At 35.3% G+C, this 60,948-nt stretch overlaps 5 protein-coding genes across 5 annotated transcripts in view; 1 reads left to right on the top strand and 4 right to left on the bottom strand.

Moving 5' to 3' along the window:
- LOC137390316 (uncharacterized) overlaps positions 1-4,316 on the bottom strand; it is a 4,802-nt gene extending 486 nt beyond the window's left edge. The window contains exon 1 of the mRNA XM_068076647.1: positions 664-4,316. Within this exon, the coding sequence (XP_067932748.1) occupies positions 664-4,316 (3,653 nt within the window). The remainder of the gene's footprint in view (positions 1-663) is intronic.
- Positions 4,317-12,339: 8,023 nt separating this feature from the next.
- LOC137391161 (nociceptin receptor-like) lies at positions 12,340-20,877 on the bottom strand. Its single transcript, XM_068077534.1, has 3 exons — positions 20,838-20,877; positions 14,927-15,003; positions 12,340-13,978 (listed from the first exon to the last, which is right to left on the bottom strand). Exons 2-3 carry the CDS (start codon positions 14,943-14,945, stop codon positions 12,654-12,656), a joined length of 1,344 nt encoding a protein of 447 aa, XP_067933635.1. The 5' UTR covers positions 14,946-15,003; positions 20,838-20,877; the 3' UTR covers positions 12,340-12,653.
- Positions 20,878-24,412: 3,535 nt separating this feature from the next.
- Positions 24,413-28,876, top strand: LOC137390317 (uncharacterized). Its single transcript, XM_068076649.1, has 4 exons — positions 24,413-24,528; positions 25,303-25,462; positions 25,618-25,856; positions 28,326-28,876. The coding sequence occupies exons 1-4, from the start codon at positions 24,522-24,524 to the stop codon at positions 28,874-28,876; spliced, it is 957 nt and encodes a 318-aa protein (XP_067932750.1). The 5' UTR covers positions 24,413-24,521.
- A 4,460-nt stretch (positions 28,877-33,336) lies between these two features.
- On the bottom strand, positions 33,337-36,092 carry LOC137391164 (cysteinyl leukotriene receptor 1-like). Its single transcript, XM_068077537.1, has 2 exons — positions 36,002-36,092; positions 33,337-34,623 (listed from the first exon to the last, which is right to left on the bottom strand). The coding sequence occupies exons 1-2, from the start codon at positions 36,030-36,032 to the stop codon at positions 33,470-33,472; spliced, it is 1,185 nt and encodes a 394-aa protein (XP_067933638.1). The 5' UTR covers positions 36,033-36,092; the 3' UTR covers positions 33,337-33,469.
- Positions 36,093-46,835: 10,743 nt separating this feature from the next.
- On the bottom strand, positions 46,836-57,450 carry LOC137391162 (G-protein coupled receptor moody-like). The gene is made up of 3 exons (XM_068077535.1): positions 57,391-57,450; positions 49,237-49,323; positions 46,836-48,537 (listed from the first exon to the last, which is right to left on the bottom strand). The coding sequence occupies exons 2-3, from the start codon at positions 49,256-49,258 to the stop codon at positions 47,258-47,260; spliced, it is 1,302 nt and encodes a 433-aa protein (XP_067933636.1). The 5' UTR covers positions 49,259-49,323; positions 57,391-57,450; the 3' UTR covers positions 46,836-47,257.
- Between the last annotated feature and the right edge of the window lie 3,498 nt (positions 57,451-60,948).

A 60,948-nucleotide genomic window follows, 5' to 3' on the forward strand; every position in this document is an offset into this window, starting at 1 on the left:
AATGTCAAAAGCTTGTAGTATGCTCTCAAACATAATAGTTTGATAAAGAATCACAGTAAAAACATACATTGAAGTAAAACATAATAATATATTTATGTACCTTGTTGGCTCCTTTTCCTGGTCATACAGTAGAATGGTTGTAGTATATAGTAAAGTGTTCTTGTCCAGAAAAATAATATAGTATAAATGTAGTTAAAATCTCAAGCTAACTGTGACAATAAAGGCATAAAGCCACGAGCAAGCATATTAATGGTTGTTGCTCCTTAGAATAAAAATGCTGACTAGTTCACAGTATTTGTGCTGACTTCTTTTATAAAAGGCAGTAAATGATTCATAGTTGTTAAAAATAAGCATACATTTGGTAAAAAACAAATGCTGTCATAGAGGCAGCATCCTGGTGGTTGGTGATATCACTTTTATGGCTGTGATGATTCTTTTAGTTTGGTTATTTTGTAATCTAATGGGTAAACATATTTGTTTTCTTAAAAGGTGTGATTATACATTTTGGGTATATATTTTCAGTCTTACACTCCCACCTAAAATTTTAGTAAATTTTAACGAGTAGAAGCTTTGACTAAAACTACAACTTTATTGACTGGTCTTACAAGGCATCGTGGCTTGTCACTTGGATAATCTTTTGATCCGATTAACAATTTTACTGACCTGACCTCTCCATCATGAGACTGGTCTACACCAACTACACGTGCTAGAGACCAATCATTTCGCAAACTTTCTTCCTTTAATACATGAACAATGTCACCAATCGCTAGTGGCTCGCGCTGCGCTGTCCACTTTTGCCTTGCTTGTAGTGTTTGAATGTATTCGCTACGCCATCTGCGCCAGAATTCATTTGCAAGCTGCTGTATTGTGCGCCAACACTTGCGAGAATAGATGTCTGCATTTTCAAAATGGCCTGGTAGTGGTAGAGTGATTTTAGATTTCATAGTGAGCAGCATGTTTGGTGTGAGAGGAATATGATCATGAGTGACTGCGCCTAATGGTCTGCTGTTCATGACAGCCATGACCTCATAGAATAGAGTTCTCAAGTTAGATGTACTCAACCTCCCAGCATACTTTTCTCCCATCCCCTTCAAAATGCTCCTAGCTGACCTGATGAGTTTTTCCCAGACCCCGCCCATGTTACTTGAGTGTGGAGGATTGAAGGTGAATTTGATATGAAGCTTGTGGTTTAGCGGACCTTCCATATTCTTAGCCAGGTCATTGAATGCACCTACAAAGTTGGTACCTTGGTCGCACCGTATGGAAGAGACAGCCCCATGGATTGATATGAAGTTGCGTAAGGCATTAATGAAGCAGTCTGAGGTCATGTCTTCTAGCAGCTCAAGGTGAACTGCTCTAGAGGACATGCAAATGATAATGAGACCATGGCATTTCCTTTCTTTTCTACCATCTTTTGTGATAAAAGGGCCAAAACAATCTAGACCACAATGTGTGAAGGGTGGTACCTCTGCAAGTCTTTCAGCTGGAAGAGTTGCCATCTGGGGTGCGTGTGGTCTGCCATGGTTTCCTTTGCATGTGACACATTTGTTCAAGTATTTTAGTACATGTGCTCTGGCATTAACAATCCAAAAGCCTTTAGATCTGATTTGTGCTAAAGTGTGTTCTCTACCTTGGTGCGCAGCTAGTTTATGGCAATGATCAATTATTAGTGTAGCAAGGTGACTAGATTTGGGTATGATGATAGGATGCTTTTCTTCAAAACTAAGTACAGTGCTTTCATGTAACCTACCACCTATCCTAAGGATGCCTTTATCATCCAAGAAGGGACTGAGTTTTATTAGACTACTTAATTTGTTGATTTCCTGGTTGGATTCAAGACGATCTATTTCTGCTGAGAAATGCTCGTGTTGGACTAGTTTTAAAATTGATTGTTGCGCCTTGTCAGTATCTTTGTGTACGGGTTTTTTTATGAGACGTTGTAGGGCTGCAATGCATGATACAGTTTTGTTCCAGGTGGAAAATTGGCTCAGGCGCTGATCAAATGTTATTGTATGATTGCTGAGAGTGGTTTTGAGTGTGGTGAGTGGTTGTTTGACCTTAGAGTCTTCAGGGTTAATGGTAAGCTGAGGTTGTGTAGGTAAGACTAAAGGCTCGTTCCATAAGAACTTTGGACCTGAGAACCAGCATGAGTTGATAAGAGTTGAGATGGCTGCGCCTCTGGACGCTAAGTCAGCAGGGTTTAAGTCTGTGGGAACATGTGACCAGCAATTAAGGTCAGTCAGTGATCTAATGGTTGCTATTCTGTTAGCGACATAAGTATGGTATCGCTCTGTGGTGTTGTGGAGGTATCCCAACACTACAGTAGAATCTGAGTAGAAGTGGTTGGTGAGATTTGGAATGACCAGTTCTTCAGTGTACTTCTTTGTGGCACGTGCAGCGCTACAGGCTGCCTGCAATTCCAGTCTAGGGATTGTGACTTGTTTGATTGGTGCAACTTTAGCTTTACTAGCTAGCAAGGCTACATGAACTCGGTTGTTGGTATCAACTAGGCGTAGGTATGAGCAATGGCCATGGCCAGTGGTGCTTGCATCAGCAAAGGTGTGTATCTGCGCTGATTTAAGCTTGTCAAATGTACTAGGTGTGAGGCATCTTGGTACTCGGATGTGGTTTACATTGGTCAGATCTGACTTCCAGTCTGACCATCGCTTGAGAAGGGTTGGATCAAGAGGAGCATCCCATTCAGAGTTGCTTTTGCATGTGTCCTGCAGAATCATTCTACCTTTAAGTGTGAACGGGGATATGAGACCTAATGGATCAAAGACTGATGCGACTGATGATAGAACACCCCTACGAGTGTCAGGTTTAGATGAAACTTCATGTTTGAAAGTGAAATGATCGGTGTTTGTGTCCCATAAAACACCTAATGACCTCTCTGGAGGTAGTGGTTCGGACATGAGATCTAGGTCGGCCAGAGCACTGGCACACTCACTCCTGGGTAAAGCAGCCATGACTGCACGACTGTTTGAGATGATTTTGTGTAACCTCAGCTGTCCTGTGGCACACAAAGATTGTGTTTGCTTGACTAGGTTTATGGCCTCTGTTTCACTGGAAACACTTGCGAGACCATCATCAACATAGAAGTCATGGTGAATGAAATTATGTGGTAGAAAATGATCTGGTGAGTGGAGTTTGTACTGGTCTGCAAGATAGCGTAGACCATAGGTTGCACATGCTGGAGATGATCTTGCTCCAAATAAATGAACTGTCATTTTATATGTGGTGGGTAAACCTTCCGAGTCATACCAAATGAAACGAAGGTAGTCTTGATGGTGGGTACTGACTTTGAACTGGTGGAACATCCTCTCGATGTCTCCCATTATGGCTATTGGGTGAATGCGGAATCTAAGTAAAATGCCTTGCAAGTCATTCATGTGGTCAGGGCCTTGTAACAGAAAATCATTTAAGCTAACCCCTCCCACCTTGGCAGCACAATCGAATACAACCCTAATTTTATCAGGCTTTTTGGGGTGAAGTACACCAAAATGTGGTATGTACCAAGAAGTATCGCTTTCTGTTTGGACATGCACTGCTTCACCTTTAGAGATGATGTCATTCATGAATGTGTGGTACTGTTCTTTGAATGTTTTATCTTTGGCAAATCTTTTTTCAAGTAGTTTGAACCTGTGTAAGGCTGCATGTTTAGTGTTGATCGGGTGAGGTTTAGATTTCAACGGAAGTGGCATTGTTACTCTTTTGTTGGATATGGTGGTTTGCTGTTTCATTATATCAAGGAATTGGACATCCTCAATAGATAATCCTGGGCTTTTGTCATGAGCATCATGGAAGTCAGTGTTAAATACGTCTATGAGTTTGCTCAATTCTTTATTAGGTTGTGGTGAACAATTAAAATTTACAAATTGTCTTGCTGTGGGTTGATCTACTAATGTGGCTAGGGTTGTCTTTTTAGCATGACCCATTATCTTCCATCCTATTGCCGTTTTGATAGCAAATGGTTCGTCATCTGAGTTGGAATCAATAATTTGCTGGGGACGATAAGCATGCATGAAGTTGTTACCTATTAGCAGACCAACAGGTATGTGATTGTGAGCTGGTAGGTTATTAGCAATCTCTACAAGGTGAGGCCATTGCCTTAGTTTGTGCTTCGTGGGTATTTGGTTCGAATTGATAGGAAGTTTCAAGTGTGAATAGCTTGGTGGTAAGTCATATCGCTGGTTGTCATTGTAAGCCCTAACTGTAAGGCCAAGTACAATGTGTGAATCTATTGGTTTGCGTTCTGATGTCATGGTGGACATGTCAATTCTAGTGGGTATACATTCTGGTTCAATTTTGTTCATTGCTGCTTGTGTTATGTATGTAGTATCTGACATGGAGTCGATCAATGCATAGACTAGAGTTTCTTTAGCGGGGTTTTTATTGGATGAAACCCAAACTGGTAATACCCATGATAATGAGCTATTGGAGTAGTGGAAGCTTGTATTATATGTGATCACTTGTTTAGCTATACTTTGATCTAGTCATTGGAACTCTGGTTTCTCTGGAGCTTGAGGTTTTGCAGGTTCTTGTGTTTGCTGAGCAGGAGACTTATGTTGTGCTGGTTTAGTTTGTGCTTGGTTTGATTGTGGTTGCGTTGGTTTTGGTTGTGTTTGTTGACCTTGAACTCTCAATGTAGTGTTTTGATTGTTGCTGGATTGAACTGGCCATCTTTGATATTGACTATTTTGCGATTGTGGTGTGCTAGCAGGTGCAGAGTTGGCCCTCATGTTATGAAGTGCAGATGGGTGATTTCCATTACATTGTTTGCACTTGGCAGGCTTGGTGCATTGCCTGTAGCCATGTGATTCATCTAAACAAGTAAAGCAGAGGTGCATTTTGCGTAGGAATTCATGCTGTTCATTGATCGGTAATCTATTAATCACACCACATTCGGAAGTTGTATGGTTTGACATGTTACAATACAGGCACTCAGTGGTGCTACTTGTGTTAGTTGCTCTTGTGATTGGTTGTGATTGTTCTTGCCTACTTTGCTGGGTGGCATAAGTTTGCCTTTCATTTCTACTTGGTCTTGTTTCTGGTTTAATAGATTCCATGAATATTGGGTTACAAGCAACGTCTGTTTCCCTTGTCAGGAACTGAGTGAATATAGCAAACTTGGGGAAGGCATTATGGCGATTGTGATAGTTTGTGGCATATCTAACCCATTTGCGTGCGATATAGTCAGGGAGCCTTGATATTATCTTTTTGTTATCTCTGCTGTCATCAAGTATTTGCAACTGGGGAAAAGATGTCTGAGCTGTTTGGCATTGGTTCAAGAAATCTGAAAACTTTCTTAATGCATCAGTGTCTTTGGGCCTTATGCATGGCCAGGTTTCCATCTTAGTCCTGAAAGCTTCAGCGACTGTGAAGGGATTGCTGAATCTTCTCTCCAAGGCAGCCCTTGCTTGTGTATAAGCATCCTGACCTGGGAGAAGGAAGTAACCCTCAACAGCCTCTAGAGCTTTGTCTTTTACATATCTCTTGAGATAATGCAGTTTTTCAATCATGGTGCATTGTTTGTTGCCTACAAGGTTGTCAAATGCAAATATCCAGTCGGGATAGGTTATGGGGTTGCCATCAAAGATTACTGGTTCTGGAGGTGGCTGTCTGTTCATATTGAATGCTGATGTTATTGCTTCAGCCAGCCCGTTTGTTACATGACTTATATGGGTTACATCCTGAGGTGGGGTGAAAGTGTTAGGTTCTTGGTATGATAAAGGTTTAGATAGCTTTCTGATCATTATGTCACTAGGGATAGGAAGGTCAAGTTCCTCATCAGAGTCAGCATTGGATTGATAGTCTTCGTCAGGCAGGTTGTTAGGATTTTGCATGTCAGGTTTGGGTTGGGTGCTATTTTGATTGTTAATGTTTGATGTAGGCTGGGTATTACTTTGATCTTGAGTTGTTGTGGTACATTTGGTTTGATCTTTTGGCGGTGAATTGAGTGAGTTTGAATTTTGAGTTTTTGGAAAAGCTTTGGCGTTGTCATTTAAGCCGGATGACATCAAAAGACCTGAATTGTTTTGCTCTTCTTCTGCAATCGCCTGCGCATAAACAGCAGCTTTACGAGTTTCTGCATCTAACTGACCTTGCAACTCTGCACTTTTTTTGGCGCTGTTTAGCTTAGCCAGCTGAGCTTCAATTTCCTCTTGTACTTTACTAGCCTTTAATTTGGCTTCAATCTCAGCGGCTGCGGCAGCAGCTTGTGTTTGCATATATCTTAATTTAGAACTAGTGGAGCTGCGTACACTGGTAGCAACTGACGATACTTTAGTTTTGTCTGATAGCACGCTTTTTGCCTTCTTTTGTTTGGTTGTCATACTATCCATCTTTTGGATTACCATCTCCATTAGCAGTTGTATATCATGTGTGAGCTTGTCTATAGCTTGGTTAATAACCTTATCTGGTTCATCAAGGGTTTTCTGAACTGGTTATAAAGAGCATGAATGTTTTTACTGCTGGTTTCTAGGTCCGTTTTTATGGTCTGTAATCTTTTCAAGTCAGGGTTTTGGTTTTTAATTTCAACAAGCAGTAGGGTGTTAACGTCACATTGAAGGTTTATGGAGTCAAGTAGATTTTGCTTTGCTTTTTGATTAGCAATCCTTTTTGAATGACGCTGTGCTTCATGCTCAGTGCTTGCGCTAGCTTCATTGTTTTGCATTTCAGGTACATTAGCAGTAGCTGGGGTAGACTGCTCCTCATGCTGTGAGGTCACATCAACAGATTTTTCACTCATGGTTTGTTTGGTAGTAAAGAGGTGACAAGGTCAACGCCAATAAAACAGTTGTTATTGCGTAATAATCACAGCTTCAACCAGTGTAAAAGGGTTGTTTAATTTGTATCCTATTATGTGGGGTGTTTTATGTGAGCTTGTTAATTGCTTTAACAGTCAGCCAAGGGTGTGATATCACCAATTTCTCAAAGAAAACTTAAAAATTCTTTTAGATTATAAACAAACTTGAAAAAATGGAATAAAAAACTACTCTTGTCTATTGTCAGATCCAATATCCAACCAAAATGACAAGTTTGCCTTTGCAAACGTCCCAGTAGACAATGGCGTGTGTGTGTGTGTGTATGTGCTGTGTGTAACTTACAGTTTCTGTGCCGGTGTCTTCGCTGGGCTGCCTTTGCGTTGAGTTGTCTTCCTTCAATTGTTGAGTAGCCTTTCTCCACAAGTTTTCACTGTACCGTATGATCAGGTTTTTTGAGTTTGAGTTACAACTGATGCTTTATTCTTGTTGAATTCACACAGAATTACACCGTGAAAACTAAAATATGAAATGATATAAAATATAATGATATAATGTACAATAAAATAATGTGCGTTGATTATAATAGATCCAAAGCAAGCAATAGTATGGCAAAGCTATTCAGTGGTATCATGAAGCTGTGTAATGTCATGTAATGTCAAAAGCTTGTAGTATGCTCTCAAACATAATAGGTTGATAAAGAATCACAGTAAAAACATACATTGAAGTAAAACATAATAATATATTTATGTACCTTGTTGGCTCCTTTTCCTGGTCATATAGTAGAATGGTTGTAGTATATAGTAAAGTGTTCTTGTCCAGAAAAATAATATAGTATAAATGTAGTTAAAATCTCAAGCTAACTGTGACAATAAAGGCATAAAGTCACGAGCAAGCATATTAATGGTTGTTGCTCCTTAGAATAAAAATGCTGACCAGTTCACAGTATCTGTGCTGACTTCTTTTATAAAAGGCAGTAAATGATTCATAGTTGTTAAAAATAAGCATACATTTGGTAAAAAACAAATGCTGTCATCCTGGTGGTTGGTGATATCACTTTTATGGCTGTGATAATTCTTTTAGTTTGGTTATTTTGTAATCTAATGGGTAAACATATTTGTTTTCTTAAAAGGTGTGATTATACATTTTGGGTAAATATTTTCAATCCCTGTTGCGTAAATCTGGACAGGAGGCTATAAAGCTGGTTCAGTCATTGCAGTTGAGTTTTAAGTTTTAAGGATCACATTCTACAGACTCGAGCCAGCGTCTAAGAGTTTGTGCAATAGCAAGTTTGAACAACGTTCTGAGATAGACATATGCTTTTGGAGAATAGCAGTACATGGCGATAGCAAGTTCTTTGATTTTTGGTCTGTAGACCATTTTTGTTTTTATATTTTGGTTTTTGGCTTCATTTTCTACTAGCTCTTGCAGACAACCATCTATTGAGTCAAGCTTAGCGTTTTAGATTTTTTTGCAGTAATGCAAGCAAGTTCTTCTGAATACTGTGATGTGTTGAAGCCTTTGAAGCTTGTGGTTGACTTGTTGACTTTCTTTAAAAGATTCAACATACGTATCTCTGGTTTGATCTTTGGTCTACCTCATGCCCGCTTACCCTAGGACACTTATATTTCGCTAGTATTTAGTTTCGTGAGTAGCATACAGAGTAAAATCTCACTGCAACTTAATTTCGCAGCTCTGATGAGTGTGAAAATATAGTGATGTGAAAATAAAGGCAGTAGAACAAACATAATTAGATTCCTCAGGTTCAGTTCACCACAGGCCTGTATTCACTGGTTGCAAGTTGGGGCGGCTAATGTTAGGCGACTAGTTATGAATACCTAGGGGTGTGGAGGGGGCGGTGTAAGCCCACAACAGGTTTCTCTCATGTAGGGCCTCAGCCGGGCCGCTCATGTGAAGTTTTAAAATTTTTTATCGGAAAGTATCAAAATTTTTCTATTTTTTGATATTTGTTTTGTTTTAGGTGATGTGACTGACGAGACGTTTTTAAATTAAAATAAGCAAAACTTGACCGCAGTTAAAACGCTCAGAAAAAAGACATCTTTTTCTTTTGAGCGTTTTAACAAAGAACAATTTTGCCGATTTTATTTTAAGTTCATACGGAAGCTTCCACGCTTTCGATGGGACATGGCCAAGCAGATGTTTGGTAAAACTTGATATTTTGCAAACCTTTATAAAGGTCGTTAACAAGAATATTTTGCCACTGATGATGATAATAATGACGCCTAAGAACTACTAAAAGTTGATGTTTGTCTCTATGGCTCTGAATAAAGTGATATTCTACAGCGATAAAAACCGTCTCCATAGCCGTTGGGCAAATAACTTTTTGAATAAATGATGTTGAGGTCGAGTTATCTGAAGCAATTTATCATTGCGTGAGAACGGACCAAACAAATCCGTTCGAGTTAACCTTGTGTTTGAGATGAAATGTTACATTTTATTCGAGGGTGAGTTATCCGAGTTTGACTGTACTTAGCCACGGAAAGTTCCTAAAAGTTGGGACGGCTCAGCTGGCCAGCTGCCCCAGGGAATACAGGCCTGGTTCAGCGATAAGAAACAAATTTCAATTTGGGACTAGTTTGTAATTGTGAACCGCAGGTAGAATGGTGTGGGCGAGATCGATAATGCAATTTGATCGCTTGCTGCCATTTGTTTCTTAGACTATCAATGAACAAAGCTTTTTAATTTCGCGTTTTCGCTCGTACGTTGTGATAGTTTAGTTTCGCACATGAAATTTTCGCGAGAGGATGACGCCGCGAAAACGCGAAAGTTAGATGAGGCGAATACATAAGTGACCTAGGGTATGGAGAGGGTCGAGAATGACCTCTTGAGGTTGCTTGGCGGCTGTTGGCTCTTCAGAGCAAAGTGAAGGTTCCTCATCTCGGTCTGTTGTAGATGATGTAGATGGTGTTGATCGGCATAGCAATCGTCTATGCTTTGGTTGTGTCGGTTGTAAGTATTTTGGCAGAGAATCAAATATACTTGGTACAGTAGTAAGCTTTAGTATGGTAGCCATCTTTATACCAGGATATCTGCAATAGGAGTATATTGTGAAATGATCACTGCAGAGCACAGAGTATTTGGAAGGCATCCAGTCTTTACGTTTCACAGCGTATATCCACTTGTTACGTCTGTCTAAGTGTTTTTCTTCCAATGGAAAGGTGTGGGTACTGAGTTTACTGTATTTTGCTGGAGTATTAAAACACTCAAATGCACAGCAAAAATCTCTATTTCTCTTGCCTTGCAAAATAATCAGTATATGATTGCATTCTTATTAGACCATCATGAAGTAAAAATCTTTCTGGTTGGGTTTAGCTACACTCTTAAATAAAGCGCAGCCATCACCATACTCATTTACTAGCCATGTCCACCTGCCATGGAGATGAAACACTTCATGAAATGGGCAACACTTTGTCAACTACACACTTGGCACCTCTTTGTGAGAAACAGCTTTTCAAATTGTAGAGCCGGCAATGAACTTTGAAGAAAAACATTTTGGAAAAACCATTATTTGTATGCATATCTCGAGAAATTTCACAAGATTCCTTGCTCTATATATCCAGATACCTCTCAAACCACATTTGAAAACAATTAGAGCAAAATCCACCTTTGAATCCTTCCAGTGCTGGTATTTGCTCCACTCTCCATGGCTTCCTACTTAAAATTATGGCCAGGACTGGCAAAGTGAACAAAGCAATGACCTTGCGTTGCGAAGAATGTGACTATTTATGTGGGACACAATGCTGAGCTGTGATGCGTTAAATTGCCCAGTCTAGTATAGTTAATATGTTTATGATATTAGCATCTAAACCACTTTTTAGCAGAGCAAAACTTTCACATTTTGCCATAGAGAATACTGTTTGCTCAAATAAGAAACTTTTAGCCAAGTGACACAGCTCGTATGCTAAGCGGGCTAACCACAAGTTTTAGTCTCAAAATAGCAGTAACGGATTCCATAATAGTTGCTCAACCGTTTTTTATATGCGTAGAAGTATCAAGCCACATTAAAAAAAGAACTACAATTAGCCCAAAACAGTCATTTATTTCGATGGAGTTGCTTTCAAAGTTTGAAGTAAAAAAATGTAAAGCTTTGGAATTAGAAAATGGACTTCGATTCAAACAGCGAATGGACTTCGGTTTGAACAGCAAGAACAAAAGAATTAATTGTAAATGATGTTCCCAAGTCATGATCAGTACCATTTTGTGGACACTTTTTTACTGATCATTTGCTATTATGGGTTCGTAAAGATCAAAAATGTTACAGTAGCCGCCAAATGGAGGTAGCATTCAATTAAAGGGTGGCGCTATATTTTTCAACACTTCTGTAGTGGTGGTCAAATAAAGGTGGCATTCAGATAGAGGTTTTATGATAATATAATAAACTAGAGTATAATATGATTAAATGTAAGATAGTACATTAAAACGTAATATATTACAGCATAATAAAATATAATTTAATACAGCATAATATACTGTGATACAGTATAACAACATGTATACTAACAGACCCACTAATAGTGTTTATGCAGACTAACATACAGACACACACAATGACAAAGTCAGATTTATTAATATAGACATACAAATCGCATTTGTAAAATCTAATATATAATATTTTTGTTATTTTGTATCTGTGAAGTGTGCAACATAACATTAATTGTCATGAGAAAATGAAGCTTTATAGTTTGTTTATAAATTTCAAGTTTTCTTCAGAGCTATCTTCAAGTGTACAGATGCTAAAGCTGTTATAAGGGTTAGACGTTAACTGTTAACTTTAGCCATGTCTCAAATAACTATGTTAACTATTAACTGTTAACTCCAGCCATATATTAGATTAAGATGCGACAATAGATCAAATTGTCCTACTATTTTGTTCATACTGTAATAAGAGTGAATAAAATTGCGTAATGCATTATGCCTTTGTGATTGTATTGTCACTGTTATATGTATAGTAAAGGTTTGAAAACAGTTGCTACAGAGCAGTTGATAAAACCCTTATCTCCTACATTCACCTTCAGTAATAATACAACAGGGGGAGATTAACTTCGGTCTCCTAGTTTGGTTGTAGTGCGAATGTGATTTGCTTTTACATGTAGGTATCTGAGTGTGAATAACCAAAAATCATTAGAAACCTGCTAAAACCTCTTCACCTTTATATTAGAATTTGAACTGATTTATGTTTACATAACATTAAATGACTTGCTATTGGAACAAAAGTGTCTTTTTTACAAAGACAAGCGTTTGAGTAGTGACAACCATCTGCAGAGGAAAGATGTCATTTTTAAGTAATTCATTCTGTAGCTTGTAGCAGCCATCGGTTAGGTACATGTAAAACCCGTACAATTGTCTAAGAATTTAGTTGTATTCAATGTAGCAATACTTTACACAGAATAATCCATTTTAAAAAACTTAATGCCTATATTTTTCAATTTGAAGAGAAATACAAAAAATATAATAATTGCAGTTTATTAGAGTTGACTGCAAAAATAAATTATGAGATGAGAATAAAAGCTGTATAGCATATCATCACAATATAAACACGTGAAATCAAGTCAGCAACCAGCCTATATCATAAGCACTAATGTAACAGCAAACTAGTATATAATATTAATATTGCTATGGCGTGCAGGCCCATTTCTATGTGATAACACGAGTACATGATTACATAGTCTCATGAATACATCACTACATGTCAGCAAATGATTTCCTATGATCACATGGCTACATGAGTAGAGCAGCAGTATGACAGTGAGCATGTCTTCATATGATTTTGTGCCCTCATGAACATATTATAACATGATAGTTCTATCACATCACATGATCCTATTGCAAGCGAGTAGTTAGAATGCCGACAGAACCATATTTGTTTGTCTATGCAGAAAGCACTGTCGGAGTTGTGATAACAGTTGTTGCACTTGTTTTTGATGATTTCTTTTGACAACAGAACAGGCGACTCATGCAGCAGTATTTTTTATAAAACGTTCGAAGAGCATTTTTGAACTGTGGGTTTAAATATGAGTAAATTATCGGATTTGTTACGTGATTAAGGTAATAAAACTGCCATAAAAATTTTCGATAGTCATTTCTCAAGCAGCCATCGTAGCTTTTTCGTCTTTCACAAATATCGAATACGATCATGACGCTCATTGGAGAATAAGCAAGGATGAAAGACGCAGTCACAAGAAAAAGTGTTACTGCCGTCTTTAAATGAGGGAGATTCTTTTTATTCTCTTTCATTCTCTGTGAAGTTGGTCTCGTAGCATCGCTATTTGTCAAAGCAATCTCTTCAGTTAAAACTTCATCAAAGTTACTATTTTTTGGGGATGCTGCTGCACCTATACTTATAGTTTGATCAAGGTCACTAGAGCTCGTCGTATCTGTTGAGTTTATCGCTTTTAACTTTTTTGTCGATGGTTTATAATTTATCATCTTTTTGTGCATTTTGTAGACTTTAGTAAATATCATTGAGTAGAAAATAGTGATAAGGCATGCTATAATTAAAAATGCAAAAATTACACTTTTTTGTAAATTTTTCACCACCTTGTTTGGCAAATAAATATCATCCGGTTGACAGATGCGAAAGTCACAGAAAAACTTATGACAGTGTGGAACATCCATTTTTGTTCGTGTGGAAAAACCAAGAGTTTGAGGAATTGCGGCTACCAAACATATCACAAGAAGAAGCAAAATGGAAGCCTTTGCTCTGAATGGAGTTATTAGATTTCTGTTAAGGCAAATAATTAGCAAAAACCGGTCCAAAGCTATTAAAAACAAAATACCACATGACAAAGGAATCGCAAAATAAACCATAAACTTTTCGAGTTTGCAAAGATGGTTTGAGCCTGAATTTCCACCAACAAGTGTGTATATGGCTATTGGCATCGCTGTCATACATATAACCAGGTCGACGATTGCCAGGGCAATTATATAGATTGATGTTGTTGTTTTCTGCAGATATTTGCAGAAAAGAATTAGTGTTAGGAGGTTGCCCAGAATACCAAAGATGCACAAGGGACCATAGAGCAGCGCCCCTGCCCATATCCATCCGGATGAACTAAAATCCAGCAAGCTGATTCTCTCAATCCTGTTGGTAGTTTCATAGACATTTTGCAGTTCATCGCACATTTGCTTTTTCAGGCTGTCATCACAGGATACATTAGCAGGTCTCCATTCAAGCTGACGAAATCCTTCGGCTGCTACAAACAGTAAAAATATTTTACCATTTTTATCATTTTTACATGTTTTAACTGACATGGAAATAATGCTGCATATTATCTCCTATTGCTGTCATTGTAAATTGTTTTTAATTAAATTAAAGCTTGCCACCACAAAGATTACAATTACAGAGCCTTTTAAAGTGTAATAAAATCCATTTTAGAATGTGTCCAGGTGACAAAGCTCAACTGCCAGTCATCGACATCCTAAGTCTAACTTCATCTAAATTCAATTTATATATTCTCCAATCAAATAAGGTTTTAGCAACAGAGGAACTATTTATGGAGGGGCATTGTTTCCTCGACTCATAAAGTAGACTGGTTTCTAAATCTAGATTCTAGCTCTGGTTTCAGTAATAGCTTCTACAAAAGCATGTGAGAAAGAAATGTTTTTAAGGTGTTAATATTGAGTAAGAGTGAAATAGTAGTAGGGCTAATAATACATGAAATTATACTTATCGTGCATTGGTAGTAGTACTACCTGAAAAACAAGCATTGCAAGAGTAATAAAAACAGATTAGAAACAGTAGCAGGTAATGTTGTTGCCATTGGCTAAGTTGACTAATTAGCCAATAGCAAAATTAGCTAATATGAGTATCTTAGGTAAGCTTGCCTAAATCTTTACTATAATAAGAGCTGTAAAGCCAGCTTGTAATCATTACGTTACTCATCGAGATCTTTCAGGCAATCATAATATTCAAAAATGCTAGTAGTATTCAATAGTATTTTGGCAAGCGTTTCATGTGTGCGTAATTTAGCCAGTGTAATGAGTATGTTTACAATCATTCATTAGTATGGCCAGTTGAACGCGTAGTCTAATTTTGATAGTACGCCTGTCTCCAGAGCTGGAGGTTGCAAGTTCAATTCCAATTTGAAATGGTCACCAGCTCTAATAACAAAGTTGAGTCATATAGTGAGATATTTACTCACTGAAAGTCATGATTTCCATGAAAATACAGTTTGTCTGTAGAGAATCTAGGTTCTAGCTCTGGTTTCAGTAATAGCTTCTACAAAAGCATGTGAGAAAGAAATGTTTTTAAGGTGTTAATATTGAGTAAGAGTGAAATAGTAGTAGAGCTAATAATACATGAAATTATATTTATCGTGCATTGGTAGTAGTACTACCTGAAAGAAATGTATTGAGAGTACTAAAAACAGATAATAAACAGTAGCAGGTAATGTTGTTGCCATCGGCTAAGTTGACTAATTAGCCAAAAGCAAAATTAGCTAATTTGAGTAACTTAAAGGTTGACTTGCAACAAAATTCACATTGCATTATTTGGTATCAGACGGTTCACCGTGTTTTGCTCTGCTGGGTTGCAGGTGCAAAATATGTGGAAATGTGATTACAAGCTCTTAAAAGCTCAAAAACAAACAATTAATTGCAGCCATCACAGAAATGCCAAAGGTTGGAATCCCTTTATTTCGATGACCTACTCAACTAGACGTGGTTATTGTTTTGACACGTGATGTTAATACGTGAAATACAAGGCCAATAAAAGAATAGATATAAACTGTTTCGTAGTACTAGTTTATGACAAATACTTCAGGTTCTACCGAAGAGCCCTTATCAAATATAGATGCTCGCTACTTTACAGCTTTGTTTCAACTTAGCGTAATCATCTAGTCGTAATCTGATCATGTGACCCATACTTCCTGCCGAATGGCACGAACTATTTCTGCAGCATTTTTCGACTATCACAAAGGACCAATAGGCTCCTCATGTTTATCAGAGGCTGATATGCACTTCTTCGAGCTAAGGTTAAAAAATTTAACTAATTTTTAGGCTAGGTTTTGAGATATCAGTGCTCAAAGTGACAGCATTACAACGATGATGAAATAAACACGTAAGGACAATAGACATAGTTTTATTGAATGCATGAAGTATATTTGTAAAAATATTTCGGCGGATGAGATTGTATGAAGGTGTAAACAGAAGCAAATCATGCTCAACTACGTCCCATTGGAGCCGTTTTGGAAAGTGATTCCAACCAACGACGTTTTCGTGATGGCTGCGATTAACTATTCATTTTTGAGCTTTTAATAGCTTGTAATCACATTTCCACATATTTTGCACCTACAACACAGCAGAGTAAGACATGATGAACCTTTTTATACCAAATAACTGTAATGTTAATTTTGTTGCAAGTCAACCTTTAAGCTTGCCTAAGTCTTTACTATAATAAAAGCTGTAAAGCCAGCTTGTAATCATTACGTTACTCATCGAGATCTTTCAGACAATCATGATATTCAAAAATGTTAATAGTATTCAATAGTATTTTCGCAAGCGCCTCAAGCGTGCATATTTTAATCAGTGTAATGAGTATGTTCATAATCCTTCATTAGTATGGCCAGTTGAACGCGTAGTCTAATCCCACGACCAAACACGAGCTAAGCGATTGGTTGGGAGATTTATGAAAAATGCATATGTGCACACAACTCACGAAAATTATTTATAAACGGCCGTCGCAAACCCTTGTACCAAAATCTCATCAACAAATTTAACCATTTTTCAATGGATTCGTTTAAGTATAATAACAATAGAAAGCACATATAAACCTATTTAAATATGTCACCAAGTCTTTATTATTTGTATAGAATTTCTTAAACCTTACTCATCTGATTAGATTATACATAAATAGACAGATTAATTCAGCCTAAAATCGTTATTAAAACTTGCCAAACCTTATTTTTATCAAAATTATGACCGGCAAACGAAACGCTGACCGACAGAGAATAGAACCATTAAGTCGTGCGCATTTCATATAAAAAGAACGTGCACATTTCACCAGTCTATAGCATTATCGAATTGCCGAAGGTTTCTGTAATTAACGTAGAAGTACTGAAATATAATCGTTTCTTTTTTGCCGATTTCAAAGTAACTGACATTTTGAACACTTTTGAGTACTTCGGTATTCTAACTGATGTCCAAAGCAGTGAAAGTAAAGGAAATGGCGATGATATTTTTTCTAACGATTCTTATGAGATTATTACAATATTTAATTATAAGAATAAATATTCGATTTTATAAGATTTAATTATAAAAATAACTTTTCGATTTTATAAGATTTAATTATAAGAATAAACATTCGAATTTACAAGATCGAAGTATATAGTGACCGATGTTGGGCAATATGTTACTGTTATTATTTTTCTAAATAGTTTTGTTAAATAGATTTTCTAAAAATCTATATAAATATCACAACTTCTTGATATTGTTAGCTATGACGTTTTTGAAATGTAAACAAAATTGTGCATTGGTTTTCTATTATTACTGTATTACTATATTAATAATATTGGTTATTCTAATAATATCAGTGCATTTTACTTCTAATATTGCATTTCTCCTATTGCAGGGGGAGAGATATAAACATATAATCTTTTCCTCTCATTATTGCTGTTTGTTGTAGATAATAACACGCACACCCAGTACATTACAGCTACCAATGCAGTTATCCTATTGCACTGCGGTGCCATTTGACTGCTAATATTGCATCTCTCAGCCATCAGTACCCTTTCTTTTTTCCAATATCACTTTGGTCGTGGGCTGTATGACAGGGGAATTTCTAGAATAGGTTATTGGTAAATCTAGATATATTTTTTGAGAAATAGATTCTTATTATATATATAAATTATATATTATAATACATATATTACATTCTTAATCTTCTTAGATCAGTATAAATTATTCCTCGCTATCTTATATTTACACACACATTTTTAAATCTCACATTTGTAGATTTACATTCTACTATTACATTTTTTAACTTCTTATAACTTTTGAAGTTTATTGAAATTTATAGTGACAACTTAAATTTATATATTTTGAAATTTTGATAGTATGCCTGTCTCCAGAGCTGGAGGTTCCAAGTTCAATTCCAGAAGCAAAGCCGATTTTTCATTTCTAAAACTTTAGTGCAATAACTGGACATACAGATGACCAAAACTGCAACTTTTACGTATACCATAAAATCTCTAATTCAATGCCACCTCTATTTGATCACCACCTCTATATTTGAATACCACCTCTATTTGACTACCACTATGAGAGAAAGGTTGAAAAACTGAACACCTGTATTAGAACGGCACCTCCATTTGACCGCCATTGACATTCTTTGATTGTTACGAACCAATAATAGCAAGTGATTAGTGATTAGCAAAAAAGTGTCTACAGAATTGTACTAATAATGACTCAGTTACATCAATAACAATTAAATTTTTCGTTGCTTCTGTTCGTATCAAAGTCCGTTGTCCAACCTCAACGCTTTTCGGTTTTTGTTACAATTTTGAAAGCACAAAAATAATTAACTGTATCAGGCTAACGGTAGTTCTTGTTCAGTAGGGTATTGGTACTTTGAAGTATGTGAAAAATGGTTTATATTTACGATGGTATTCAAACGACTACTTTTAGGTTAAAAGTGGTGTAAAAGTTTGTTTTATCGAAAGCAACAATCAGAACGGAAACAGTCGAGCAAATGATACAAATATTTTTGTTGCAAAAATGCCAATTTTGGTTTCTGCATGTACCGTAAGTCCTCATGCTCAAGCCGCGAGGCTTGTGCTCAAAAACAGATGTCTCACGAAAGAAAAAATAATCCTCTAACAAGCCGCGTATGCCCACAGACCGCGGCTAATGACTGAAGTTTTGTCATCCTTGACCCCCTTCGGGAGCGAGAGTGTTAAGACGGGTTTTGCTATACCCCCGTCCTCTTGAATAAGAAACCAGGCTACATCAGTACACGTGAAAAGAATTTTCTTTTACTTCCAAATTCGAATTAAAATTCCTAAACCCTTGCATCAATAACTTATTTGCCATGTCTCAGCTAGATTTTTATTGCACTGTTAGAGGGCTTAACGTTCATGGAAAGATGCCGGTCAAGAATGAAAAGGTGTTAATTATCTATGTCTGTTGTGAGTTAAACATGATCGATAAATTCTTCTTTATTCTAAAGTATTCCATAAACATGCATGACCTTGAAAATAAACGAGTAGGTCGCCAAAACCCCGTACATAAAAGTGTATCATGACTGCGATTTTATGGTTATAGCGCGGAACTGAGCAGAGACCGCATTTATCGAGAAGCCGCCCTAAGCACCACGTATAAGTTTTAAAAACTTGGCTTTAGCCGTGGCTTATGACCTTGAACCAGAAGCCGTGCCCAACGACAGGCCGCGCCGCTTAAGCATAAGGACTTACGGTATTTTAAATATGGTTCGTTTATGTCACTTGTTTTTCAATATATATTTGTAGCATTTGATAGATTATTATTATATAACTTATATATTTGCAGATTTATAGCACATTATTTGATGGCATCCTTGTGCATGGTTATTTCAACTCGGCTCACAATAGATTGGCGCATATAACTTCTCTTTTATTGCACATAAAAAGCCAATTTTTGCTGTAAATTGTAGCAAAAATATCAAAGAATGCAATGAGCTTTTATGCAACATTGTTTAACATAGTTATAAAATAGAAATATGCCTTCAAATTTAGAATGAAATAAAAAATTGAATGCTCTAACAAATTGCACAGCTGGGCACAGGCTATAATATCATTACAGGTTAATTGCAAGCAATAAATATCAACTGGTTGAGATATCTCTCGGATTCTCAGTGCATATTTATTTAGAGACTACGACTAGTTGGACGTAAGTTAGCAAATTTCTTGCATCCAGAAGAAAGTGCAAAATACAGCCGACTCCCGCGTCGCCCACAAAGAGATTAAATTAATTTCTAATGAAATTAATAAATAAAGTTAACTAATAAAGTTCTAATGCGCTATTTGAAAAAAACATCGCCAGCTTGTATTTAAACGCCACCTCTATTTGACCACCACTATACGGAAAGAGTTGAAAAATAATGCGCCATGACATTCAAATATGTTTTACGGTAGACTAGTAGTTATAATATTAGAAGCAACATTTGTAAAAGTAGCATCAGTCTGTAGCGGTAGGAGTCAAAGTAGTATTAGTAGAGGTCTTGATAGTAGTAGTAATAGTACCAGTAATAATAGCAGTAGTAGTGGTGGTGGTGGTAGTAGTAGTAGTAGTAGTAGTAGTAGTAGTAGTAGTAGTAGAGGTGCTAGTAACAGTAATAACAATATAACAGTATTAGCAGCTGGAGTAGAGGTAATTTTGGTAGTACCAGTAGCAGCAACAACAATACTAGTAGTATTACCAGTAATAGTAGTTGTAGTAAAACAATTAGTAGTAGCAGCTGCAGTAATACTAGTAGTATTATTAGAAGTACTAGTAAGGTAGAAGTGGTAATTAGTAAAAAAGTACTAGAAGCTGAGGAATAATAGTACCTGTGTAAGAGGTGATAGCCCTATTATTGAGAATAGGCAAGCCCTGAAAACTTCATTGATTTACATACAAATTGGTAACAGCCTTGAATTGTTTTTTTTTGTTGATGCAAATACTTGAAGGTTCTGAAACCAAAATTGTTCACTTAACATTCTCTAGATCAAATAATTCGGAATGAGAATTATTTGAGATTAGCCGCCAATATGAAAATATGTAGCAATTATGACTTAGGAGACAACCAGTAATGTGCGATACCTACTCTAGGTGACATCATTCAAGCAGCATATACCTCTGAATGATGACAGCAGAATCAGCTTTTGAAGTCATTTGCACATGTTAATAACTTGAAATTTTATTCAACTAAATATCTAAAATGTAATTTATTATAAACATTATAATTCAGAGACCAAAGTTGAATTAACAAATCGTTTTAAGAACATATTAAAACAGTGTTTTAGTGATAGTCTTTTCTGATATACATTTCTGATAACTATTTATCAGCAAAACAACTTGATTTTCTGAAAAAGAAATTACCTGAATTATATTGCTGATGCATGTAAATCCTCATTGAAAGATTTACTATTTAAAATGATACAGTCACAATCAAACATTCCTTTCACAGCGAGTCTCTCTAGCGAATGGAGTTAACTTTTCTCATTTATTGATAAATACGGTGATGAAATATAAACAGCCAATCAGCAGCAAGTGCACATCCTCAGGCGCTGGAAATGAATCACACCTATCATCTTTGTACTCAAACAACATTTACAAAAGTACTTTGTGCTGATTGCTTAAATATTTTTGTGAATTGAACGAAAATGTTTTGAAGAATATGGTTTCTACGTAGAGTTTAAGTGCATTCACTGATTTCCAAAACTGCAATGTTTGGTGAAGCCTTGCATGATATATATTAGTGATTATTGCAAATGTTGAGTCAAATATACTGAAAGGTTTGTATGATAAGGTGGTCCTAAACTCGAGTTTTACTATCAAACTCAATTGGAGTTTATCCATATTTAAATGTTTAGATAACTTAAAATCGTTATTTAAGATTTTTTTTCATAAAACATTTTTTGTTCAGTTATAATACTAAAAATTCCCCTGTCATACAGCCCACGACCAAAGTGATAATGGAAAAAAAAAGGGTACTGATGGTTGAGAAATGCAATATTAGCAGTCAAATGGCACCGCAGTGCAATAGGAGAACTGCAATGGTAGCTGTAATGTACTGGGTGTTATTATGTACAACAAACAGCAATAATGAAAAGAAAAGATTATATGTTTATATCTCTCCCCTGCAATAGGAGAAATGCAATATTAGAAGTAAAATGGCAAGCTGCTGTATAATATACACAGGCTGGGGGGCTGTATATCATTGGTCATAGCAACCAATATCAAGAAGTTGTGATATTTATCTAGTTTTCTGTATTTATATCTAAAAAATTATGCTGAATTTAAAAATCTAAACAGATTTTAGCCGATTGTCATAGAAATAGATGTATATCTATAAGAAAATGTAAGCCTATTACTTAATTTTGCAAATATTAAAAATGGTTTGGCAGTACCGCGATATTGGGCACAGCCGTAGTATGAACAAAATCTTTAGAAAAATAATAACAGTAATATATTGCACACCATCGGTCACTATATACTTCGATCTTGTAAATTCAAATGATTATTCTTATAATTAAATCTTATAAAATCGAATAATTATTCTTACAGTTAAATATTGTAATAATCTTATAAAAATCGTTAGAAGAATATCATTGTCATTTCTTTTACTTTCACTGCTTTGGACATCAGTTGGAATACCAAAGTACTCATTACAAGTGTCCAAAATGTCAGAGTCCGGTAGAAGCGGCAAAAAAGAAACGATTATTTTTTAGTACTTCTACGTTAATTACAGAAACCTTCGGCAATTGAACAATGCCATAATCTGGTGAAATGCGCACGTTTTTCTCGTGAAATGCGCACGACTTAATGGTTCTGCTATCTGTCACACGGCCTTATTGGCGTTTCGTTGGCTGGTCTTAATTTTGATTGAAAAATGCTTGTCAGGTTTTATTGGCAATTTTAAGCCAAATGAGTCTGTCTATTTATGTATAATCCGATCAGATGGGTTAGTTTTAGGATATTGTGTCAATTTTTCAAAGACTTGGTAACATATTTAAATAGGTTTATATGTGTTTTGTATCATTATTATACTTAAACGACTCTACACAACAATGGTTAAATTTTTTGATGGGATTTTGGTACAAGGGTTTGGTAATGGCCGTCGACGGATAGTTTTTTGAGAGTTGTGTGCACATATGCATTTATCATAGAGCGCCCAAACAATCGCTTCGCTCATGTTTAGTCGTGGAATAAGCTAATCCAAAAAGCAGAAATAATATTGCAGGTAGATTTACTGACTGCCTAACCTAGTGTAAAATGTTCTTTTAGTCATGGGAGGAGGTTTTTGGATAAACAGATACAGCTGAGGACAGCTTTTCATCTCCTCAATTTATCTTCATCACGTTTAGAGTGAGACAAAGAATCCAAACATTCAGCATAATATTTAGCTGTTTTTTAGTTTTCCAAGGCCAGAAACAAGAAACAAAAAAACTATGAAGAATTTAGGTATTAATAATAATAGTAAAATAACAAAGGGTTCCTTGAATAAGTAAAGTTTGTTAACCAGATACAAACTAACAATTACTCCAAGTCTACAAAATACTGACCACTTTACTTAGTAGTTGGTTCTTTAGATTTACAGATATACAAGCAACTGATGGCTGCCAGTTCAAACCAGCTCGCTGCCGATGATTCACTCTAATCTTTAGATAAATCTACATAATGTGATGGTATCTTCTATCCGCTGTTTACTTATCTAGTCAGTAATAATGGCTACACTGTTCCCTTGATAAAGAAAATTCTCTCCTTTTATTACTCTTCTATCAATATCTACTTATAAACTTGATAAAGTGGAATACCAACATATTGATGTGTGAAGTCTAGCATTTAAATATGGTTACATGTAGGGAGGAGTAATATTTATTGACATATCAGTTTAAACAGCTTGACCAAGATTTGTAGTGAATATCATGAGACATTAATATTGTTATGTAATGCATGTTGTAATACAATATAACACAATAGAATATAATATAGGATATCATAGCCCGATATACATCAGCATAGCATGATAAAATATTATATAATTTAATATAACTCATAATACACCATAGTCTAACATAACACAGCATTATATTACATGTATACAACATAATTAAATATAAATATAATATTACACCATGATGTTTGGCAATATAATATATTATAATAAAATAGAGTATAGTCTAATTTAATAAAATATACTATAGTAAACTGAAATATAATAATATGTTTTAGTGAAGTATAATATAAAAAATAGAGTATAATACAACTTGAGATAATATAATGAACTAGAGTATAATATAATTTAATGTAATTAATATAATTAAGTAAAATATATCATAATAAAATACAGCATAGTATAGTATATTCTATCAAAATATAATACATTTTAATATATTATATAGTATAATACACTAGGTTATAAAATAATTTAATATACCGTAAAACCTCTATTCAAATGCTATGGTGCTCAATTTTTCAACTTTTCCTCTATAGTGGCATTTTATTAGAGATGAAATTCAAATAGAGGGTGGCATTGTATTTCTTGAATAGTTTGTCGGAATTTTGGTAAGATAACTTTAACCCTTTTACGGGTGAAGCTAATGTCGCTTATGTTTTGCACTCTCCTTCGGGCAGAGCAACATTACTCCTTTTAGATGTAAAAAATCTGCTATAACTTAGTTTGAAATTAGCCTATGATGATCTTCTAGCCTGCATGGCAATTTGTTGGATGTGTCAATTTTTTATTTTTGTCTTTCAAGTGTAAGGCGTATTTTCTTTTTATAACTACATTTAGCAATTTATATATATACATATATCTCAATGTTTGTCATCGTCTGTCTAGATATCTGTAAAGTTATAGCTATTAATTTTATTTCACATACTTCCATACAGTTACTATATGCTTAATTGTTCGAATTTAGCTTTTGGCGGACAAAAAAAGCTTTCCTTGACCCATCCTTATCCGCTTCCAACTACGCAAGCTCAGTTTTTGTTCGTCAACTGAAGTTGGAGCACGCACTGTTTCACAGAATTCTCTCTCTTCAGTTTCCAGCTTTAAATATGGCAGGTACGTATCATGTTTGTCCCTTCTTGAGAGGGACAGCATACCCCTTGCCTTCCTGTCAAGGGGTAGTCGATGGACGAGTTCTTTTATACTCCGAAATCGACATTCTCTTACCTTGACTTGACTCGGTTGATTTGCACCCGGCCTAACCTTCGCCCTGTCCTTTCGGAAGGGGATACCCAGGTCGGAATCTCCTTGTCTCACCCTCTTTAGCTCGGAGCACTCGTGTAAGCCTCCTCATGAGCTATCGGTGGGATATCTGTTATATCAGAAATACCTAACTGAAAGGTCTCTGTTTATAATGGGTTGTCAGGGCTCTCCTTGATCAAGTTTCCGTACTGTTGTGTCTTGAAACTTGAGAAGGGGGTTCGTTACTTTGTTGTTAACGAATATGTCAGATACCCCTTGCCTTCCTGTCAAGGGGTAGTCGATGGACGAGTTCTTTTATACTCCAAAATCGATATTCTCTTACCTTGACTTGACTCGGTTGATTTGCATCCGACCTAACCTCGCCCTGTCCTTTTGGAAGGGGATACCCAGGTCGGAATCTCCTTGTCTCACCCTCTTTAGCTCGGAGCACACGCGTAAGCCTCCTTATGAGCTATCGGTGGGATATCTGTTATATCAGAAATACCTAACTGAAAGGTCTCTGTTTATAATGGGTTGTCAGGGCTCTCCTTGATCAAGTTTCCGTACCGTTGTGTCTTGAAACTTGAGAAGGGGGTTCGTTACTTTGTTGTTAACGAATATGTCAGGTCCTTCTCTTCTCTTTGACAGACAATCAAGAAGGAGAAGACCAGCCTCAACCAGTGACCGTTGATGATGAAAACGGGACAGGGGAAGATGGCAAAGACATGTCCTTGAGGGAGCTGAAAAGGAACATCTTTGAAGTACTCCCGGATTCCATACTACCCCCTCCAGATCACAAAGTAAAGAGGTATGGTAGCTTCTACGTATATCTAGTTGATATTGGTTATATTCCATGTTGATATCATGATAGATATAGTGGTTACATCGTCTTAGAGATGTACATGATATATATCTAGTGAATAGATATTTATGAGTACATAATGACATTTTCTGTTCTCGTAGCAAGACTATCGCCGAACAGATGCTATCTCAAGACAGACCACAAGATGATGACGATACAGACTATAGTCTGCCCTTGTCTCAGGTCATGACTTCAGCCATAGAAGAGGTCAAACACCAGAAACAAGCCTTCACATCAAAATATCCCAGAATAAGAGGGTTCCATGTATCAAACTACCAAGTACAGGGGGACACTCTCAAATCGTCTTACAGCCGCACTGACGAGGACGCTGCTCTTCTGGGTAAGGCATCTAACAAAGCCCTCATTCCATGCAAATATATCGAGGAGATGGAGACCCTTACAAGGCAGTTGATGCTTGTTGCTAGCCATTCAGATTGGGTCCTTGGCAGCTCCGTTGCGCTTTTGCAACAGGGTGATACAGGTGCAGTCATCAGATCGATTGAGAGCTTATGTCTTGCACAATCCCATACTGCTGCTTTGCTTGCACGCTTACTTGCTAATTTGGTGCATGTCAGGCGAGATCAGTTGGTCTCTACCTCTGCTCTTTCCTCTGCCACCAAGTCTTCTTTGCTAAAGCTTGCCATGCCGCTTAATTCACCACTATTTGAAGGGAAGTTGGCTGATTTGACCTCACAGGATGCATCGACAGCATCCAACAGAGCGTTGATATCAATAGTCAAGCAGCAAAAATGGTCACTACAACCGGCTCAACCAAAATCAGAGAAAGAAGGTGACACTGGTAAAAAGTATACTTTTCAAAGTAAAGGAAAGGCCCCACAGAAAGGCAAATCCTTTAAGATTCCCAAGAAGACCGTCGAAAAAAGTAGGCGGCTGTCTCACCAGTTACTGGCAGGTATGGAACAATCTGCCCAGTGCCTCTACTTGGCTAACAGATCTGTTAAAACACGATTTACGTTTAAACACAAAAGCCCCTTTAAATTATCCAGTACCACAAACACTCTCAGAAGACTTGGTATCGGAGCTAATGGTTTTAGAGTCCAAAGGTGCCGTAGAACCTGTCACAGGGGACCACGAGGGTTTCTACAGCCGAATATTCTCAGTACCGAAGACAAACGGGCAGTTGAGAATAATTATAGACTTATCCAGATTGAACAAGTGGCTCACTGCCCCCAAATTCAAGATGGACAACATACAAACTCCTCACCTACGGCAATGGGGTGTGACGCTGTTAACATACCTAGACGACTGGCTGATCTACAGCAAGTCAAGGGAGGTCTTACAGTCCCAGGTTTTGACCGCTACCAATCTGCTACAGGACCTGGGATTCCATATCAAATACGAGAAGAGCATGCTAAATCCCACACAAGTATGCACATTCCTAGGCTTCAATCTAGACCCCACAGACGCCTCTGCCTCAGGATGGGGAGATATAGTCTGCGAGGAAACAGCTCAAGGAAGGGGGGGAGTCGAGGAAAGAAAATTCCACATAAACATTCTCGAACTCCCGGCACTCTACAAGTGCCTTCAAACTTTTCAGAAGAGTTTGCTCGGAAAAGTGGTCTTGTGCCAGATAGACAACGCAACAGTCGTAGCCTATGTAAAGAAACAAGGAGGGACCAGATCGCCACAGCTATGTTCCCTAATCTGGGAAATCCTGCACTGGTGCGACGAGAGGAAGATCACACTGAAGGCATGCCATCTGCCTGGCAAACGGAATGTTATCGCAGACATGTTGAGTCGGGTGACTTCACCAACAGAGTGGTCTCTACACCCTCAGGTGGTCAAGATGATTTTCAAACAATGGGGCACTCCAATGGTGGATCTGTTTGCATCCAAGTTGAACAACAAGCTACCGATATACTTCAGCTCTATGAAGGACCTTCAGGCAGCAGGAGTGGATGGACTGAGTCAACCATGGGACAGACTGTGGGGTTACGCGTATCCTCCCATAAACTTGCTTCCCCTGGTGCTGAGGAAAATTCTCCATTCCCAAGATTGTCAGATCATAATTATAGCTCCAAACAGGCCCAGACGGAGTTGGTTCACAGGACTGTTAAGCCTACTGGCATCCAGACCGCTGGAACTTCCTACAATGGCGAAGCTCCTGAAACAGAACGGAGTATACCATCAGGGGACAGACAGACTGCAACTTCACGCCTGGATGCTGTCCAGCAGACAAGATGCAAGGAAGGCATTTCTCGAAAAGCAGCCTTTTATGCCACAAGATGCGTCAGGGAGTCTTCATCAGCCGTCTATGATGGGAAATGGAAAGTGTACTCTGATTGGTGTATTAGAGAGGAGAGAAATTCGCTCGAGCCCACTATCTATGATGTAACTGACTTCCTTATCTATCTCTTAGAGGAGAGAAAGCTGTCAGTGAGTACAATTAAAGGCTACAAGGCTGCACTGGTCAATACTTTAGGTAGATCTTTCCCGACAGGGACCGAGGACATAATCAGGGAGATGCTGAGAGGCTTTGCCGCTTGCTCTCATAAAACCATCAGAAGGCAACTACCAAAGTGGGATCTCACGGTCATCCTCCACCACCTCTCTAAGTCAAACACAGATTTGAGGTAATTCTAGTTGTCTTATACTCACTAATCCTGCTCGCTTGCTGCTTTCTATCAGCATGTTACAACGCTTGTTGTACACACTACACACTGATACTGCTTGCTTGTTGCTTTCTATCAGCTTGTTGCAGCTCTTGTATTAACTTGGTGCTGACACAACAATTTATAACTTGTATTATTTTTCAGGTCGCTATCCCTGAAATGCGTGTTTCTTCTAGCCCTGAGCACTGGGAGGAGGAGATCAGAGATCCATGCCCTCACTAGAGAGTCCATCAACATCTCTGAAGATACCATCCAACTCGGAGTTAATCGCGGCTTTATGGCCAAGACACAAAAGGCAAGCGATCCGGAACTGAAAATCCTCGTTAGAGCTAACCCAGGAAATCCAAACCTGTGTCCTTATCTGACATTACTAGAATATCTGACAGTTACTAATGATTTATGTGACAATAATGGTAATCTGTTTCTGTCTTACATCAGACCTCATAAACCCATCACTCAAGATTCTGTTTCAAGATGGATTTGTTGTGCTATTAGAGACTCTTATAAAGTTTTAGATATGTCTTCTCTACCAGAAACCAATGCCCATGAGGTTAGGGCTATAGCGGCCTCTATGTTCATTTCAGATGATAATAATGTTGATGACATTTTAGCCACTGGCCTATGGTCAAGCAAGTGGTCCTTTCTGGGACACTATAAAAGAGATATACCGTGGGACCTGTCCCAATTTAAGTCACTGGTGGTCGTTAATAAAGTGTTGAAGCTCTAATCTACACCCTTATCACTTTATACCCAAGACCCCTACCATGATGATTGGGTCCTTTGGTACATACTATCAGACACTCCACAAGTAGATAAATTCCTTGGGTGAGGAGTTTTCCCCTCCTATCACACCTTATGAAGAAAAGGGTTCGGGGTGATATCCTTTAGTATCCCCTCCTTTGACCATTACATTTTAATCCGCTTAGTGAATTCCATACAAGACAACTCCTGCCCAGCCACCTGTGTCTGTGGGATTCTATTAAGCATATAGTAACTGTATGGAAGTATGTGAAATAAAATTCAAGATTTTTTATAGTAAAATCCAATTTTATGATCATACTTACCATACAGTTACTATAGACCCACCCTTCCTCCCCACGGGAGTTGCCTTCTCTCTGCGTGCAAGTTGACTCACAAAACTGAGCTTGCGTAGTTGGAAGCGGATAAGGATGGGTCAAGGAAAGCTTTTTTTGTCCGCCAAAAGCTAAATTCGAACAATTAAGCATATAGTAACTGTATGGTAAGTATGATCATAAAATTGGATTTTACTATAAAAAATCTTGAAATTTTTGGAATGAAAAGCTCACTTCGTGCTGGATTTGAACTCACAGAGATTGCAACCACAAGTTTCTAACCCCATATTTGACCACTGAGCTACACAGTCCTTAGAATTCTATTGCTTTTATCATATACTGTATACACCGTTTTCTCAATTGCACACGCTAAATGATGTATTAATTGATACATTTTGCCAAAGGGTCATCGCACATATGATATCCCTGTTATAAAATATTTTTGGCCCAACTTTATAAAGTATGATGGTTTCTTGTCTTCACCATTCTAGAAAAAACTTGTTTTACGCCATACGATATCGACAATATTTTCTCTTGAAATTAAAATTTGGGTATAGTTATACTGATTACGACGAAACAACAAAAATGTTGATATGCTATTTGGTCGCTATGTCACTTTAGACGTATCAGTTATGATAAAAACTGATTCGCAAACAGATAAGTGAAAAAATTTTTGTTTAAAGTTTCAAGTTTACTAAAACACATACTAAAACTTTCTTTAATTATGAGTTTAGTAAACTAAATTCATTTAAGTTAGATTCAGCGTTTATGTTACACGTCTGTCTTTAAGGTAAGAACTCTGCACATAGTACATTGTAATGTTATATTATCTTACAGATCGTAATCACAAAATACATTAAAGTTATTCTAGGCAACTATAGTTACTATGGCTAAAATATTGTTTTGTTACTACTTTTAATGCTTTTGGTGTTGATGATTTTTACCAGGAGGTGATTGCATTAGATAATTACTGAGGGTTTCTATACCCCTATTTTGTCTATATGATATTTTTGTCTTATGATGCCAACACTGAAACAAACTAAAATCACATACATTGTAATTGTATAATAATTAATTGTACCAAATAATTTTTTATTGTAATCGTAGCAAAACAGACTATATTTTGCCATTACTTGCTAATGATTTCACATTTACATTTAAACATCTTTACAGTTTTATTTTTCTTTCTAATTTATTTCGACAAAACACTTATTTCATGATATGAAATTTAAAAGTTACAGTTGTTGGAAAAAGATTAAAAACCTTAATAGTTGTTTCATTTTTTTTCTCAATTCATTTGAACTGCACAAAATCACGTTTCTCATAATATGAAGTTTAAAATTTAGAATGGTAAATGTTGTATTTGTTAAATAAAAATATATTTTTTGTCCAAGGACTTGGTTATTACCCGAGCAACTCCGGGCATTCATCTAGTCTAAACTATCATAAGAGTAGTGTCCACCCGTCTGTCCAAATCCAACCTAACAGCATTAGGAAAAATATTCCATTGCACGGAATCGATTCTGGGGCATCAGTCATAGACCACATAACATAATCATAAGCTAAAAACTGCTAATCATGCTGTAAACTGTAATAATATTGGTAAAGAGTCTGACTCGGACATGCTCAGTCTTCTTAAAAATTGCCGAAAGAGTGTTCGTTCTCATTCTGTAACGCATTTGTTGTAATTTTCAGGGCGTCAGCTGATGTAACATTTTATGATGATTTATTTGTTATCAAACATTTTTATAGACCTATGATGTCATCAAATAATATGCTATAGATCTGCAAATTTATAAGTTATGTAATAATAATCTATCAAACGCTACAAATATATTTATTCAAGAACAAGTGACAAAAACAAACCATATTAATAATACATGCAAAAACAGCATTTTTGAAACAAAAATATTTGCATCGTTTGCTCGGCCAATTGGATGCTGATTGTTGCTTTCGTTTGGATGCATTGCATCTTGTTCTGGCTGTTCAATACCATTCACAGTGTCTTCTGACCACAAATCTTGTGCACTGCCGAACTAGTTGATATTATCATTTAAACAACTTTTTAGCAGAGCAAAACTTTCACATTTTGCCATAGTTTGCTCAAATAAGAAACTTTTAGTCAAGTGACACAGCTAGTATGCTAAGCGTGCTAACCACATGTTTTAGTCTCAAAATAGCAGTAACGGTTTCCATAGTAGCTGCTCAACCGTTTTATATGCGTAGAAGTATCAAGCCACGTTAAACAAAAAACTACTATTAGTCTAATGCAGTCATTTATTTCGATGGAGTAGCTTTTAAAGTTTAAAGTAAAAAAATGTAAAGCTTTGGAATTAGAAAATGGACTTTGATTCAAACAGCAAATGGACTTCGGTTTGAACAGCAAGAACAAAAGAATTAATTGTAAATGATGTTCCCAAGTCATGATCAGTACCATTTTGTGGACACTTTTTTGCTGATCATTTGCTATTATGGGTTCGTAAAGATCAAAAAATGTTACAGTAGCCAAATGGAGGTAGCATTTAATTAAAGGGTGGCGCTCTATTTTTCAACCCTTCTGTAGTGGTGGTCAAATAAAGGTGGCGTTCAAATAGAGGTTTTACGATAATATAATAAACTAGAGTATAATATGATTAAATGTAAGATAGTACATTAAAACGTAATACATTACAGGATAATAAAATATAATTTAATACAGCATAATATACTGTGATATAGTATAACAACATGTATACTAACAGACCCACTAACAGTGTTTATGCAGACTAACAGACAGACACACAATGACAAAGTCAGATTTATTAATATAGACATACAAATCGCATCTGTAAAAGTTAGTCTAATATATATTATTTTCGTTATTTCGTATCTGTGAAGTGTGCAACATAACATTAATTTTCATGAGAAAATGAAGCTTTATAGTTTGTTTATAAATTTCAAGTTTTCTTCAGTGCTACCTTTAAGTGTACAGGTGCTAAAGCTGTTATAAGGGTTAGACGTTAACTGTTAACTTTAGCCATGTCTCAAATAGAGATGTTAACTATTAGCTGTTAACTCCAGCCATATATTAGATTAAGATGTGACAATATAGATCAAATTGTCCTACTATTTTGTTCATACTATAATAAGAGTGAATAAAATTGCGTAATGCATTATGCCTTTGTGATTGTATCATCACTGTTATATGTACAGTAAAGGTTTGAAAACAGTTGCTACAGAACAGTTGATGGAATCCTTATCTCCTAAGAGAGAGGGAGGAGATTACTCTTGGTCTCCTAGTTTGGTTGTGGTGTGAATGTGATTAGCTTTTACATGCAGGTATCTGAGTGTGAATAACCAAAAATCATTAGAAACCTGCTAAAACCTCTTCACCTTTACATTAGAATTTGAATTGATTTATATTTACATAATATTAGATGACTTGCTATTGGAACAAAGGTGTCCTTTTTACAAAGACAATCGTTTGATTAGAGAGGAAAGATGTCATTTTTAAGTAATTCATTCTGTAGCTTGTAGCAGCCATCAGTTAGGTAAAACCAGTGTAATTGTCTAAGAATTTAGTTGTATTCAATGTAGCAATACTTTACACAGAATTATCCATTTAAAAAAAACTTAATGCCTATATTTTTAAATTTAAAGAGAAATACAAAAAATATAATAATTGCTGTTTATTAGAGTTAATTGCAAAGATAAATTATGGGATAAGAAATAAAAGCTGTAAAGCAAACCAACACAATGTAAACACGTGAAATCAAGTCAGCAACCAGCCTATATCATAAGCACTAACGTAACAGCAAACTAGTATATAATATTAATATAGCTATGGCGCGCAGGCACATTTCTATGTGATAACACGAGTACATGATTACATAGTCTCATGAATACATCACTACATGTCAGCAAATGATTTCCTATGATCACATGGCTACATGAGTAGAGCAGCAGTATGACAGTGAGCATGTCTTCATATGATTTCGTGGCCTCATGAGCATATTATAACGTGATAGTTTTATCACATCACACGATCTTATTGCAAGCAAGTAGTTAGAATGCCGACAGAACCATATTTGTTTGTCTATGCAGAAAGTACTGTTGGAGTTGTGATAGCAGTTGTTGCACTTGTTTTTGACGATTTCTTTTGACAACAGAACAGGCGACTCTTGCAGCAGTATTTTTTATAAAACGTTCGAAGAGCATTTTTAAACTGTGGGTTTAAATATGAGTAAATTATAGGATTTGTTACGTGATTAAGGTAATAAAACTGCCATAAAAAATTTTCGATAGTCGTTTCTCAAGCAGCCATCGTAGCTTTTTCGTCTTTCACAAATATCGAATACGATCATGATGCTCATTGGAGAATAAGCAAGGATGAAAGACGCAGTCACAAGAAAAAGTGTTACTGCCGTCTTCAAATGAGGGAGATTCTTTTTATTTTCTTTCATTCTCTGTGAAGTTGGTCTCGTAGAATCGCTATTTGTCAAAGCAATCTCTTCAGTTAAAACTTCATCAAAGTTACTATCTTTTGGGGATGCTGCTGCACCTATACTTATAGTTTGATCAAGGTCACTAGAGCTCGTCGTATCTGTTGAGTTTATCGCTTTTAACTTTTTTGTCGATGGTTTATAATTTATCATTTTTTTGTGCATTTTGTAGACTTTAGTAAATATCATTGAGTAGAAAATGGTGATGAGGCATGCTATAATTAAAAAAGCAAAAATTACACTTTTCTGTAAATTTTTCACCACCTTGTTCGGCAAATAAATATCATCTGGTTGACAGATGCGAAAGTCACAGAAAAACGCATGGCAGCGTGAAACATCCATTTTTGTTCGTGTGGAAAAACCAAGAGTTTGAGGAATGGCAGCTACCAAACATATCACAAGAAGAAACAAGATGGAAGCCTTTGCTCTGAATGGAGTTATTAGCTTCCTGTTAAGGCAAATAATTAGCAAAAACCGGTCCAAAGCTATTAAAAACAATATACCGCATGACAGAGGAATCGCAAAGTAAACCATAAACCTTTCGAGTTTGCAAAGATGGTTTGAGCCTGAATTTCCACCAACAAGTGTAAATATGGCTATTGGCATCGCTGTCATACATATAATCAGGTCGACGATTGCTAGGGCAATTATATAGATTGATGTTGTTGTTTTCTGCATATATTTGCAGAAAAGAATTAGTGTTAGGAGGTTGCCCAGAATACCAAAGATGCACAAGGGACCATAGAGGAGCGCCCCTGCCCATATCCATCCGGATGAACTAAAATCCAGCAAGCTGATTCTCTCAATCCTGTTGGTAGTTTCATAGATAATTTGCAGTTCATCGCACATTTGCTTTTTCAGGCTGTCATCACAGGATACATTAGCAGTTGTCCATTCAAGCTGGCGATATTCTTTGGCAGCTACAAACAGTGAAACTATTTCACCAATTTCATCAGTAATAAAGATTTTACACCTTTCAACTGACGCGGAAATGATGCGGCGTGTTATCTTTTATTGCTGTCAGCTTTCATTTTTGAATTAATGCTCGCCACCACAAAGATCACAACTACAAAGGGTATTAAACGTGTATTAAAGTGTACTAAAACTAATTCTAAAACATGTCTAGATGACAATGGTCAGCTGCCAGTCATCAACTCCAGGCTAACAAACTTATCTCCATTTACATGCAATTTATAAGCTCTCTAGTCTTTTAGTAATGGGTGAATCATGTACAGAGGTGTATTGTTCCTCAACTTAAAAATATTGATAGTTTTGAAAGATTTTTGGTACAAGAAATGTCTCAAAAGTTTGATTTTCTAACATTTATTTAAAACCCACTTCAAATGTTTGTTAAAACAAAACTTTAATAGTTGAAAAAGCGAGTTAGATGATATCAAAGAGACACTTTAGAACATCTCTTGCAAGAGAATTGCTTCTTAGTAGCTCAAATAAATAACACTTCATAAAATCATAATACAGAGACTTTTGAAAATGACACTTCAAAAGTGTATTGTACAGATATAGTACACATAAGTATACTGTATACATGGTGACATTTTTAGTCACGAAAGATAAAAAATCACTAGTTGTATTTCAGCAATTAACATGAATTGCTGAAATACACACAATACAAACATACAACTTTTTAAAAGCACTTTGCTTCTGTAAATATATAAAAGTTGTTGATTGTATAGTGATAGTTTTGCAAAACTTACAAATGATAAGTTCAGCATCTTCTTTCTAGCTTCAAGTAAAAGTTGGTAATAGTAACAAGCTTTGCAATGATGTTGACATGATTTTCAAAGTAGTTTGAAAATAAACAGAAATATTTTAGAAGTAAACATTTTTGTCTGTGATGATGTTGGTGTAGTTTTGGTACTAAAATAAAATATTTAAAATGTTTATAAATATTTAAAACTATTTAAAAGGTGACTTAAAACTTTGTTTATACTAACGTTGGCTTCATTGAACAATAATTAAGATTCAAACACAGAATTAAGTTGGTAGTTGAAAGACTACCAACTTATTGCTGTGATATTTCGCATTTTAGAGAACATACTAAAATGTGAATATAAAATTGTGCTGCAGCATAATAATCACACTGATATATTCTCCTTCCAAGCTTTTACCATTTGATGAGCAACCAGATTACCACTTGATATTGAATTGATGCAATCGAGTTTCACAACCAGCTTAACTGAGTGTAATATTGCATTTTAAAATGGCCACAAAACTCTGATAACAACGTTGACCCATATAGTGTAGGAGCATTTACTGGTAATAGAAATATTCACTCACTGACGGCCATGCTTTCCATGGTTGTTTCCATAGAAATACAGTTTGTCTGTAGAGAAACTATCTCCTAGCTCTGGTTTCAGTAATAGCTTCTACAAAAGTAGGTGTTTGGTGAAATACTTTAAAGGCATCAGTACTAAGAGGTAAAAGTAAAATAGCAGTAGGGGTGATGATAAGCGGTATTAGAACTAGCCTACACTTGTAGTAGTATTTGTATTTATAATATTAGTAGCAGTATTCGTAAGAGTAGCATCAGTCTGCGGTGGTAGGAGTCAAAGTAGTACTAGTAGAGGTCCTAGTATAGTAGTATTAACAGTATCGGTAGTAGTAGTAATATTAGAAGTATCAGTAAAGTAGGAGTAGTAATTAGTGAAAAATTGCTAGAAGCAGAGGAATAATGGTACCTGCGTAAGATGCCATAGCACTGTTATATAGAAACAGAGGAATAATAGTACCTGTGTAAGATGTCATAGCACTGTTATATAGAAACAGAGGAATAATAATACCTGTGTAAGATGTCATATAGCACTGTTATATAGAAGAAGAGAAATAATAGTACCTGCATAAGATGTCATAGCACTGTTATATAGAAACAGAGGAATAATAGTACTTGTGTAAGATGCCATAGCACTGTTATATAGAAGCAGAGGAATAATAATACCTGCATAAGATGTCATAGCACTGTTACATAGAAACAGAGGAATAATAGTACCTGTGTAAGATGCCATATAGCACTGTTATATAGAAACAGAGGAATAATAGTACCTGCGTAAGATGCCATAGCACTGTTACATAAAAGCAGAGAAATAATAGTACCTGTGTAAGATGTCATAGCACTGTTATATAGAAACAGAGGAATAATAATACCTGCATAAGATGCCATATAGCACTGTTATATAGAAGAAGAGGAATAATAGTACCTGCGTAAGATGCCATAGCACTGTCATATAGAAGCAGTGGAATAATAGTACCTGTGTAAGATGCCATAGCACTGTTATAGAAGCAGAGGAATATTAGTACCTGTGTAAAATGCCATAGTACTGTTATTGAGAATAGACAAGTCTTGAAAGCATCACTAATTTACATAAAAATTGACTACAGTCCGTTTTAGAGTTAGGATGACTCACGAAAATGCCATTCTGAATTAACTAATATGTTAGGAATTGTTTTTATTTGTTCTTATCTTGAGTTAATTTTTTTGCAAATAAAAACAATGAACAAGTTTTTGAACCCAAAATTTTTTACCTAACATTTCCTAGATCATATAAATTAGAAAGATAAATACTTGAGATCATCAGCAATTATGACTCAAGAGACAACTAGATGCAGACTTAAAACTTTCTCTAGGTGGCATCATTTAAGCAGCATAAACCTCTGAACTATGACATCAGAAACATCTCATAGAGTTGCTTGCACATGCTGATAACTTAAATGTAATTCAACTAAATAGCTAAAATACAATTTATTATAAACATAATTCAGATGCCAAAGATGAATTGAAAAAATTGTTTTAAAAACACTTTAAAACAATGTTTTAAAACAATTTTAGATTGGCAGCAATTATGACTCAAAAGACAACCAAGTATGTGCTGACTCAAAACCTACTTTAGATGACATCATTCAAGCAGCAGAAACCTCTGAATTGTAACATCAGAATCAAGATTCGGCGTCACTCGCACTCGCCAATAACTTAAAATGTAAGTCAACTAAATTGCTAAAATGCAACATATTATAAACATAATTCAACGATCAAAGTTGAATTCAAATTCATTTTAAAAAGACATTAAGAAAACGTTTTAATGATAGTCTTTTCTGATATACGTTAACTATTTATCAGCAAAACAACTTGAATTAAAAAAAAAATTACTTGAATTATATTGCTGATGCATGTAAATCCTCATTGAAAGATCTACTAGTTAAAATGATACAGTCACAACCAAACATTCCTTTCACAGCGGGTCTTTCCAGCGAATGGAGCTAACTTTTCTCATTTATTACTAAATATGATGATGAAGTATAAGCAGCCAATCAGCAGCAAGTGCACATCCTCAGGCGCTAGAAATGAATCACACCTATCATCTTTATATTCAAACAACATTTACAAAAGTGCTTTGTGCTGATTGCTGAAAACGATTTTTTGAATTGTACAAAGATATTTGAAAGAATATGGTTTGTACTTGAATTTTAAGTGCATACACTGATTTCCAAAACTGCAACGTTTTGAGAAGCCTTGTATAACATATATTAACTACTGAATGCGCGACATTACACAGGTAAAAAAACAGCTTACAAGCAGAGGCAGGTAATGTACATGTAGTTACCATTGGCTAAGTTTTACCATGTTTCTCACATCAGCAAATTGGATAATTTGAGTAACTTAAGCTAGTATATTGCTAAACTTACTATAATAAGTGTCGTGAATCCAGCTCTAGTGACGTTAGGCGTTACACAAAGTCGTTATGCATATTTTAACCGTTGTTATGAATATGAGAACGATTAATCCAATGCACTGCAAGTAGAATGTGTGGTTTAATGGTTTAGCTCGCTTGCCTCCAGAACTGGGGGTAATGAGTGAGTGAAGCGCATTTTCATTGCTAAAATTATACTACTATAACTAGACACACGACAGACAAACCAACAAAAAAACACTGAGTTTTATATATATAGATTACAAAAAATGTTGAGTCAAATGTTTACTTAAATTCTATATTGTATATGAAAACGTTTGTCTAATATGGTGACCATCATAAATTGAGGTTTGATTGTATTGAACTCAGTTGTGAGTTTTTTCATATCAAATATTTAAATAATTTAAAATCATTGTGAAATTAAATTTTAATTTTAATAAATTTTAATGAAATTAAAATTTATTTATTAAATTTTAATTTAATAAATTTATTAAAATTTGTTTGTATAAAAAAGATTATTTTTAGTCATAATAAAAAGTGGTCCAAAAATATATTATTAATAATAAAAATAATAAATAATTCATTGAATAAGTAAAGTTTGTTAAAGGTTTAATTGCAAAAAAATTCATATTACAGTTATTTGGTATCAAAAGGTTTACCATGTCTTACTCTGCTTTGTTGTAGGTACAAAGTATGTGGAAATGTGATTACAAACTCTTAAAAGCTCAAAAACGAACAGTTCATTGCAGCCATCACGACAACGCCGAAGGCTGGAATCCCTTTTCAAAACGGCTCAAATGGGGCGTAGTTGAACACGATGTGCTTATGTTTATACTTTCATGCAACCTCATTCGTCGAAATATTTTCACAAATATACCCACACATTCAATAAAATCATGTCTACTGTCCTTATGAGTCTATTTCATCATAATTGTAATGCTGTCACTTTTAGCACTGCTATCTCAAAACCTAGCCTAAAGTTTTTTAACCTTAGCTCGAATGAGTGCATAACATTGTCTGATAAACATGAGGAGCCTGTTGGTCACCTGTGATAGTTGAAAAATGCATGAAGTATGCATTTGGCATGAAGTATAGGTCACATGATTAGATTACGACTAGATGATTAGACCAAGCTGAAAAGAAACTGTAAAGTAGCGAGTATCTATATTTGATAAGGGCTTTCCGGTAGCACCCGAAGTGTTTGTCATAAACTAGTGCTACGAGACATTTTTATTGAGCCTTTTATTGGCGCTTCAATTCACAAGATAACATCACATGTCAAAACAATAACCACATCGAGTTGAGTACGTCATCAAAATAAAGGAATTCTAATCTTCGGAATTTTTGTGATGGCTGCGATTAACTGTTCATTTTTGAGCTTTTAAGAGCTTTTAAGAGCCTGTAATCACATTTCCTAATATTTTGCACTTACAAAACAGCAGAGTAAAACATGGTGAACTTTTTGAGTCCAAATAACTGTAATGTGAATTTGGTTGCAAGTCAACCTTTAACTAGATACAAAACAACAATTACCAGAAACAAGAAACAAAAAAAACTGAAGAATTTACGTATTTATAATAATAGTAAAACAATAAATATTTTATTGAATAGGTAAAGTTTGTTAACTAGATATAAACCAACAATTACTCTAAAACTACAAAATTCTGACCACTTTACTTAGTATTGTAGTTGGTTCTGTAGATTTACAGATATACAAACAACTGATGGCTGGCAGTTCAAACCAGCTCGCTGCCGATGATTCACTCTAATCTTTAGATAAATCTACATAATATGATGGTATCTTCCATCCGCTGTAACTTATCTAGTCAGTAATTATGGCTACACTGTTCTCTTGATAAAGAACATTCTCCTTTCCTTACTCTTCTATTAATATCTACTTATAAACTTGATACAGTGGAATACCAACATAATGATGTATGAAGTCTAGCATTTAAATATGGTTGGTTACATGTAGGAAGAAGTAATATGTATTGCCATATCAGTGCCAATATCATGAAACATTAATATTCTTTTTATATAATGCATATTGTAAGATAATATAACATAACAATTATAAAAAATATTACAATATAATTATATATAGTATAAGATAGCAGAACCTAAAATAACATAATATAATACAAAATGATACAATTGAATAAAATATAATCTATAGCAGCATAACATAACATAAATTATTATAATACAAATATAATATAATTAAATATCATATAGCATAGTGCAATATAATAATACATAATGCATTTCATTATAATACAAAACAGCATAGCCTAACATAACACAGTAAATTGTAATACAAAATAATATAAATATAACATAGCATAATAAAATGTAATACAGCAATGTCATACAATATTATATACTGTAATATAACATAGCACAATTTAATACAACGTAATATAGATAGATATTAACTTTATTCACACTGGTCAATAACATTTAAAGCAAACTATACCACGAAACAAAAATAAAATAAAATAAAAAGATAATAAAGTGAAGTAAATTATGTGTGAAGATGACAGAAGGAAGTGAAGGCGATCACTGTGGAGACCATAGCAATGAACACTCGACTAAACTAATCTTGTATGCAGCACACAAAAAGTTTACAAGTCACAAACTCATGAACGAAAACTCTACTTTCATTATACACAACACACGCTATTCACCGATATTTATAGACTTACCAGCATTATCGATGTTTATGTTGTTTTACCTAGGTGAATATTCCTAGACTAATGCAGACGAGAGTTGCAAAAAGTTTTAATCACGATAGCGAATGATATTAATAGTAACATTATTTTTTGCTGTTCACTATTGAATTTATCACCTATTATCACGAATTATCACAATTTTTTGCTACTTATGAGTGACGACTCATCCTGCCGTTGAAATAATAATATAATTTTCTCGTTAGTCTGCCAATCACTGACTACGCTTGATCGCTGATTTCTGTGCCAGTTGCTATTAATGCCTGCAACTTGGCACATTCTTTTCACCGGTGGCAGCGGTGGGATTTTAAAACATTAACAACTCAAACTTGTAAAGGTTACAGACCATGGCTTCCTAAAAGTGCAAAGGATTTCTGGGCTACTTTAAACTACAAGCATAAAGAAACACGCAACCTAGAGGCCAACAGATAAGTGGTCCAATTTATGACAGCTCATCAGATGTATCTGAGTTCCTGGAAAACTTCAAAGAGATACCCAGCTACAAATGGGCAGAGGAAGAAATCAACCTACATTTTAAACAGACACTAAAGGGCAACGCAGCAAAGGGAATATCTGCAGCTAGCTACAAAAACAAAAACACAGCTAATAGAAAACTATGGAAGTAAAGAAAGACAAGCGCATTATTACTAAGGAAAACTTTGTTTTCTGGTATAGGATTGAAAGGCCTGTTTGTTTTACACCTACCTTTTGAGCAGAATTAGAGCACGAGTTGATACTCTAGTTTATGAGATAATAAAGTCTACATGGCTTGAGACCCATAAATGATTGTCTATTTATATTTGCAGAAGCCTGACACTGTCAGTATTTTTATGTTCACGTTGTTTATGGTGATAGAAGGGCTGCATATAGTGACTCCTGAGGGTAAACTTAATAGTCTAAAACTTTTGGCTGAGAATTATAATTTCCTACAATATTATAACATAGAGTTTAATATAATATACTATAATATAATATTATAGCATAAAGTTTAATATAATATACTATAATATAATATTATAACATAGAGTTTAATATAATATACTATAATATTATATTATAACATAGAGTTTAATATAGTATACTATAATATTATATTATAACATAGAGTTTAATATAATATACTATAATATAATATTATAACATAGAGTTTGATATAATATACTATAATATAATATTATAACATAGAGTTTAATATAATATACTATAATATTATATTCTATGATATAAAGTGGTATGATATAAAATAATATTATAATATAATGATATATAATATCATATATTATAACAGACTGTAATGCAATACAATTTAATGTAGAAAAAAATAATACTAAAGTTGCATTTTATAATAATGAGTAACTCTGTGTGTAAACTCCCTGCAGGCACAACTACATGTAAATGTATCTACCGCTCTATAAACCCAGATAAACTGTAAACTCTAAATTTGGTACAATAATATGTAGGCCTATGTTGCTGTAAAACTCACAGACATAACTCAGTAATACCACATCTTCAATTAATCACTACATACATCCAAATATCTCTTTAGAAGTGGTTTCAAATAAAATTACATGTAATTTTCTGTGAAATTAAATGAAATTTTATGTAATTGGGGTAATTACATGTAAATACCCTAATTACACGAATGAATTGGGGTAATGAAATTACATGTAGTTTCATTACCCAATTCAATACCCCAATTTTAGATTCATTTTGGTTTTATTGCGTGAATGTATAAACACACTAACATTCTAGTAACTGTTTGTCTTTATGTGACGGAAGTTTGCCGAGGCCAAGCCGATATCGAGGTGACCGACGTCATGACTGGTAGGAAACACGCCCGCTGGTGAGACTTCCGGTTGGACAGCTGCCAAGTTGAACGCGCTACCGAAGGGCTGAGCCAATCAAGAAGCGAGAGTGTATAAGGAACGATTAAAGCGACAATGAGTAGAGATCCCTGGCAGTCTCTCGCATGTGATTCATTGTACACGCACACTTAAAATTGTTTGTTTTCTTTTATATATTGTCAAATATGTATATTATTTTATTGCCTTGCACCTAGTGGTTTTTTGTGGAGCAGTGAAGGGACCATGGCAGTTTCCTTTATATTTACCTGCGCAGAAACCACACAATATTTTTGCCTATACTGTGACTCTACATTATTAAAATATTTTAGTCATTCTCGTAACAGACAAAAAGACAAACTTTTAGGTCAACTGTTGGCATTTTTGTGATCTAAAACATTCAACCAGTGATTCAAGGCAAGGCACGTTTCACACATGCCAAGTGATAGCTTATGTGTTAAAACTTTTCTATCTAACCTGCAAGTAGATAGTATGTCAAAACTGATCAAAGCAGAAATTACCGACGTGTATGCATTAAAAGTTTTTTGCAACTGCAAACTCTTTGCGTACACACTAGAGCTTTTCAAGTCTGCCCATGAGCACACGTAACAAACTGCTGGTTAATTATAATATAGAAAAGTACATTCCATGTTTGAAAACTACTTATGGTTTCAAAAATATATTTGATGGGATGTCTTTAATGATTTCAAAAACATCATCAGCATAATCTTTACAATGATAAGAGCCGTGTCCAGCCATCTGTCGAAAGACGCGATTGAATGTTGGGAAATATGTTGCATAAAACAGAGTTTGAACACGTACGATCTGATTACCCGCAAAGGTTTGCTGCTACTGCCTGCGACACTCAATCACCTTGCCTTGCTGTGGAATAATTGTGTCAATACTTATTATTTATGATGATCACAGTGAACTGGACTGCTAGGGTACTAGTCTGTCCATCTGTCTGTTTGTCCATCTGTCCGTCCCTCTGAAGCCACGGGTAGATTTTGGAGATAAAGATTGCTGGTTACAGCGATTCAAACTCATGACATTCAACATGGTGGTCTGACGCTCTCACAGCTCGGCCAATGAACCAACCTCAAGATATTTAGGATAATTATGAAGACACTGATTTTTTGGTTTGTTATTGGACCACCTGATAATCTCTGACGGAACATTGGGTTGCCAGGCTACTAACCATAATATAGATTCTTTTTCATTGTAAAACTAAACGCCAGTTATACTAAGATGAACTAAGGCTAATCCTATGTTACGAAGCTATGATGATATTTTTGTCTAGACAACTCGCATCAAATGGAATCGTCACGAGACTAGATATGACTGATGACAATGATGCAGCGCTAATCAACATCTCCTACAGTATATGATGCCATGATAAAAAAATTCCAAAAAGACATCTGAATATGATGCTGCGCAGATGCTTGACAAAGCATATTGGAAACCTGACTTATGAAGCATGTGCTCCTACTTAAACCTGACTTATGAAGCATGTGCTCCTACTTAAACCTGACTTATGAAGCATGTGCTCTTACTTAAACCTGACAGATGAAGCATGTGCTCCTACTTAAACCTGACTTATGAAGCATGTCCTCTTACTTAAACCTGACTTATGAAGCATGTGCTCTTACTTAAACCTGACTTATGAAGCATGTGCTCCTACTTAAACCTGGCTTATGAAGCATGTGCTCTTACTTAAACCTGACTTATGAAGCATGTGCTCCTACTTAAACCTGACGTATGAAGCATGTGCTCTTACTTAAACCTGACTTATGAAGCATGTGCTCCTACTTAAAGCTGACTTATGAAGCATGTGCTCCTACTTAAACCTGACTTATGAAGCATGTGCTCCTACTTAAACCTGACTTATGAAGCATGTGCTCTTACTTAAACCTGACTTATGAAGCATGTGCTCCTACTTAATCCTGACTTATGAAGCATGTGCTCCTACTTAAACCTGACGTATGAAGCATGTGCTCCTACTTAAACCTGACTTATGAAGCATGTGCTCCTACTTAAACCTGACTTATGAAGCATGTGCTCCTACTTAAACCTGACTTATGAAGCATGTGCTCTTACTTAAAGCTGACTTATGAAGCATGTGCTCTTACTTAAACCTGACTTATGAAGCATGTGCTCCTACTTAAACCTGACTTATTAAGCATGTGCTCTTACTTAAACCTGACAGATGAAGCATGTGCTCCTACTTAAACCTGACTTATGAAGCATGTCCTCTTACTTAAACCTGACTTATGAAGCATGTGCTCCTACTTAAACCTGACGTATGAAGCATGTGCTCTTACTTAAACCTGACAGATGAAGCATGTGCTCCTACTTAAACCTGACTTATGAAGCATGTGCTCCTACTTAAACCTGACTTATGAAACAGGTGCTCTTACTTCAACCTGACTTATGAAGCATGTGCTCTTACTTAAACCTGACTTATGAAGCATGTGCTCTTACTTAAACCCGACTTATGAAACATGTGCTCTTACTTAAACCTGATTTATGAAGCATGTGCTCCTACATAAACCTGACTTATAAAGCATGTGCTCCTACTTAAACCTGACTTATGAAGCATGTGCTCTTACATAAACCTGACTTATGAAGCATGTGCTCCTACATAAACCTGACTTATGAAGCATGTGCTTTTACTTAAACGCAGGAATCTTATTTTAAAAAGTTTATCCTAATGTGTAATGATTAGAAGACGAATAATAAAATATGTTTTGCTTCTGTTCACATATGACTTCACCTTATGTAACTAATTAGTCTTGTTTACCAAGTCTTGTTGGTTTTTTACTGTATTACAGTGAAAGATACATTTCCTCTTGTCAAGTGAGACCTTTTGAAAATTCCCAACTACTGCTTGATCAAAGTGCATAAGAAATCAATTAGCTCCCAATGTAAATCAGGGGTGTTTACACCGGGTGTATTAAAACTCTGCATGACTCACTACGCTGTGTGACTTACTACACTGTATGACTTACTATATTTTGTGATTTACTGCACTGTTTGACTTACTGCACTGTGTGACTTACTACACTGTGTGACTTACTACACTGTTTGACTTACTACACTGTGTGACTTACTACACTGTATGACTTACTACACTGTGTGACTTACTACACTGTGTGACTTACTACACTGTGTGACTTACTACACTGTGTGACTTACTACACTGTGTGACTTACTAAAACTTACTAGTTTATTGTATTAGCTCAAACAGTCCGCTATAAAATCTCTCTTGTGTGATCAATAAATAGCCGGCTAACTGGCTATCGTTATTTATAATCATTATTAATTCACTAGCAGTGCTTTGAGATAAGCCAGTGCAGTTAATTAGCCAATCAAAATTCTTGTTACTTTTCATCAATTACATATTCCTCATTGTATTACATTAAAGTATGATCATTTTTTACAAAAATTTTGATGTAAATAAAGTTTTCTTTTTAATTTATTCTTTCTGCGAAGTATTGATTCTTTGACTATTTTATTTGATCCATTGCAAAACAATTAAATAGCGTGAAAACACAAAACGCATAGCAGACTTACATACAATGCAATTTTTTGAAATATTTGGCTACTAACATTGCATATTAAATTACCCAAAACTGCTTAATTCATTAAAGTTTTTAACTAACAAGCAGCAAGATGAAAAGAAAGAAAGAATGTATGTGTACATCATGCAGCGTCCTTCACCTCAATGTACTGATTTCATGATGGCTTCTTATATGTTGTTGATATTATTAATCTGGTGTGCATAAAACAATTTACTGTAGATTATACTTCTTGCAGACTGAGTTCATCAGTTATAATCAAAAGTTCAACAGAATTAACTTGCAGCCTTATATTTACATTATTCTAGAAATAAAAATAGTTTGAAATCAAAATTTATAATATTGAGATTTTTATAGTAATGAATACAGATATAAAGGAGCCGAAAATTGTCTCTATTTAAAAACCATTACAAGTAGAAAAATAACAGCTGAAAAGATAAAATCTTAACATAGATCTGGACTATAAAAAGATGCATGCAAACAGCTTGACTATAAAAAGTTTTTATCCAATCAGCACATGAAGGAAAAACAAGAAGCTTCTAGATTCAGGCAAAAGAACAAGCAATAGCTAGCATCCTGCATTAGATAAAATACATGACCTCGAGGAAAATGCAAATATAGGTGCAACACCAGTATGACCAAATATTGATGTCTATGCAGATAACTCTGTTGAGTTAGTCACTGATGTTGCACCTGCATCCTGTCAGCTAACGGGACAGCAGATGTGAAATATCTTACAGCAGTGCTTATTATAAAATTTACGAAAAGCTTTTTTAAACTGTGGGTTTAATAATGAATAAATAATGGGATTCATCACATGATTTAAGTAATAAAATTGCCACAGGAAGTGCCGATAGTCATTTCGTAAACAACCTTCATAATCTTTTGTTTTCTCACAAATGTTAAACAAAATCATAATGCTCATCGGGGCATAAGCCACAATGAAAGAAGATGTCACAAGAAAAAGGGTTATTGCGGTCTGCAAATGGGGCAGACGTTTCGTTTCTCTTTTCGAGGTTGTCAATGCCGGCAGCGGCTCGTTGTGATTTTTCAAAGCTATTTCCTCCGTTAAAACTCTCTCTGAGTCACTACTTTCTTGCATGGTCCAAATTTTTATTGTGTTCTTTTCAACGATTTTTGGTTGACCCAAATTACCTGAACTCGTACTGGCAAAACTCAAAACATGTGAGTTTGCAGGAGATTTTACATCAGCTGTTTTTTTATGTATTTTGTAAACCTTCACAAAGATTAAGGAATAAAATATGGTAACGAGGATAGCTATCCCCAAGAATGCCCAAATAACACTTTTTTTCAAATCATTGGCAGTTCGATTACTAAGGTAATATTCAGTTGGCAGACATTTGTGAAAGTCACAGATAAACTCATGACAATTTGGAACATCCATTGCTACTCGTGTAGAAAAACCAAGAGTTTGAGGAATTGCGGAAGCTAAACATACCACAAGAAGAAACAAGATGGAGGCCTTTGCTCTGAATGGAGTTATTAGCCCTCTGTTGAGACACATTATTAGCAAAAACCTGTCCAAAGCTATTAAAAACAAAATACCACAAGAGAGAGGAATTCCAAAGTATACCAAAAACTTCTCCAGTTTACAGAGGAAGTTTGAGCGTAAAGTTCCGTCGACAAACGTGTATATGGCTATTGGCATCGCTGTCATACATATAACCAGGTCGACAATTGCTAGTGCAATTATTAAAATTGATGTTGTTGTTTTCTGCATATATTTGCAAAAAAGAATTACTGTTAGGAGGTTGCCTAGGATACCCAGGATACATAAGGGAGTATAGAAGAGCGCCCCTGCCCAAATCCATCCGGATGATCTAAAATCTAGCAAGCTGATTTGTTCCACCCTCTGGGATGACTCAAGGAGGTTCTGAAGTCCCTGGCACATTATCTTCCGCTGACTATGAGCGCAGGAGATGTTACCAAGTGCCCAGTTTACTTGATGTTTTGTCTCGGTTGCTAAAACAAGAGTGAACTCCTAGGCTAACCACTACGTTTTCATGATGCGGATTACCCAGATTTGGAGTTATGAGCACAATGCGTTACTGCACGATAAGTGGTTCATTGAACATTGGCATGATGCGGATTAAAGCAGGCGCTTTGTTAAAAGAAATAATAATTTCTACACCAAAGGTTATTGCAGCGCATTTAGGACTAATCAAATGAAAATAAAAATTAATGAAGTGTGGAAAATGTTGAAAATAGAATAAAATGCACTGAATTTTTTTCGCATCACACGCGAGTGCTGTTTCCATTTTTCGCAAACAAGAAACATTTGGTAAAAATTTGCGAGTAACAAAACTCACTTGATTTGCAAATGTTTGCTGTTTGATTTTTGCCAATCATACAAAAACTAGCGGATTAACAATGTGGTAGCCAATGGGTCAGCAAACCTTTGTAATGGAATACTGATTTGAGACACCAATTAACATGCAGGAACAGGTGTTTTCATGACATGCATGTTTCTCACCCTATTTGTTAGACCAAAATAATTGTTACCCAACATTAACTGTTTTGTTGTACCAAATCTCAATTTAATAGTAACAATAATTGAATTAGGAAAGCTCATTTCCTGTATAGAATGGTTAGGCAAAAGTAGATGGAGCTTAGCAAGGATTTGCTACAGCTAACGTCAACAAAAGTCAAAGAAATTCTCACCAAAGTTCGTGAAATCTGCCATCGTGACGGATGAACCAAGATGTTTTTTCTGTAACTATCTTCTTGCCTTGCCTTTAGTAGTTGTTTCTATAAAAAATAAACAGCTTCAGGGTGAATATGTGCATTTAAATGAAAAATTTGTAAAAAAAAAAAAAGTGAAAATGCAAAAAAGCTTAGCTATGAATTATCATGTTTTTGTGTTTAAAAAAAAATTGAGATAAAGTTACGTTTGATTCAGTCTATACTAGGGGAATCTCTATCTCATAGCCTTGGTTATGTGAGTTTGTAAAAGTCTGTGGCCTTTCATTAGTAGTGAGATAATCCTTTCTTGGAGGTCTAGCAGTTACAGTGATTAGCTGCCTCCTTGCTTGTGAGTCTGTAAAATACTCCTAATCTAAAAAATTCTACTTATAATTTATAGAAAAATTATTGTTTTTAGAAAAATAGCAATAATATTTTTTATTTTATAAGCTACTTATCATATGCGAGTAAAAATTTAGTTTCACATAGTCCTGAATCCTGATGGCTATGCGGGCCATGGTGGGTTAACAGAGGGCGAGGCAGTTAAAGGACAGACCACCATTACTGGTGACCTTTCCTTCGAATCAGATGGCAGGCAAGTGTTTACAAGTCAACAGGCTATGACCACTCTTCAGAAATGAATAATAATATATAACAGAAAATGAGCGAGTAACTACTGAAAACCTTTCATCCGTTTGTTGTTGGAAACAACATTGTGGCTCCGCATGTATTCTTGCTACCAGCCTCACTAAAGGTTAGCAATGTTATGTGCAAATGTTGTGGATGTGAAAATAGCCAATGATGCCATTTTATAGTAACTACTGAAGTCATACTAAAGAGAACTGAATGGCAGACTTGCCGGCTCATGACCTTTGGAACCCTTCATTGATGTTGTGTTCAGCTTTAAATGAAATAGTCATATTCGTGTATAGGAGTGTTGGCCACCAATCATTAAAAACAGGTTGTTGTTTATCGTAAGTAAACCAGATTCAGCCAGTTCACCCTCTTCCGTCTAGATTAAACCGCGTTGCATTAGCCAATAATAAGAGTTTAGCCTTTGGCATACTAGTATAATCTCTTATTGGATTAATAAATTGGTATTTTTCTGCATCTGTATTCCTACACGAAATGCCTCTGTCCTGTTTTTATGCGCTATAGCTTAGGACATTTATTTCACTCAATATGAGTTGGGATGTTAGAAACTATCCCTGTGGAGGCGTGACAGCCATAGTGTTGTTATTAAGACTAATAACTTGAATTTAATCAGGTCAAGGGCAAATGCACAATCTTGTTGTTATAGTTTGCTCAGACTATCTACTTGAAAACCAAAGAATTTAATAGTAGTTGAAAAGCCTATAGATTATTTTTCATTCCACCTGAGTACTTTGAATACACATTGCTAAAATGTGTTACTCTATTACATGCCTCCAGCTCTCAATTCAAAAAATATTACACCGCTGTTCCAACAGGTAAAAAATATAAGCAAACTTTAATTTTAGCTAAATTCTAGTTTTTATAAAATTTAGATACCGCAAAAAAAACAAGCAAGCTCTCTTCAGTAATGCGGTAAAAGAAATGCATCAGTAAGCAGCCCAACCTAAACAACACAAAGATATGCGAAAACTATGTAGTCTTGTTGCCAGCCAAGAACAAGTAGATAGATGTTTATCATGACACTGACGCCTGCATTCTTTGATTTAACTAGCTAAAGATCAGACAGATTGGTTGAGAACACCTAGCCTCTCTAGGAATACAATAAGGACAACATTTGTTATTAAAGATGTGGTTATGTCAAAAAGGTCGATTTAATGAAATTAAGACCAATAAAAAGGCTAAAACATCAGCTACAATTTGATGTCATTTTTGTCTTTGTAGACTAACCCTGTCCAGAGATATATGCATTTGAATGAGGCCATCTTTTAAAAAGCTCAGATTCTAGCGGGTGCTTCATTCGTGATGTAACGAGTGAAACATCTGAAAAGAGTCCGCGAGCGATAAATATAAGATCACTTCATTAGCCAATCATCAGCACGAAATTTTTATATAGGTCATAATAAATGTTATCACTCGTAAAACGCGTTGTCTGTGATCTCGAAGTTAAAGATTTTACTCTATAGACCACCTACAGATCTACAGATCTCTATCGATTACCCATAGATCGCATTGACATCGATATTCACTAAATTAATACATCGTTACTCTAATGAACTACTTGATAGACACATTTTATTCACGAACAGCAGACTTGTAAAAATGCTTCTAGTTCCTGCGAAGGTGACTCTGAGTTTTCTGAGCATCCGGTGGTCAGCGTTTGTGGCAGATAGCTTATAGTTAGAGCTGAAAGGCGTCAGCAGCGTTATGCTACAGAGGAAGATTGGACAATAGAAATAAATCTATCTTTTACTTTGAGTCTCCTATAGATATAATGTTGTGTTTACATTCAGATTATATTTCCCTGTTTGAGGCTATGTAATTTCATGTGCGCTCGTGCGAGATACGAATGCACAGTGAGTTCTTGATGGCTTCTTTTTAATCCATAACATCTAGCAATACAATGACTTAGATTGATGAATATACTAAAGGTAATAATTTTAGTCCTCATGAACACATTTACTAATTAATAGAATTATAACTTTTTGCTATCACTAATCATCGTTTTATAATTTTTTATCGTTTCACCTAGCTATATTTGCGTCAAATTTTCTTTGGCAGATTTAGCTAGTAAATTAGATTTATGATTAGACTGTAGATGTTCATTTCTCACTTGTAGAAATTGAGGAAAATCGATTGATTAATGCACATCTTTAACTTCCAAAACCAAATCTTCGAATCGTTGGCTTGGCGTACTTATGCTTACATTTATTTATTTTCAATATTACAATTGCAATCTATCTAACTCCCAATTTGAAAGCTACTGAGTATATATGCGTTAGAATGACATATCTATGAATGACATATATTATTGCATTTGTTTTATTTATTGCAGGATATTTATGTGGTCCTACCAGCTGAAGCAGCTTTGTCAGTGTGGAAACTGCCATAAATGGAAAAGAGAGACTTGAATGTGTGCTGCATAAACCATGATTTTTGTTTGAGTTTGCTGCAGTAGATGAATTTGTCCTATTGTATGACCGTGAACTATGTGCGTGGCCACGACTCGGATGAATATTTTTAATAAAAGCTTTATGCCGAGATGAACATTTTTTTGCTGGTAAAAACTATATAATAAAATAATATTGCTGAAGATAATGTAAAACACGATTTGCAGAGCATTGAATACATCATAGCCCCGTTGAAACCTGTGCTGAAATCTTGTCTGATAGATGAATTTATGGAGTGAAGTCAGAGCTGTATTGACAGATACTATTGCATAGCTCTACCATTTGTTTAGTACTTGAATCAACTAATCAAATGTGACCAGTGAATTTCTTTCTACAAATTGATACCAATAATGACTCGATAACGTTGACAGTTGACTATACAATGTACATGACTTTTAGGGATGTAGTTGGTTTCACCACATGTTCTTTTCAGAGACGCAGTTTGCTTATTTTCTTTAGAAAGAAAGTAGTTTCCGGTGTGGTAGCGACGGAATTGTGCTGATACAAAGACCTTATTCTACTTAGTTTGATTGACATAATTACCATAGACCGTTAGAATTGGTAGTCAGTACTAAGATGTTTACACAGCATTTAGAGGAAACTAATATGGCAATTTTTAAATTTCCCTTATTTGAGGCGTTTGAGACATCAATAATAATGTATCAGTAGCTGGATTTAAAAATTTATCCTAGCCAACATGAGCGAATACAAAATGAAATATATGCCTATAAAGCCGCGTAGGACTAGACTTTTTTCGCAATAGCCCATGTGAATACGAGAGATAGTGACAGATTGTATCACGCCTTACATCATTTTGGGCAAGTCTGGGCATAATTTTTTTGGGCTGAACGCTTTTACCGCTATCAATTTTTTTCGATTTTAATCTTCAAATATCTTGACAATGAGATCACCTAACACAACAAACAACAAACAACATATCAACTGATAGACAAAAACAAATTATTTCGTTTAAAATCAACTCAAATTTGACGAAACCACATCTTTAAAGGCCCTGACCACATCATACCAGACATAGACCTCTATTTGAGGAGCTAAAGTTAGCAGCGGTTAGATGGTGACTAGATGACAATAAGACAGCATGCTAAGTTTTAAAGTTAAGTAGTTAAACTATATTATATATTATAGTATTATTTTTATTAATTAAAATTAATAAAAATTCTATATATAGTAATCAAATGCAAAATATCTCAATTAATTATTCAACTACAAAATTTAATTATGTTTTTGGACGCCTATTATTAGCAAGCTCTATGTGCATGTTATTTTCCTGTTAAAGTCAAGCCCTTTGCCTGCGGTGAGTTCTTCGCAGCACCCAAATTTCGTCATTATTTTGTATTAAAATACATACATTTTAAATAGTAAGTTTTTATTACTTGAGAAATTTTCTATGTGAGTGTTGAGTGACATTTGTATGGCTTAGTCATAGATATAGTAAACCCTAGATTGGCGAATAGCCATCATTACAATGGAGCAAAAGTGAGGCCTATAATTGGCTGTTGTTTTCATGACGTTACGTCATAGTGATCTGCATCACAGCATCAAAGCCTTCAATTGAGCAATAAGTTTAGTAGAGGAGGCATGCTTGGCATGCTAGTTTTTAAGTCATAAACGTAACAATAAGACCAAATTCTTAGTGAAATGTCATCAGAAGAGACCACAACACCCCAGGTATATCCTGAATTGCCCATAACAAGACAGAACTTCAACTCAAAACAAGAAGTTCTCAACAATATCATAAGCTATCTATGCCGATTAAAGACACCAAGCTGAAAGCTGCTAGTGGAAAATAATAGGAAAATCATCATCATTTCGTCATTGGTTTTGAGTCAGCAGCCAAATCTGTACATGGCATTGCTCAATATCTTTTCAGCAACTACCCTTACATCAACTACTTCCTAACCTTTAAGATCAACCAGGATCACATTGAGATTCTGTTTTCCACAATACGATCTAAGGGTGGCTATAACAATAACCCGGATGTGCAGTGCTTTAGATCTGCAATTCGAGCACTGTTCATAAAAGCAGATATCACACCACATCCCAATGTTAACTGTATTGATCTGGATGTGAGCAGGGCTGAAAAAACTGGCCAACTCCTGCTACATTCTCTGGCTAGAAAGAAGAGAGAAAAGCTGAGGAAGGTGAAGATGAGGAGTTCGGTGATGAGGATTGTTTTTTAACTCAAATGTGATGAGTGTAGCAAGTTCTTGACCAATGTAGAAGTAGTGGGAAGTAGAAATAGTGATGACATAACCCTAATCTCAGACATAACCCTAATCTCAGTTAAAAACAGAGGAGGATTGGTGACCAGATTGATAGGCCGAATATGTATTGCTGCAGAAAAGTGCCTACGTTCACACATGGAGAGCTATGGTATCACACAGAGAGCTTTTAAACAAGTAACATCACAGACAATAACATATATGTCTTATTACATAACCTCAATCAAGGTTTTACATGTACAGTGCATGCCAACAGTCTACTCAAAACTATAGTAAATCGCTATACTAAAATCAGAATACACTATGCCGCTTCAAAGCAGGAATCTAGTTCAACCAACCTTACACAAAAACTATCTCGTCTAGTTATTTTCAGTCATGTCTAATGGGTGTTTAATACAGTGGTCCAGCGTAACTGCTTCTAAATCTCATTCGACTCATTAGTTTGTTATTAGTTTAATTTCTATTTGGCCACTCTTTGTATTATCGATGATATAAAAGCTTCTAAATCATTGGTATTATTCATTACCATGTGTGTATGATTCTTGCCTTTCTCATCCAAAGTCATTACAGTCATACTTCGACTTACGAGCTTAATGCGTTCAGAGAATGAGCTTGTATCTCAATTTACTCGCATGTTGGTGCAATTTATTTATATATAGAACAATTAAATATATATTGATTGGTTTCCATACTCTAAAAATGCAAATAAAACACTCAAAACAATATATTGTAACAGAAAGAACATGTTGGTTATTGTCCTAACTTACCACATGCTTTCAAAAAGCAACAAATAAAAAATAATGCAAGGAAATGTGATTAATTAAAATGTAAAATTAAATACATACAATAGCAGCTAATACTAGCATTTGCCAGAGAGGGAGAGATAAGTTATCCTTCATTACAACAGCTGACTTTGATAAATTTGGATTTTATCCAAGTCTTAAAAGACAAACTTAAAAGCAAACCTAAAAGCAAACTTTAATCTTTAACTTAACGTAATTAAAATTTCTTCGGCGTTCATAGTTTTAAGTTTCTCGCTGGTTAGCTAATTTTGTTTCGCTCTCACGACCAGCCGGCCGTTTTAAGAGAAGGACGTTTGCCTCTGTCGCCCTTTCAACATGTTGCGATCAGGACGAACACAGGTGTCGTCACCAAGGATTAATGCACCACCACTAGCCAACTTGTCCGAATGTCTATTTTTTATAGTCTTGATAGATAGCACCGGCCTTTTTACGTAGCATCGTTTCAGTTACGCCGTCACCGGCCAATTGTTTGTCTTTTATCTAAAGCCTGAGCAGTCGCTCCATCAGTGGTCGTGAAGATCGCTGCGCCGTTTAGAAACTGTGGTTAGTCCTTTTGTAAATTAAATGCCTTGAATATAATCCTTGTGTTTGATAATTGTGGATGTATTTCTGTCATATTGCTGAGCTAGCTCAATCACGCTTACATATTTTGCATATTTTTCAATAATTTTCCGTTTAATATCCATTGTTATCATTCGCTTTTTTTTTGCATTACCTATCCTTTTACTGGCAAGCTTTCGGTCTACGCACGGTACTTTTAATTCACATAATTCAGCACTGAAAATCGCGCACAAAAAACATGGTACAAAAGTATAATCTGAGCAGTTGAAAAATACAGAGTGATGCTGTTCTCATAAAACACCTCCGACATACTTGGCAACTGACTCATGTGCTCGTATCTCAAACATGGCTCGTATGTTAGTGCTAAAACTTGCTTAAAAGCTGGCTTGTACCTCAAGTTTCTCGTACGTTAGGGCACTCGTAAGTTGAAATATTACTGTATATAAGTTTTACATATTTTCAATAAAATATGCAGTCTCAGATGCACAAACTATGGAAAAATTGAGCAGTTTTTAGTGCTAAGTCAATAGGAGTTAATAAATCAGCTGATGCGCTTTGCACATCACCATGACGTTGCGTCATGCTAATTATAGGCCTCACTTGTTTTGATTATTCGCATATCTAGGGTTTACTATATCTATGGGCTTAGTATAAATTGGCTCTATTAAGAAAAAAATATGTTTGATTATATCAGTACAACAACTTAAAAATGTCTAAATATTTTTTATCCAGATGAATGAGTTTGAAAAACTGTAACTATTAAATAGTTTTCAAAATAAGTTCAAAATTTTTGAAAAAGCCTATGAAAGCAAATTTTTAGCATTATATAGGTTACATGTGAATTTGAGTTCACTTTTTAATAGACAAATATGGCAAGCAAATATTTGTTTATCACCATATTTCATTGCAATTATTTATTTAATTTAAAAGATGCAATAAATTTAAGCTAAAGTTTTAATGTAATCAAGAGAATGTTATTTGTTATCAAAGTTTGTTATCAAAAATATTTTTAACAATGTGAAAAGTGCCACAGCATTGTAACCCATCTAATTCGGTTAGTGTAAACATCTATGTTACCACTCTATCTTATCACTCTATGTTGCCACTATTTAGACTCAGTCTATACTATTGTAATCTCCATCTCATAGCCTTTGCTATGTGCATTTTATACAAGTCTATGACCTGTCATCAGCTGTCAGACAATACTTCTTTGAGACATAGCAATTATTTAGTTAGCTGCCTGTTTGCTTGTAAAATATTTTTAAACTATAACAAATTATATAGGAGATGTCTAACTGCACACTAGTTTGTAAAAAACAAAATGATTTAAAACAAAAAACAAATGAAACAATTTACTATAAACTAAAACCAGCCTCTCCTTGCTTTTTAGCAAAATAATTAAAAATAAATAAATAAAATAAATACCTCCAGAAAAGCCCAGGTGCTTCTACATGAGTAACTCCTTCCATAACCCGCGCTTTTTTCTGAGGAAGGATCCATTAGCTAGACCAACACATCTTTATATAGTCTCCATCAGCCAATCAGCCGCAAGTATACAGACTGATCTAGCGCGCATGTATGTCATTGTTCAATATGCATTTTCAGCTTCTGCATAATTATGTCAGACAAGAAAGGATGTTGTTAGCTTACATACACCTTATCAGTTTATGTAACTACCTATGGTGAGTCATCAACAATACTTATGGTGAGTCATCAACAATACCTGGGTGAGTATTTAGCATCAGCCAAACAACCTTCATGCCATGTTAAATATAGGAGTAAAAAAATTTATGACAAAAGTCTTCTCCGCTATAATAAGACCTGCATTCGTCTTTCCATCTGTCTGTCCAGAGGCACAGCTTGAGGTTTGGGAAAGATTGCATCATGCAGTATTTGAACTCACAAAATTCTACCTGTTGGACCACCACTGTAATAAACACATGCGCCACTAGACCACCTTTTGGAATTTTGGAGTAATTATGCGGATGTATATTTTCTGTGCTTTATCACATACTGCCGATCTCTCATTGCACAGTGGATTGACAGAGTACTAGTTTATTGTACTATGGAAAAAAACATTATACTATACTGAGAAAATATAAAAAAACGTATGAAAACTAGACCAACCCTAAGTTTGGTATGCTGCCCAAAATGCAAGACATATGTGGTTAGATGAAAACCTTACAGAACCTTGAAAATTATTAAAGAGCAACAGAAAATTTTTCTCACCAAAAAACATTTAGAATTATGATATTGTTTCACAATTGTCATATATGTAAGATTTATATATATTTATATATACTTTGAATCAAGTCTGGGAGCAGAGATGCTGGTGCAGTTCCCTACTGAGTCAGCCAGGAAACATATTTTTGTTCTCTGAAGTTCACTCTATGTACTGTGTATAGTCCGACCTAAGTTTTGGCCACAATCCCTCCCAGAACTCAGTTCAGAAAGCGAATTGAAAAAAAAATTTATTTCACGTTTTCCACACTTGATGAAAAAAGATTTTTCATTACAAATAATATAAATAATGTGAATATTTTGCAAGATTAAAAATGAGCGTTAAAGTATTTTTAAGTTATTTTACACAATTAACTGTTGATAAGAAAAGCGGGTAATTTTAAAGTACTCTAAATTTCCCATGAGTACTCTACTAGTATAGCAGGGTAGCGTCTGGGGAGTGTGTTTCTGTATCTGCAACAGCTTAGTTGACGCCAGTTATGTTTCTTAAGTTGTTTTGTGTAAAATAAAAAGTGTAGAAATAGCTCGTTTGTTTTATTATAATAAAAATTAAAAACTAACTTAATACATTACCACACTTTGCAAAATACAGTCATCACTGTATAGTGATAATATAGTCTTCCTGTATAGTGATACAGAAACTGTATCATTATACAGGAAGACTAATCACTTATACACATGTGTATAGTGATACAGGAACTGTATCACTATACAGGAAGACTAAACACTTATACACATGTTTATAAGCGTATAAACTATACACTTTTAGACATGTGTATAGTGATACAGAAACTGTATCATTATACAGGAAGACTAATCACTTATAAACATGTGTATAGGGATACAGGAACTGTATCACTATACAGGAAGACTATACACCTATAAACATGTGTATAGTGATACAGGATCTGTATCACTATACAGGAAGACTATACACTTATACACATGTGTATAGTGATACAGGATCTGTATCACTATACAGGAAGGCTATACACTTATACACATGTGTATAGTGATACAGGAACTGTATCACTATACAGGAAGACTAAACACTTATAAACATGTGTATAGTGATACAGGAACTGTACCACTATACAGGAAGACTATACACCTATAAACATGTGTACAGTGATACAACATCTGTATCACTATACAGGAAGGCTATACACTTATACACATGTGTATAGTGATACAGGAACTGTATCACTATACAGGAAGACTATACACTTGAATAAAATCGTTAAGCATAATACAGAAAAATCTTTTCTAATTATTTGGTGTTGTTTTTGTAAAATTACATATACATTTTGTTTAACATTGAGACTGAGTAAAATTATTCAACTATTATTAATTCTCTGTAATTGATTAAATGGCATATATAAAATAAATTAAAAATGACTTAATTACAATTAAACGAATAAGATTATATGTATAAACTAAAATATTTGCAAAATATAATTTTGTAGAATGTGAAGAGATAGCCAAAGTGAATAGTCATTACTAAGGTTACTAAGGTCGTTACTAAGGTTACTAAGGTCATTACTAAGGTCATTACTAAGGTTACTAAGGTCATTACTAAGGTTACTAAGGTCGTTACTAAGGTTACTAAGGTTGTTACTAAGGTTACTAAGGTCGTTACTAAGGTTACTAAGGTCGTTACTAAGGTTACTAAGGTCGTTACTAAGGTTACTAAGGTCGTTACTAAGGTTACTAAGGTCGTTACTAAGGTTACTAAGGTCGTTACTAAGGTTACTAAGGTTGTTACTAAAGTTGCACAGCTTCCACAGTTTTCTTGCTACTCAGCGATTTAAGGAATAGAAACAAAATGGCTGCTTGACTGAGTTTTAGCAACCACATTTATCTCATCAATTACACATTTATTACCAGCATAGAACATAACATAGGCCTATAACAAAAACCTCTTAACCAAACACCCCCTTGGTGAGACCTTTTGCTTGTATAGGTGGTAAGGTTAATAAGGTGATACTGCTGTTGACTTATGGGTGGATTTATATGATCCAGCAGTTGTTTATTGACCTTTAAATGTAATTATCTTAAAATTTAATTGTTTCATTAAATTTTTACTTGGGTTTACCTAAAGTCTTCTGTCTGTTCCTGCTACACCTCCATTGTTAAAAAATGTAAAACAACATATTTCTAATAAGATTTTTCGATGGTTGCTTAAGTTTTATTTCAAGCACCAAACATAAATAATCGCTATTTATTTTATTCGAGTTTTTATGATTACTCGTGATATTTACTACTAGTTAAAATTTTAAATAATTTTTTTACAATTACTATTTTCTATTGTATTAATATGCAATTTTTACACACTGCTGTAAAATGCAACTGATGATGTATACTACTTGTCAGCAAAGATGGATTTGTACATGAAATCTGCAATGTTGGAGCAAATGTTCCTATATTAATATTCTACAGTCTATTTAATTTGTTCCATATCTTAAATCTTACTATAGCTCTTAATAAATAGTGTGGATGATTATATTTAACATTAGAACAGATATAATGTATATATTATATCTGTTCTAATGCTAAATATAATCACACACGCGCACACGCGCACCCGCGCACACGCGCACACGCGCACACATGCACACGCACGCGCACGCACACACATGCACACATGCACACACATACACACACGCACGCACGCGCACGCACACACATGCACACACACGCACACGCACACATACACATACACACACACGCACACACACACAC

Source organism: Watersipora subatra, chromosome 3 (assembly GCF_963576615.1).
Source record: "Watersipora subatra chromosome 3, tzWatSuba1.1, whole genome shotgun sequence".
Taxonomy (NCBI): Eukaryota; Metazoa; Bryozoa; class Gymnolaemata; order Cheilostomatida; family Watersiporidae; genus Watersipora; species Watersipora subatra.

Bases quoted from the DNA above. Each gene is read 5' to 3' on its own strand.
- LOC137390317 (XM_068076649.1), top strand. The intron at 25,463-25,617 runs GTATGGTAGCTT...CTGTTCTCGTAG, and splicing joins CCAGATCACAAAGTAAAGAG to CAAGACTATCGCCGAACAGA. The intron at 25,857-28,325 runs GTAAGGCATCTA...TGTTTCTTCTAG, and splicing joins CGAGGACGCTGCTCTTCTGG to CCCTGAGCACTGGGAGGAGG.
- LOC137391164 (XM_068077537.1), bottom strand. From the start codon at position 36,032: ATGGAAACAACCATGGAAAGCATGGCCGTCA. The intron at 34,624-36,001 runs GTGAGTGAATAT...CACTGTTTGTAG, and splicing joins CATGGAAAGCATGGCCGTCA to CTGCCAAAGAATATCGCCAG.
- LOC137391162 (XM_068077535.1), bottom strand. From the start codon at position 49,258: ATGGCAGATTTCACGAACTTTG. The intron at 48,538-49,236 runs GTGAGAATTTCT...CTCTTGTTTTAG, and splicing joins GGCAGATTTCACGAACTTTG to CAACCGAGACAAAACATCAA.